This window comes from Leuciscus leuciscus (assembly GCF_965113295.1).
Source record: "Leuciscus leuciscus genome assembly, chromosome: 20".
NCBI lineage: Eukaryota > Metazoa > Chordata > Actinopteri > Cypriniformes > Leuciscidae > Leuciscus > Leuciscus leuciscus.
This window is the reverse complement of record NC_138744.1, coordinates 11,025,915-11,098,003: the sequence shown is the minus strand read 5'-3', so window position 1 is coordinate 11,098,003 and position 72,089 is coordinate 11,025,915. Positions and strand designations below refer to the sequence as shown.

Below are 72,089 nucleotides of genomic sequence, written 5' to 3'. Positions count from 1 at the left end.
CAGGATATTTCCCGTCCCTGGCTTTTCTCCTGTTTCACCCTGTTCAAGCTGCTTGTCCTCAAAGACGTGCATTCCTGCTTTTGGGTTCATGCAGTAACCCTCACCACACCAGCGCTTACAGCTAGTATTTCAGTTATGTGCAGTTTTCTCTAATAGGTGAACAATCTGCCACATGAGGAAATCTGCTGGATTGCTCTCATCATTTCAGATGTCATATGACTTATATCAGCACTTTTGAATTGTGCATGCTCAAACTGGATTTTTCTTCATTTCTGTCTGAAAATGTTGTCCTAGCCCTATCCATACCCCTAAACCTAACCCTTCCCATAATTATCCCTAAAATCAGAGGGAATTGATAGGTGAATAACATGTAGTTAGCACCTAACCCTGTTTGTAAGCTTACACTTCACACGATGGGAATGTTGTTCCAGGATCAACAAAGATGTTGATCCAGGAACATGTTGCACTTGGTGAAATCAGTCATAGAAGGAAGGAGTTGTAGAAGTTGAGAGAGCCACTGGCACTGAGTGAGCAGCGCCCTCTACTGTTTGTCTTTTTAACAAGATGAGAGATATGTTCAGGTGCATTCTCATATTTATATGTTCAATTTGGCAATTGACACTATTAGAATAAAAGTATATTGGTGTGAAATATCACAGCACAGACCTTGAGTTACACAACAGCTAGTGGATTAAAAAGACAAGAAGGTCATTTAATTATGATTAGCAGTGTGAAAAATCAAAAGACCCAAAATATCTGTTAGTGGAAGACAATGGGCAAACATCGAAATCCAGATTAGTCTTCATGAGGTAATAAACATAGTAAAAACAGAAAACTTTATAAAGAATTAACATCATGATTGAGTGGCAGATGATGATGACGACAATTTTCTTCATGCAGCACCACATATACAAACACATACTGTACTTACATACATACATATTCTATTTGCTTTAAAAGCTTTCAGTGCTTAGAGCTAGATGTGGAATACAAATTTTTCTATAAAAAATATAGAATAAAATCAGCCTTTTTATCAGATTATGTGAAGGAATAATCAACAGATTATCGTTAGTTGAAACCCTAGATATTATGAATTATTATATTATTTAACTAGCCAACAATGATATTAGTGGATGCACACAATAAATATGTATTGATTTGCAAGTTAGCAAACATAACAGTAAACAAAGCATATACTTGCACGCTTTCAAATAAATCAAAATTATTTGTTCATTTTCTTTTGTTATGAGAAAAGTCAAATGGCAGTAATGATTGACGATCACTACATAAATCTTAGCGTAACCTATGATGCGTCTTTGCTTTCTTCTTTTCAGCTGCTCAATGTTTCTAGAAAGAAACTTTACGTTTCTTTTCGCCCTTGGTGTCTGCAATTACAAAATCAAGACACAGGTTAAAAACAGAATTCATTTTATAATTTGAGCCGATATTTTGTTTTATTTGGTCAGCTACTGGACATTTACCAGGCTAGAAAAAGAACAAGAAAAGGATGAAAAATAAAACAAATAAAAATGTAAAAAACTATATGTATGTGCATCTGAATATTCATTCTCCAACAGGATTTAATCAGACTCCAAACAGATTTATTTAGTAGATTCACAGCCTTTGGAAAAAATCGAATGTAATTTGTATTTAAATACATTTAAGATGAGTATTTTTGTATTTTCAAAATACATAAAATACTTTTTGCAAGTCAACCTCTTTATCAGGGTAATGATTTTGTGCATCAACTAGTTCAGACATGCACTAGCTCAACACTGGATCAGCGATTTTTCTTTTCTTTAAGGTGAGAATGTCATGATCAATTCTACTTGTTGATTAAAGTTAAAATGGTGCATTATTCACTTCAGTTAACATGAAAGAATAAAATAAAGAATAGTTGATTTTTATCAAGCTTGTCAAATGTGTTTAAAGCATTACTGCATGTTAGGGCTGGGTGATATGACACTACATATCATATCGATGATATAAAGTTTGAATTGATGGAACTTTTTCTAAATCGTTTACAGATGGGCCTATTTGTTAGCCTGGAAATCCAGACCTAAATCTGAAAGATTAATGGTCTGGCGTCGACTAATGAAAATCGGGCAGCTCGAAGGGCGGCACCAAGCATGCATTTGAAAATCTCACTGCACGCAATTGGATAACACTACGACCAATCACAACAAGTTATCGCTTAGCTACCAGCGGAGCCAACTGGTAGATTAGACTCTTGCCGTATCCGGTCAAAAACGCCCTTCTTTCAAAGGAACGATTCAAGCGCTGTCTTCTGTTCCTCTTTTAGAGAAAAAGTCTAAATCTTTCATTGTAGCGGCCAAAGCCGTTTCAAACAACTGGTGTTCATCCAAAGCCATCTTGCAATGTTTACTAATGACTTCGACGTCGCAGCGGTCATCTCGCCTCTGGCCTGCCTATATCAGATAACCCAATGTGATTGGTGCAGCTCAGATAGAGGGGCATATTTAATGAGCATCATTACTCAACACCAGAGTAACTCGCTGAGCAAATTCAACTTGTGCTCTCGCGAGAACTCTGGATTACCAGGGTACCTATTTGTGGGGTAAGCAAATATCCACGCAGCTTTTAGTGGGCAGGAATTATTGGAACGTTGGAGTGGAAAAAGAAGCACTGATGAATGATACAAGCCTACTAGTACTAGTACGCCTAGTACGCAGAATGGTAAAATCTTCAGCTTTTAGTTTTATTATACATAAAAATAATAATCAAAATAGTAAATAGTGTCAAATGGATCTAAATTAATTCTAATTTAAAATTTTAGATACACTTTCTAATTTTAATAAACTTATAGAAACAAAATAAACTTTACATAAAATAAACATAACATTACTTAAAAAGCATTGGACTACCTGCAAAAATAAAAAATAAAAAAATAAAATAAAAAAACCTCAACAGAGTTTTCTTCGTCAACAGCCGCTTGCACCCCCTGCTGGTGAGGCCGATTAACAGCTATGGAGATTATCAATCGGCAATCTACTGCTATTCCTGCTGTTCCCGGATGTCAAATGTTGAATTTTCTGTCGAATTTGAACCACTGAATTTGTGGAAGCGAATTTGTAAAGCGAAATAAAATGGACCGAAAATTGCCTGTCAAATATTATAGGTTGTATTTTCAAACAGAATGAATATTTTGGAAGTGAAATCTGAAAGGTGAATATGGATTATTGAATTTGAATTAATTAAAACGTGTGTGAAATGTTTTGAATTGAAATATGCACAGCCTAAATATACAACCATGTTGAATTTCAGCCCATAAAAATGCAAGCAGGGTTAATGCAATGCATATTTTTTCAAGTAGTGCAATTCAACAAGCTTTTTTGTTTCAAAAACATTTGTCATTATTTTACTTCCATACATTGGCTTTGCAGCCATGTGACACATTGGTCAGCCAGTGTTGTAAAAGCCTGTGGTGCACTTAAAACCGAGATAGGCTACACGATTTATGTGTGGCATAGCTTCATTATAATAAACAACAGACTGTTTAATAAAGTTTTGGAAGGTCTAAAAGTAAATGTCATGTTTTATTTTAATATTAACATTTTTAAAACTAACTATAAGTTATAGCTTTCAACATTATTCATCTCAAATATGGTAGTTTTACTTTTTTTATATTAAAATAAAACTGACATTTCCTTTCAGACCTCAGGCTAGCCTATATTGTATTTATAAACTTATAGCTAGGTATTTATAAAATTGCTCTCACTCATCGATCATGATCATGAATAACAGGCCGACGTGTTAGCGTGTCAGTGCAGTGGTCACTTTTGTAAAACAAAGCTGATTCATACTTGTTTTAGAAAGGGCATAGTTTGTTTAATATCCGGGTCGGGGACGGGGAGTAATGTGTGGCCTCTTTCCCACAGGAAAAACTGCAAGGGATAAACAACATTTAACAATAACCAACAATTCTTTATCAGCATTTGAAGACAAGAAACACCATTTCAGGTGAAAGGTCGGAAAAAACAACCATCCACACGATTCCGTTTGTCAGGTGACCACCAGGCACATGACTTGGAACGATCCGCCCGCATTTCAATAGCTTACTAGAGTGACACTTTACTTGTCCAATCAGCATACGAGCTACTGGGTGGTTGCCCAATTACAAGCGAGTGTCGATCTTAAGTGGGCGTTTCATCGAGATGGGAAACATAAGAGACTGAAGATTTAAAGGAGAATCCATAATAAGTTTGCTCTCATCCATTTCTAGTATAACGAGGTTTTATGTTTGTTCTCTCAGCATTTATTTTGTGCTGATTATATTACTAATAATCAGCCAGGTTATATTTTAAAGGGGTTGGGGAGGGGGGTCAACATGTCGATCCAGTACGAGGCACCGCTGGCGGACAGCTACGGGGTGGCGGACTCGTTTCCCAAAGATTTTGGATATGGAGAAGAGGAGGGAGACATTGAGGACAGTCCTAGTCCCTCCGACAGCAAACCGAGAATCCTGCTGATGGGATTAAGGAGGAGCGGGAAGTCATCTATCCAAAAGGTAGGAGGAAGAGATTGTATTTAGACAGTGTAACTTACGTTCTTTTCCCCTGCTGACTTCTTAGCCGAGCGAGTTAGAACCGGGTCAGAGCCGCCCCAGGCAGCCGAGCTGTCACTGGGCACGGGCATTGGGGCAAGATCACCACTCAGAACCGTTACAACCAACCTATTTCTTAAGCAGCGGTGGATTTACGGGACTTGGATGCCACACAGGCCTAAATACACCACATTCAGACATCTGGCTAAGAATATGTAGCATATAGATGTCCTATGTTCATGTTGTGATAACTCACCCGGCATTGATGTGGCACGTGATTTCTTCATATCAAAACCTGAAATGCTTATTCATACATTCAGCATCCCCCACAACCTCTCAACACCGATGATGTATTGTAGATCATACGAACAGAAATGGTTTAGCTCATTCTTGTCCATGAATTTTCTATTCTTCCTTTTACAATTTTTGGGCATTAAAGCTATTATTTGGGTATGGTAAGGTACATGAAATTGTGTAAGACCCATTTGAGTGCATTTCTCATGTGAGGCTCACTCAGGATTACATGGAGCGGGCACCCTTGTGTGGGCGCTTCCATGGTGACGTCACATGACCAGCTGTTCCATGCAATTGATTGGGATAATACTACTGATAATAATACAATTGTAATATTATGTTCATCTTATATATAAGAGAAGAAGATTTCATAAGATGCATTTTCGCTTTAAAAACAATTCTAAATGTACCAAACAGTATAACAATAACTACAAACTATTTATAAACAAGCTGTTCACTACCTACAACTTCCACACCACCAATTCAGGATAAATGCTGCATCGTCAAGCACTGAAAGTGAACACATGACAGTTGCAACTTATAAGCACTCATGGAGAAAATAAATAAATCAATAAATCAGAGGTGAAGCAGCAGCATCATGCATCCACGCCAGTAGGTGTCAGAGTGAGCAAAATATACAATGACTTTCAGGGTATATGAAAGGGTATTTGATATGAAATCTGTAACATGATTCATAATTCAGAACTTCATTTACGCACCACTTGATTCTAAATGGAAAGTTTGTGAGCAGCATATTGTTGTTATGTCTACTTTGTGGCGAACATGACTTGTTTTTTTAGTGTATTTTGCGAGCGACAGATGAAATAAGAATTAAAATCTGTATCACTACTAAAAAACAGATAACCCTTTCAAAAATTGTATATAGTTGAAATATATCTTTTGTTTCGACTTCTTTTCCTCATAATTTCACACAATTGGTGTCAGTATAACATCCAAAACGATTTGTACTAATGCTAAAGTGGTTACTAAAGTGGTAATAAATAGAAAATGTGTAAACTTTGTGCTAAAAGAGTGCAACCTTTAAGTGCCCATGATTCCCTTGGCTTTACGATTTAAAAATTTTAATCTGAGGCCTCTGAGACATACTGTAAGCCTTGTCATCAGTAAGCTCCCCATGAAGCATGTGACTGGGCTTTTAGTTTGATTTCACAACTGGTTGACTTTATTACCTCTTGGAGGTGAGACGGGGCACTTTGAGAATGCTTTTAATGTATTAAATGTCTTTGACTTATCAGGTGGTGTTTCATAAGATGTCCCCCAACGAGACCCTCTTTTTGGAGAGCACCAACAAGATATATAAAGATGACATCTCCAGCAGTTCCTTTGTCAACTTCCAGATCTGGGACTTCCCTGGACAAGTGGATTTTTTTGATCCTACCTTTGACTACGAGATGATTTTCAGAGGAACTGGGGCCTTGATATTTGTCATCGATGCACAGGTGAAACCGAAAATTCAAAGCCTTGACTCTAATTACTAAACACACCCAAACAACATAGTGATGCATTTCTGTCAGTAATTCGAGATTGGCTGGATTCTTTTGTGAAACGTAATTACAAATACTGATCATCCGCTATATCATTTTCGTTGGTGTAATATCTATGGTTTTAGTAGAGTTGCACAATTAATCATTAAAATATCACAATCTCGATTCAAATACTCACACGGTCTCATTCCTAAATGACAACGATTTGCCTGTGTCTATTAAATCTTTGAAAAAATCACACCAGAACATTTAAATCTGCGACGGCGCTGGCGCTGACCCAGAGAGAGCGGTTGTCATGTATAGGTATTAAACAGCTTCACAAAAAGTCTTTTCAAAATAGTCAAACACACAGTATGGTTATTTCTGTGTTACAGATATTCATATTATTTCTGAAGAACTGAGATAAAAGTTTATAGTTTTGATTTGAACACTGTCTACGGTAGAGTGATCAGCTTTTAATAGTAACTTGGCGCTTAAAATGACGATTGTATCGATTACATTGTGACAAGTGACTGTTAAAAAACGCTCATCCAGTAATGAAACAAGTGAAGTATTTATGAGTGAGTCATAAATTATTAATTTAAAATAAAATAATTCAGATTAATTAAACATTTTAAATAGACTGCAGCAATTATTGTAACATTGGTCAGAACCTCTAGTGTTTTTCTTTTCTTTAAAAAGTAATTTTTTTAGTTGTTTGTTCAGAATCGAGGGAGAATCGTGATTTCTCTTTGAAAAAAATAATAAAAAAGTCATGATTCTCAATTTATCCAGAATCTTGCAGCTCTAGGTTTTTTTAAAATTATTATTCAACTTCTTTTATTTCTACCCTGATTACATGATTTTATCTTCTCCGTATCCAAGTGTGTTTACATTTCAAAAATAAAGTAATTTTAATACAAATTAATCAATAAAGTTGTCATTGCCAAAGGAAGTTTAAAACATTTTTTCTGTAGAATCCTTTCCCATGTAACCAATCGAGAAGCTATCGTAAATAGTGTGTTAAACTGCAGTTGAAATGGGTTAATGGTTGTAAATGATTAGATCATTTAAATCTTGGCTTTGAGTCCAGACATTCTGGTTTCATTTAATTGAATGTTGTTTGTCATTTAGGCTTGGCTCATTGTATCTTATTGTATCGCATTGGCTCAAGGTAAAAAAAAAAAAAAAAGCCACAAGATTGACTTTGTGTTTCTGCTGATACAGAGAAGTCAGTATGTTATCTCAGCACTTCAGTGTTTCTTCTAGCTGAAAGTTGTTTTTAAAGGATATGGTTGATTAGATTGCAGATTAGCAAACCCCATAACATGTGTTGTTGTGTCAAGAAGAGCTGTTAACATTCTTGTCATCTGCTTTTTAGAGGAGACTGATATTTTTTTGCATATTTCTTTTGTAATTCTACATTTTTATTTTGCAAATATGTCAAATGTAATTTTCAATTTGTTTGGTAGCCTCAAGTATAGCTTTTTCTCTAAACCTAGTCAGCGTCTACATTGTACATTGCCAACTCGTACTATTTAGCATTTTTCCTCTCAAAGGATGACTACATGGAGGCCCTTGGTCGACTCCACCTAACTGTATCACGGGCCTACAGAGTCAACCCAGAGATCAACTTTGAAGTGTTCATCCATAAAGTAGACGGCCTGTCTGATGACCATAAGATTGAGACCCAGAGGGATATACACCAGAGGGCTAATGATGACCTGGCAGATGCCAGTTTAGAGAAACTTCATCTCAGGTAATCATTTGCATTTGATTTCTGGTGCTGTTTATTGACTAAGGGTGTGTTCACATTTGGCATGTTTGAATCGATTAAAACGAACCCTTGTGCGATTTCTCTGTTAGTGTGGTTCATTTGAATATGATGCCATCCGAACCCTGGTGCGCACCAAACAAGCAGACTGAGATCGCTTCCAAATGAACGAAACACAGACCAAAGGCATGTAAACAAACTAAAAACGGGCCATGATGTCACAAGATGCGACCCTAAAAAGGAGAGATTTTTTTCTCTTCATAGTCTCGATATTGCCCATCACGGTTTGGTACAGGCATTAGAATCGCATCTCCTCACAGCAGATCTTCGTTTGCGTGTGTGACGGAGGGATTCCTGCCACTGTTTTGACTCCTTTACACATTTTATAAGGTCTTCATGATCACAAGTTCTCAGCTGGTCAAAATACCACCATATCTAGGCTACACACATACAAAGAGTGCATTTAACTCAACACGCAACATTATTTTGGATGTTTGGTAAGCTCCGTCCGAAGTATACATAATAAAAGCCAACCAATCAGGTTGTGAACATATCCATATGCCTTTAGGTTCGGTGTTAAAATGCCAGTGTGACCAGGACCAGGACTAAATGGTTCTTTTGTTTTTTGGGTCTGGACAAATGAACCAAGCTAACCAAATTACAAGTGTGAACACACCCTAAAATACTTCTTGACCCACAATATGTGCCACTATTTCTGCGATCTGAGAAGATGGAACTGAAATCCTGCACTGATGTAGATGCATTGTGATTTTATTATTATTTTTTAATGTGATATTCTTTATGTTTTCATTTGCAGAACACCTAATTAATGTGTAAATATGTGCGAAGGACGTTTGTTTGATTTCGTTTTTTTGTTTTGTTTATTTTACGTTGCTAAATCAGAGAAACTGTTAAGTCAGAGCCATTCTGGTGTTGACTTAATAATGGATGTAATGGATTGATGGTGAAAAGTGGTTCTCCAAGGAAATGGTGATGTTTCATGAGCTCTGTGTTAAATCTCAGTCATTACAGGCATTTGCTCAATTAATTTTGTTATCAAAATTTAAATAGAGTGCCACTTATGGCTGGATCCGATTACATGTTTTCTTTCTGATGTCTTCACTAATGCTATAGAATCTCCTGGTACTCTTTACTGAAAGTGAAGATGAATACACAGCTCTCAACTCTCTGATCTAGATAAAGAGTGTCTGCTTAATGATGTGTTATCTGAAAATATTTGCATTCACGTTTGTATAGTTTGTTTGTATCAATCTAAAAATGGCATCTTCAGATGCTCTGATCACCTCAGTACAAAAAAATAATTTTTGGTTGCTGTTTAGGGTACTATAGTTTTTGGGAACCAATAAGGCCATGTGGATTACTGGATTTTAGTATCTGACAAGGACTAAGCATTTACACAAATGCATTTACATGCTAAAGCCATACTAGGAAAGCAAAAGCAATAAGCTTGTTTTCCTTCATCTCGGTTCGGTACAGCAAGTCAAGCATACAGTTTAAGGGGCTTGAGTGGTCAGTGCTTCATAAACAACAGGGTAGGGGTGAATTGCAAGCATACTTCTAGAGTGTTCTGCTAGAAGTATGCTTGCAATTCACCCTTGCCTGCTGTTGTTCACAAAGCACTGACCACTCAAGCACCTTAAACTGTAGACTTACCATTCACTTAGCAAATGAATGTGGTTATTATTTAGACTTACACTATTTCTCAGTTTTGTCACCTATCATAGTGTATAAATTATTATTAATTGTGTTGCTCATTATGTTTTTGAAGAGAAATTTGCACATCAGACCGGTCTGATATGAGAGGATATTTGACTAAGTCTGAGGCTGCTGTCCAACACTGCAGAGCCTTTAAGCTACTTCTGTTGTGGCAGATTCTGCTGGCTTTTGTCTCGGTAACACTTCTGTTCATTTGGCAACAGAGGCTGTCTGCAAAAACATAGCAAATTTTTGTCTCCCCAATATATATAGTCACGTAACTGTTTTTACATAAATACCCCACTAAGATGGCCATTTTAACCGTGTAGTGGATTTAACTGTTCACCGCGCGCACATATGCATGTGAGATTGCAGTTGTTAGGAGTGAATGTTATGAGAAACGTTTCTTTAACTACCCTGCAATTTAGTTTGAATAGTTGTGCTGTTTAAACATTTGCAACTAGATCTAATCTGTGCCAGATAATGAACACAAATAAAATCTTAATTGGTTCACTGTGTAAATGCGGTTAAGTGACTTTTACCAGTACCATTAATGCAAACCTAAGAAAAGCGTTACACTGCGTTTGGATCACTGTGTTAATAATTTGTCAAATGAGAACTAGGTGTATTAGCTGTATTAAATCTGTCGGATGTTTTGTATTTCATTCTGTCTAAGGATTTTTTGTTTCTGTCCTCTGCAGTTTCTACTTGACCAGTATATACGATCACTCCATCTTCGAGGCCTTCAGTAAAGTTGTCCAGAAGCTCATCCCTCAGCTTCCCACACTGGAGAACCTTCTCAACATCTTTATATCTGTATGTGTCTCTACCTCAATGTTTCTATATGGTTGCACCTTAATGAATTTCCATTCCCTCTTTGGTCACTACATTATTGTCGTTATGAAGAATATATAGTGTTGTTGTTGCAGTGGAAATGGCTCTCCATCTCCAATGCAGTCATGCTCATGCATGTTTTATTATGCTCTCAATGCTGTAAGATCCCATATCAAACCCTGCAGGGCATTATGCAATGTGTGTATGTGTGTTTCTCTGCTAATAGAATTCAGGGATTGAGAAGGCCTTCCTGTTTGACGTCGTCAGTAAGATTTACATCGCCACTGACAGTTCACCGGTGGACATGCAGTCCTACGAGCTCTGCTGCGACATGATTGATGTGGTCATCGACGTCTCCTGTATTTACGGGTCAGACTTTGTATATGATTTCTATTTGCATATAGGACTATCTATCTATCTATCTATCTATCTATCTATCTATCTATCTATCTATCTATCTATCTATCTATCTAATCTATCTATCCAATGCTACTTCCATTTTAATAATGCACATTAAAACTTTTCAACATTTCAACATATACATTTCTACATACTGTTAAAATATGGCCATGGTTGTAGCGTTCATTAAATTATTTATGTACTTTTTCTCTGAAGAAGAGGAGCTCACATTTTCTTACCATTATTTTTAGCGTGCTTTTTATCAGTTCTGCATAGTGAGTGCATGTTTTGATTGTGTAGGTTGAAGGAGGATGGCAGTGGCAGTGCATATGATAAGGAGTCTATGGCCATCATCAAACTCAACAACACCACAGTGCTGTACCTGAAAGAGGTCACCAGGTTCCTCGCTCTGGTCTGCATCCTGAGAGAAGAGAGCTTTGAGCGTAAAGGTACACCACAGCAATACTGTTATATTGGTGTCTTTTATTCTAGCGGCAGGTCTTCAGTTCTTTTTAATTCTCCTTTTTGTGCCGCAGGATTGATAGACTACAATTTCCACTGTTTCCGGAAAGCCATTCATGAAGTGTTCGAAGTGGGTGTTTCCACTTCAAGGACAAGCAGCCAGCCAACTGGCACCCCTCTCATGAAGACTGTTGCCTTAAACGGAACCCCCAGGAGCACTGTGTAGATAGATGGCAATAAAGACAATGATAAAAAGTGTGGAGATGATGGAAAAGGTAATAAGAGAGAGACTACAAGGTGGGCTGCATTCTGAGTATGCTGACCATTACTGCTCCCAAAAGCTTTTAAGCAGAAGCAAAAGAGTTTTGAAAGTCATTAAAATAAACTTGCTGCAGTGGGTGGGGCAGAAATGTAACATGGGTAAGCTTGCAAAGCTAAGCTACAGATGGATGGAAGGGAAGAGGCACAAAAGAAGGTGGAACACTTTTTTTGTGACTAAAAGGCATTAACAAACTGTTCCTCAGGAGAACAAGTAACAAAGTGCAAGTCACTGAGGAAAAAACAAAGCACAGCAAGAAACCTCTCACCCCATCAGGCCAAACTGCCTGACAACTTGGATGAATGCTGTATGATATGCTGCTGGTCACTTAACACAGTAGCCAAGTTTAAATGCATACCTGGTTTACTCCTCAACACGTGAATGTTGCAGACTTCTGTGAAAATTTGTGGTGCACAAAATGTATACTTCTGAAGCCTTATGTAGAGTTTGCCTGCCTGATGCAAGCCCCTAGTGCACACATGCACACTCGGTCACCTAAACAACCCATGTATTGTGTATGAAAGGTTACTAAAGGGATTGCAATGTTGATTTTGTCTTGAGTGTGTGTGTGTGTGTGCGCGCGCACACATGTAAATGTATGTATTCAGTGGAGAGGGTGGGTGGGTGTTGCATATGCACTGGTTCAGGGCCCAGAGAAGAGATATTACAAAGTCAAACATAGGAGAGCGTTTGAGACTCCGAAGACTGAGGAAAAAGTTGTACCGTTCCATTTGACCTCTAGGACACTGTGATTGCACTTACGTTAGAAGATGTCAGGGATCCTAACTAACAAAATTCAAACTGGTATGCTGTACTGTTGCCCTCCAGTTACGTTATGGCATCCTTGGCATGTCGCTCATGCAATCCGAGGACATTGTAGGACGAACCTTAATATCTTACATTCCGGTTCTGAGGTGCCAATGCAGTTGTGCTCACATTTATAACTCACTAATTTTTGCTTTCACTCTTCCGATCACCAATCACCATGATGTTTTTGATTCGGAGAAAATCTGCTGTAAAATTAAAATATTAAGGAACGCTGAAGTGGCAGGACATTTGAATCAGTTAAATCCATTCCAAGCATGTCCGTAGAGATGCTTCATATTATCTTGCAATCAGCTCTGTCATTTATAATTTAATGGAAACTAAATGAAATATGAAGAACACAAACCAATTGATCTTTAAGCCTTCTTGTGATTCTTGTTTCTAAGACTACATATAGGACACAAATTATGCCTGTCTTGCGTTTTGCCAAAGGTGTTATCATTCACAAGAAATAAAACATGTACACACCGAAATCAGTATTCATGTTCTGTCTTTGACTTGGCCACACACTCAAGATGGACATAATTGTAATTATTAAAGGTTTTTAACTGTTTATGCTTAATTTGGACCTGTACTTAAGAAGCTTAGGACAGTTGCTCAAGGGGGAAAAAAATACACAAATATTTTTCAAGGAACAGTTCATCCAAAAATGAAAATAGTTTTCATGTTGCTCAAAGCAATGCCAAGGATATGGTTTTGACTCCTAGGAAATTCACAAACTGTTCAAATGTATGCCTTGAGTTGAATGAATATGGTTTCAAATACAGCCTGACATACTGACGAAAAGCACTATAAAAGTCCATATATGACTTGTGAAATATTCAAAGTAATATAATATCTTTGTGGGCCGAACAGACTGAAATTTGTGTCCTAAATATTGACAGAAAATCTTGTCACCCGCCAACCCTCGAGTCGTTGGCGGGTTCATGAAGTGACGACGATGTCCGAATAATGAACATCGTTCTTTTGAGCCGAATCTTTTGAGCGAATCGGTTGATCCAGTTCACACAACTTTATCCCTTTACAATCCGAATTATTAAGTAAAAATAAGTAAAACGTTTTTGACACAAGCTGCCATATAAAATGGGAATAGTACACAAGTGAAATGTACTACTTTTTCTAATATTTATGATATTTTTTTCAGGGCTGGAGCAACATGAGGGCGAGTAGGCCAAAAGCTGACGTAATGTTCATTTTAAACTAACCCAAAATAATGTCCATGATTGAGACACTCGATTAGTTATAGAGACTGATTAACGAGTTATGGCATTTAGTTTTAAATTAATTATTTATAACAGGTTGGCCTTTCATTCTAAACGGATAATTTTATTTTGAATATTCACTTTTTGACAGTTGGGGGCGCCAGAGCACTGTAATTAAACGTATTAAACTGTCCCAACAAAAATACATGAGCTGGCTGGATAGGAAATGTCATACATAATACAACTCCAACTACTTCTACCATATCTGTATATAGTAATATTAAATAGTAATAGCAGTATGCTAGTATGCTATTCCGGTGCTGAGATATGTCCCAGGCATTTGATAGCCTACCTCAAACATCCTTTATATTTTGTTTCCTTCATTTTAGGTCCTTATAAAATGCATCATTAAACAATGTAGACCAACACTGTAAATAGCAGTATAATAATTAATTTAGGGGATATTTGTATATCTCTTTTGAAACTTAATTCAGTTCTACGAGAAGCCTAACACTGGCAACACCATTACTTGTAAACGAGCTTGAATAACGCAGTAATATCACAAGCCAATAAAAGCAGATCGGCATAAGCCTCGCAACTACTGTCACAACTCATTATGAGAACCCACATCAACGCAATTTACTGCCAGTAAAACACTGACAGCATTTCTGTCCACTTCATTAAGCTTCTAATTTCTTGTAATTTTTTTTGCATTAATCCCTTAAATGGCTTTGCATAGGCTTCTGTAGAAATTTTGGCCAAAACAAGCAGCTTCTCATGCAACTTGTGAATGAATAATTAAACAATTCTGGTCGATTAAGGGTCAGACTTAGATTTATGTTTTATTTTTTTTAAGTATCCACCATTTTCTTATATTGACCACAGCAAGGTAGGCGTACCCTAGAAACAAGCATTTAGAGCTAGGCATGACTTGATACATTTTTTGCTAACCACAATTTTTAATGTGCAATGTTAACCACAAGGCCTAATTACTTCACAGTTTACAGCTTTTTTTAAGCAGTATCATACTTGCAATTATTCTGAAGTAGGCTACTGAATATAAGCATTATAGGCTTATGTATAATGCAATTAGGCCTATGTTTAAGTTGTGTTAGGCTATCTACTTAGTGATCCAGACATTAAGATTAGCCTATAAACTAGTGATTTAAACTCAAGAATCTGATTTTTGAATAAATCGTTTAGACCTATTTTGTGAACTGGACCAATCAAATTCACTGAAAAGATCTGACTAAAAAGAACTATTTGTTCATGTATCAGACAATGTTGCTTCTCCCACTTATTATCCCATTATTATTAGGCTACTGTAAAACCATGCATATACATTAATATGTGATGTCCATTAAACATTAGAAGCTTTCAGAATTAATAAATTCTGTGCTTTTTTGTTTGTTTTAATACCAAAGTTGTATTGTACTAAGTTATCACAGTTGTTGCATAACAACTGCAGTAGGATGAAAAGTTACCATGGTTAAAACATTTTATACTCATTTATTCAAAGGAGGCCAAATGAAGTGGATTTCTAAATATCTTTATAAAGAATGCACTAATAATAATCAAAAATGATAAAAAAAGTTAAAAATAAGTAATAAATATTTTATTTTCAAATTTACTGTCATCTTTAAGCTTTTAACATGGCACAATAATGTTTTGATTCAAATTTATGCTATTTAGTCAAAGTGATTTTCTGAAACAAGTGTTTGAAGAGAATCTCTTGAGAATGCTGTTTTGAATCCACTAGATGTCGCCAACGCTTTTGAATTAGACCCGAAAAACTCTGTCTTTCTCTACGGCTAGTTATTGTTTGTCTTGTCTCTCTCTCACCCTTCCAGTGGCGACCAACATGCTAATGAAATGTTAACATCACGCACTTGTACAATGAGGGAGAAACCAGCATGATGTACAACTGTAATTTGGCTGAATAGCAGCGGCTGAAATTGCTTTGCTTTATCAAAACTGACGCGGCCGCACACACCCCTCCGCTCTCAGACGCTAATGACCAGACTAATAATTGGGAACGCTTACCGCTCTACACCTCAGTCCAACCGCAATGTTGATGTGACTGTGTTACAGTCTACCAAAGCATCTCAAACTTTTCTGATGGCTAGTTATGCTAAGTTTAGAAAGTGCCACACAGAAGTGGAGAATGATAGACATTTGTCAGCTGCGCATTGACTTTTATCTTGCGTCACCGTAGGAGTGAAGCAGATGAAACGACGCTCGGTTCTTTCTAAATAAAGCGACAGGACTTGAGGAAATCTGCGCCGGTTGCCATTTCTCCAGGTGCTGGTTATTTTTTACATCAAGACAACGCTGTCTGGCAGCTCCGAGATCTGAGCGAGATGTCCTGTGAGGAGAGATCTGTCTTACAGGAGCAGCGCTCTGATTGTGAATTAGGGACCTGATCCGCTGGCCTGTCCTACTCTGGTATGGATCACAGAAAAGCAGTAGTCATACCTCAGCACTGTCAGGGCCCTCTTTTATTAGAGCGCTGCTTTGCCAACAAAATCCAACACCAGACAGCCTCTAGTCATGACAGTAGGAACGGGGGGAGGGAAAAAAGGGGAAGTAAGGAGCGAGACAGGAGCGCCGGTCGGATTCTGTATTTTTTTTTTGTGTTGGGCCATCAGAGCGTGTCGAGCCGGGGCAGTCAGCCAGCAGCCGGCTAATGGGCAGCGCTGGGTCGACTGTGACTAAAGGAACAGCGACAGATGCCATTATCTCAGCCTCGTGCAGATACAATGTCCTGGACAGCTCAGCCCAGTGCCGAAGTTGTGTGTGCGTGCTTGTTTAAACTTAATGGAACACGATGGATCGGGTAATCGCCGGATCTGGATGGCCCGTTCTTCTCGCCTGTCCTAGGGTGTGTAGACGCACACGAGACACGTCGCTCAACTTGCCCGTTCCTCATTGTCTATTCACAGGCATCATGAAAAACATGTTGCCAGCCTTCCGCCCTCATCAGGTTTGGGTTTAAAACATGTTCTTCTCGCATCGCCAGGGATGTTCTGGTGGTGGGGCGGAGAGGGTGCGACCCAGGCTGTGAGAAAGGGTCATTAGGCAACACTTTTTGAGGGTATAACAAATGTGATCCGTGCTTGCTTTGGTGCAGTGATGTGGGACAGCTATATGGCTGTTGACAGTGGATTGGCACCCATCAAGCCCTTTGCTGGAGTCTCCAGTCAGACGTGAAGCTGCCGAGACTAACCAGAGAGGGGGAGAATGGCACATGCATTTGAATGCGGTTTCTCCCATCTCTTTTGGTGTCTTGTAGGTTTATCCTGACACTGCTAATCAAAGACTCCTGAAATGTCTCGTCCCCAAGTCCCTCATCCAAGAGTCCCATTTCTCTCTCCTGTCCTCTGTTCAGTGTCTCCCTGACTCAGTACTCCTGCACTAGTAATTTGGCATTCCATACCGACACGCTACTGAGGATGATGACAGATCATGGACATACAAACCGACAAGATGATCGCTAAGATCTCACATTCTTATACATCTTATACAGCTACAATGACAGGTGGTCCAACTCCTACACATTCTCTCACAACTGTTGAGACCAACGGGTCAAGGTTTGGCTGGTTAGCATGTTACCTTGGCTGCTTGCTGGTTGATGTTGTCAACAAGTGTATTTCTCCACTGACAGCCATTAAAAAGTAGCTTCTTTTATAAAAAAAAATGTAAAACTCTATTCTGATTGGCTGGAAGGTGTGCAATAAAACAGTTTAATGCATAGTTAGTTATATTTCTCAGCAACGAGGGGGTAACATCGCTGGTTTTTGAAATAATTAAACTCACAGCTTCATTGTTAATAGAGAGAGGCGCTGAACAGACAGGTCATTTACACATGCATCTCTCATCTCTATCTCTCTCTCAATAATTAATTCAAATAAATGCTAAAATTTCATTCATTCAAATAAATGTCATCTTAAGCACTACTTTATCTCTAGCAGAATGCTACATCTAGCTGTAACTGATGAAAATAACTGTTTAATTTTTACCCTTTTGAACAAATATTGCGCTGCAAACAACAATAAAAGCTTTAAGTTGTCAATTCTGGGAAATTACCATGGTATAAGCGGGATAATCCACGGCTTTATCCATGGCTTTTATCTCCTCTTTGCGTCTTGCGGTTCTTTGCCTCCACATCCTGCGTTGAAATCGTTTAATGCGCAGCTAGCCATGGATTATTGATTACATAATTTATTACATTATACCTGTCAAATGCTTAATTCTGATTGGTTGACGAACGTTGTAAGGCGTGCAATTATTTTCCAGTAAATGCACAGCTAAAGTAGTTCCAGGCAAGTCTCTCCATATCATTTCGCCAAATGATCAAATATACACCATTCAAAAGTTTTGGGACAGTATGTTTTTTTTTTTTAAATGAATACTTTTATTAAAAGGTACAACATGTAAGAATTTTCTATCAGAATATCCCAAAACTACTTGCACGCTGTTATATATTTCTTTCAATTGTGTACTTCCATTATCCTAAATGTTTCCAAGAATTTGTAAATTCAGAGAAATTCACAATTTAAAAAAGTTCCCGTCCCTGTTCACTTGTCGCCTGTCGATGACGTAATATCCGCGTTATCCCTTGGTTTCTGCTTGTTCTGTCATAGTAACCATGGCGACAGAGGTGGACAACTGCGTAGTGCGTAACATCTAGTGGCACGCTGTTGTTGTTTCGTTCAAACATTATGGCAAGCAGACTTTAGGACAAAAGGAGAACTTAAACAAGGATCAATATCAGCGTGGCGTTTTCGAGATGCCGAGAGCTCCACGTCCGCGGCTAACTTGGACTTGACAGAGCTACACAAGTCATGACTTGACAGGGATGCCGCTCTTGTATGTACTTTATTAGACTGGTGAGCAAATGTACATAAAATAAATCAATGTTATGTAGCTCAACATGATGAAATGTTAGAATATGATCAATATGTTATTCTAATGTTGGTCTAGCTTACTGCTAGTCTCATATAGCAAACAAACTAACACATAGAATAACATTTTAACTTTCAACACACTCAAATGCTGTTTAGTATGATAGTGTAACGTTAGACAAAAAAAACAGCCCTGCGTTACCTCACAAGTTTAATTCGTCAAATAAAGTGACCTGTGTGAGTAGTAATTCTGCACTTGCGGGTAGATCGGTAGAATTAAATGTCCTCATTCCTTTATATCCGCGGGACTCGCGTGTGGTGCTGATATCTGTCTCTCATTAGCAATCGCGACCTGCTTCATACCACAGGCATGTTAAAAAACATGAATGTTTTCACTCATCCATAAACATTATCAGATCCATCAGCATGACAGCAAGTCATTACGCTTCATTCCGAAATCATTCCGCTTATCACTGCGTCATCAACCTACGCCTTTGTTATTGTAAGAGGTTAGCGGCGAAAACAAATGACATATTGTAGCTTTAAGCAAGGATGCATTCAGTTAATCAAAAGTGATTCAAAATAATTTCAAATAAATGTTCTTTTTTTTTTATCCATCAAAGAATTCTGGAAAAATAATGTATCGTGGTTTGCAGAACAATTTTAGGCAGCAAAACAATTCAATGTGGATAATAACAAGAAATGTTTCTTGAGCACCAAATCAGCATACGGTATTAGAATGATTTCTGATGGATCATGTGACTGAAGGTTTTGTGTACGCTGTGTATGTCTGAGGGTGTCCTGTGGCACCCTAGCAACTGCTATTGAGATGAATGGAAATTCAGGCTTAAGGTGTAGATTGGTGGAGAATGCGGGTTGCATTTTAATGCAGTGTAAGAGTTGAGGACAGTACACCACTGTGGTAATAAATCCCACAGAAACCACATCTCAGACTGTTACACCTCTAAGACGGCCAGGAACAGCACGGACACTGCCGGAGCACTCATCTGATTCCCTGAGAAATGTGGCCTACTCAAGCAGCTTTAAATGGCACAGCACAACTCTTCTGCTCTCAGCAGTGCTTTGTTTTTTGCTGGCCTGTGCTGTGCTAGTTTATGTATTGACTATGTAACCTTTTTTGTTCAAAATTAACAAGACGTGTTTACACTCATTTTAGGGCTAATTGGTGTTTTCACGGAGGAGTTGGATATACATTAAAGTCCACCTGTGGTGAAAATCAAGCTTTTAATGTTGTTTATATGTCTATGTAATGTTTTTAATATGCTAAACAAACCATGTGCAAATTCATAAGTCAGCACCATTGTTGAGTATTCTCTCCTTAAAACTGCAGTGAACCAAAGGCAGTCTCAAAAACGTGTTTTGAAATCACTGGTGTTTCTGACGTCACAACCTTGTAACCAATCAGGTCAATGTGTGATCATTAACGAGTGGATCTCTGAGCTGGTGTGAGTGGGGTCGTGTATACAAAATGAGGCAAGGGTGTAGGGTTGCATTCAAGCTAAGGCAATACATTTTTTTCAAGGGGAAAACAAACGTTTAAATATGTAATTTTGGTGATCAAAGATGAGTTTTAAAAGTATAGCGGAGGATCTTTCCAAATTTTAGATAAGACCCGCCCTCTCCACTTTTTGAAAAGTTTGATTGATTCTCCAGAATGATTGACAATTAGGAGGACCAATAGTTTAGACTACCCACCAGGAAGTAAAACATCCTCCGCTATACCTTTAAGGGATACAATTATTCTTTTTCACAGTAAAATCATGTAAACACATTGTTTATGTCTTGTAGCTAGACTATTAAAACAATGAGTATTTTAACTTACAGATTGGCCTCATTCACTTGCATTTGTAAGTGCTTCACTGTAATATATATATATATATATATATATATATATATATATATATATATATATATATATATATATATTATTTTATTTTTTTAAGTGGAAATCAAATGGGCTTATTAAATTACAGTAAAAGTAGACTGTTGAAAAGGCCGGGATCGAACATGCATCCCCAACATGAGCGCCACAGCGCAACATGTCAGGACCCTGTGTCCCAACCATGTCAAATGACAGAAACATTGGTGTTACTCACATAATCATCCCAAACATTATAATTGAGCATCCAGTTGTGCAAGTGCATGTCAGATCTCCAGCAAACATAGCGTTTTCACTGATGCTCTTTTTGCTGGATTTAAAAGTGATGACTCCCTCTTTTTTTTTGTGCGAGATGGTGTTTCCTGCAACTGTCAGGCTTAAGACCTTCGCAGGATGACGAATAGAGAGTGTGAACGACTGTGGAGCAAGAGAAGTGACAGTTGGAGACCTGCTGCTGTGGGCACAGTGTGCGTTTGAGATTGCTTACATAGCAGTGAAGCTGCAAACTAAGCAAGAGCAAAGGACGGAGAGAATTACAGCAAAGACTGCACGAATGAAATATACATCATGGAGAACAAGCGATGCAAACAAGATATGATGTGAGGATAAAATTACGGAGAGACAGTATGAGTCAAAAGCAGGAGTTCATGAGATGTAGCAGGCTGCACCAAGATACATTAAACAAAATATATTTTGGCACAAACTCTGAATGCACTTCCTGCTAGACAGCATTAGTTACATCACTTGCTTAGAGAACTTTTTGTGCCGTCTTTTTGTTTCTTGATCGCACAAACTCTCTCTTAATCAAGTGTCGTTCCACCCGTTCGTTATTTGAGCTTTGGATCTAAACCAGTAGATTCCCTCGCAGCAATTCTCATTTAAATCTTCACCATTGTCCAAGAAACATAAACTGAAAAATATAAAACACAAAAGAGCCATTATTCTCTTTAGGTGAAGGTGATGTCTCAAGGATGCTGAATAAACTTGCGTTTTTTTGTTTTTTTTGGCTTTTATTTCTATGATTAAAACACTTCTTGGATTAACCTTTGATGTCAAGCAAAGTTGTGACCTTGTCTTTCAAAGTTTCCTGGTTTTGGAGCCTTTCCGCTGTTTTCTCTTGTCAAGGGCAATCACAGCATTGTGCCAACACCTGTGGTGATGGGGTGGTTTTACTGTGTGAAAACATTTTGTACTAAGAGCAAATCAGACAGGACAAGCACCTCTGGCCATTAGCTTTTAATCCTATGGCCTCGTTTCTCTCTCTCTCTCTCTCGCTCGCTCGCTCTCTCTCTTCTTTTGTCTTTATTTCTTGTATTCTTTAGAGTTATGCTGTACTATTTTTGAAATAAATGGATATTCATTTTTTCTTCAGCTCTGTGATATTCAGTGTTTTATGCTAGAAAGTTAGAAAGCGTGATTCCCCTCAGGTATAGAACATTACTGGGCTGTGGATGTTCCAATTCAGGCCACGCGCCATATTTTGGTTTCATTCATTCTAGTGCTGTATTATCATACCTCAGTTATGTTTTCAAATGTAACACATGTTAGTTTTCTATTTTTAAAAAAAAATGTACACTACCTTTCAAAAGTTTGCAGTCAATAGGATTTGTTTGAATGTTTTTGAAAGAGGTCTCTTATGTTCACCAAGGCTGAACAATTATAAAAATTTAAAGGAACTTTTTAAAGGCAATTCTAAGGCCTGTTTTCTATTTTGATACATTTTAAATTGTAATTTATTCCTGTGTTGGCAAAGCTGAATTTTCAGCATCACTACTATACTCCAGTCTTCAGTGTCACATTATCCTTCAGAAATCATTCTAACATGCTTAAGAAACATTTTCCGAAAACAGTTTTGCTTCTTATTTATTTTTGTGGAAACCGTAATGCATTTTTTCCCCCCAGGATTCTTTGATGAATAAAAAAAACAACATTTATTTGATATAAAAATATTTTACTATCACTTTTGATTAATTAAATACACCTTAAATATATTGATTTCTTAAAAAAAAAGAAAAAGAAAAAAGAAAGAAGACTCCTAATGACAAATAAAACACTCTCCTTTGCCTATAATGTTAGCTATGCATTAGATCTGCCATTTTGGCGATGTTATGAAAATGTGTTTTTTTCCTGCTGTGCATGACAAGCATCTTTGTTAAAAAATTTCAAGCATATGATAATTTTTTCAGCTATTGTGGTTTTTGTTCTGAATGAAAAGGTCTGTAAACACCTTTTTTTGTGGTATGCAGACATGACTTCTGTGCTGCCCTTGCAAATATAAAGGCAATTTAATTAAAATTTAACTTATTTGTATAATCATATATTTGCCTTTATTTATGGACAATGGTAGATGGGGCACAGAGAAATAAGCTAATCCTTTTCATACTCTCTTAATGGAAAAGTAATGGTTAATGTGTTGTGTTCGTGGCTTTTCATAAAGAAAACAATGTTAATTAACAAAAATAATTATAAATGATTACTTTTTAAAATAAGAAATTAAATGAATGAATAACTTTTTTTTGGAGCAGAATGAAATATGTTACTTTTAAAAGTATTCCTCCCTGACACTACTTTTTCCCCCATAAAAATAGGAGGATGGTGTTTTGGTGTGTATTGCTGACTGTAGAGTTCATCCTCTCTTCAGGAGGAAGAAATGTAAGTGTTAGTATTGGTAAGTGTAATCCACAACTTTTTCTTGCCTATTTTACTCAGATTACCTGTTGCTCAATCAAATGTCAGATTTTTTTTTGCTGTTGTTTGGAACCAACAACAGGGCCAAAGTGAACTGTCCTTTTTACTTTCTTCTTCTTTTTTTTTTTTTTTTTTATCATACTTGATTTTGGTAAATTACCTTAATAAGCCATTGTGACACTCACAAGAGAACATTTCATTCTCTTCCTCCTTTTGGATGCGTCTTAAATCTACAGATAGTCCTATGATTTCCCCCCCCCTCCACACGTAAGCTGTAATTGGTACGCAATTTGCTTTTTGGTTCCTCTCGCAAATTACATCCATTACTCTTCAAGTCACAATGTAAAAAAAAAAAACATGAATGAAATTCATGCTTATTGCTGCACGATTAGCTTTTAAGTCAGCCTGGTACATGATGTGTACACTTAAAAACTCTGTCACCTTGGCTGTTTTTTTTTTTCTTTAGTGTATTAAATCAAAAAATTGTTCACTAATTCTTTTCTCAACTCCGTCAGACAGAATATTTCTCTGTCATTATTATGTGACATGAAAGGAAACGTATTTTAGCAGGATCGCTGTGTTTGATGTAGACTATATGATGTGTTCTTATGGAAGGCAGTTAATTGTTGTTTCCCGTTCTTTGTGCACCTGACAGCTGTTTTTGAAGAATGCTGCTTGTTTTGCAGTGATGTCTAATTCGTCCACTGACGGTCTAGTTGGGAGGCACTGGTGGAGACTGTGATTGGCTGATGTCAGGAAAGATCCTGTTTTATACCTCACAGACTCAAAGAGTGAACTGAGGATGTGTTGAAGGGTTCTGATAAGTGCTTCATTTGTTTTAAATGCTTTTTTTATCTGCAGGGCTGCGAACAGAACGAGAGAGAAAGAGAGAGAGATATGGATAAAAATATGCAGAGCAGAGTGAATGGACAGGGAGATGCACAGGGAATGAGGGAGGAAGAGGGGGGTCTGGTTTAGTTTCGTTCAATGAGAAAAGTAGTGATCTGAAACTGATTTTCAGCCTGAATGTCATAAAAGTGTATTATGATTTGAAAACAAGATGATTTGTATCAGGTGTTCATTGTTTTTTTGTTGTTGTTTTTTTCTGAATTGGGAAAGATTCAATACCAGCTTAAAGGAATAGTTCACTTAAAAATGAAAATTCTGTCATCATTTACTCACACTCAATTGTTTCAAACCTGTATGAATTTCTTTCTTCTGCTGAACACAAAAGAAGATATTTTGAATTGTAATTTTTAAGTGAACTATTCCTTTAAGAAGAGAATATATATATTCTATCTCCTGTCATGTTTAGAAAAGTGTATAAAAATATTAGGTAACACTATTTCAATTGTCTACTTTAGACATTTCTACTAACTAACTTTGCAGCTACATTTCAACTACCAGTCATTTGAGTATTAATAATAGACTGTCTTCTTAATATCTCTAACACTTTATTTCGATGCTCATCCAACAGACTTTTCAAATATATCTCAACTTATTTTACTAACCCTAAGGGTTACTAAGTCTACTAATACTTTAATAAGAGTGAAGTTAGTTGAAATGTGGTTGCAAAGTTATTATAGTTAGTAGAAGTATAGTTAATAATAATAAAATTAAAGTTCAAGTTAAAACTTCTAGCCCCACTAGCCATTGGATTTTCCTCATGTAGACAAGAACATGGTGAGTTTAGTAAGTTTGAGGTCTTGAGGATTTTATCATTTAGCAGGATTTTATGGTCTGTTAATGAAAACTTAATTTTGTGTGTTTTATTAACTTCGATCACCCTTCACATTATGAAACAGGAAAATAAAGTGTTAAGTGCCCCTGTTATGGATTTTTGAAAATGACCTTTCATGTAGTGTATAATATAGCTCAAGTGAATGAAAACATCCTGCAAAGTTTTAAATCTGAAAGTGCACCGTATATAAAGTTATTGTCTTTCAAAAGTAAGAATCGACTGTGAGTCAATGAAATTAATCGTTTTTCAAACGAGTCATAAGCTGTTTCGTTGTGACGTCACGAAACATTAGCATATTGCCCGCCCACTTATTGCGCGCGCAGACACCAGGGAAAACTTCAACCTGAAACCTGTAGCTGATTCCTGTGGATACTGGAGAGCATCATGTCGAGAAGACGCTGTGCTCTACAATGTGAAGGTAAAGCCAGTTTTTTTTTCACTGCTTAAGGACGAGCATGTGAAGAATCAGTGGTTAAAATTCATCTTTACCACGATACCACAGCAGTATAATCCTAAACTTTTGCTGTGTTCCCTTTATTTTACTGACGACTGCTTCTCAAATCTCGGAGTTCAATGTAGGATTCTCAAACCGCTTGCTCTTGAAAGATGGTGTTCAAAATACTTAGTTTTGAGTTTTATATTGTGTTAGTCTCCTGCTAACTGGTTAACTCACATTATTACATGTCTTAACTGAAATACTTCTGCTAATCAGTTGTGGGCCACTATTACCTAAAACTGTGTCTATTAATGCAGATTGTCTGTCGTTCTCACTACTTTGAGGAAAGATTAAGCATGGAGCAAAATTAGTTTTACCAACGTTTATGTTACATCAGTCATTACAGTTGCAACATCTCATAATGTACCTCAAACTGAGTAGCGTATCACTGAGAAACGTCCTGCTCAGGTCGTCCTTGTTATGGAGGTTCGGGTTGAAGAACTAGTTCTTTCAATGTTTCATCATCGCACTCGCGGTCGATTGATATGGTAAAATCGATGTCATTGTTCATTACTGTGTTTAGTTTACGGTGTAGGAAGCCTCGGGACTAGCAGAGCTGATGTTGTTATAGCAATGGACGTTTTTGTTTTCGACTCGTGTGATGTACAAAGTAGACCAATCACAATAGAGCAGAGTAGCTTGCGGAAAGGAGGGATTTAGAGAGATTGATTCATCTGACGAGTCGTTTGAGAATCACTGAAAAATGTGTTGATGTGAAAATGTATATTATAAGAAAATGAAACAGTTTTTTGACCTTTGATGCATGTAAACCTGTTGTAGGAGACTCCAAAACAACATTAGGAAACTTTAAAACGGCATAATAGGGGCACTTTAATACTGTAAAATTCATCAATTACAACGAATATTGGCGAGATCTGCCCCGCAAAGTTCAAATCAAATGAAATGTTAAATGAAACTCATGATCACTGGCCTAATCAAGTGAGGTGTTACTTAATAGCACAAACACACTGTCCACCTCACCTCTCCTCGGTTGAAGTGATGGAGGTATAGGACAGTGGAACTGGGAAGATATGTGTTGGAGGGGGGTGGGGGGCCTATAGGACGAAGGTCAAAGGGTGCAAAGGGTTTAGTAGGGGGTAGAAGGTAAAATACAATTAAAACCAAGCAGGGAGTCAAGGGGAGTGACCTAGGTGAGAGTACTGTGTGTGTGTGACACATAATGAAAGGTTGAACCCTCCGTCGCAGAGATGGCATACCAAATCAACTCACCCTGGGAGAGAGAAGCCACAGCGAGAGAGGGAGGAAGAGAGAGAAGGAGGGAGGGGGAGCCAGAGAGCGTGGTTGCCACGGGGCTGAGTGACAGAAATTAATAATTAGTGACAATGATTGACAGCGCACTCTCCATCTGCGGCCCGCCGCTGCCTCCGAGCGCTTGCCTCCGCCGGCGACCGCGGGCACAATGAGCTCCAGCGGGATTCTGAGAGACGCTGATGATTGACAACTGCCTCCTGGAGAGATGGGGACAGCCAGTGTGTAGGGGTGACGTGGAGAGGGGAGCGAGAAGGAGGAGGAGGAGGAGAAGGAGGAGGAGGAGGGTAGGTTTGGGAGGCTTGTGGTGGTGTGTTTGGTCAGGATGGAAAACGACAAAGCTTACCTCAGTGCCAGCCTGACTCGACCCACCTCCTCCCGGTCCACAACACGACGCAGCCGTTATGCAAAGCAGTTGCGCTTTCTCCGGGGAGGGGGCTAAGAGCGAGAGAAGAAAGAAGCGAAGAAAACAGAAATAGAAGAGTTTGTGTGAGAGGGAAGGGTCAGTGAAAATTAGCCAGCTGTCTGAAGCTGCGTCCCCTCTTTTGACTGATTTGTCTCTGAGCTCTCCTCATTCGGTCTCATTATTGGCTATTATTGTGCAATTATTTAACCTTCATCTTATCGCTAATCTCAGTAATTGTACAAAGCGAGAAAGATTTAAACAAGCTTGCATTACAGACATTAATAATGTTTCATATTCATGTGAATAGGATGTCGCTCAGATGTAATTTTCTTTCTTTCTTTCTTTCTTTCTTTCTTTCTTTCTTTCTTTCTTTCTTTCTTTCTTTCTTTCTTTCTTTCTTTCTTTCTTTCTTTCTTTCTTTCTTTCTTTCTTTCTTCTGCATGCCATCAGCTGGCCTTCAGAGACGAAATATTCCCATATTCTGCATTCATGTTGTTTTATTGCATTATACCTTTTAACACCAGTGTTGGGGAAGTTACTCTAAAAAAGTAATTAATAACTAGCTACTAATTACATCATTAACAGTGTAATTAGATTGCTGTACTAATTACTCTCTCTAAAAAGCATTGCATTACTTATTTCTAATTACTTTCTAAATCCCATGTCAACATTGACCAGTTAAACAATACAAAGACATGAAACTGTTTACTAACTACATCAATTATTCCTGAATTGAAAGTATTGAAAGGGAGAAGGTTACATTAAAAACCTACATTTTAACATTAGACATTACATTTGAATGTTAAATCCACTATTGTGTTATATTTAATTGTTCTATAGTCTATACAACATTTAATGCAATTAAATCAGAAGTAACTAATTAAATTACAGAAAATGTAAAAGTAATCCCTTACTTTTTTCAAGGGAAAAGTAATTAAATTACAGTAAATAATCACTTAGTAATGCATTACACCCAACACTGTTTAAGAGAAGTTTGTTTTTATTGAAATCATCAATTTACATTGAGCAAATGTCATTGTCACATTGATGTGATTGCATTTGCATACAAATAAAACAGTGGAAAAAAAGAAGAAAAAAAGAAATAATAATATATAGGCCTATATAAAAATTAAAAATATATTTTATTGAAATTCTTACATTTAATTTTTTTTAATAAGATTTTTAACATTAATTTAATTTTAACATTCAAAGTTTTTCATTGTTCTTTAAAAATTTGTCAATCAATTATTTTATAATTAAATGACAAAACTCTTCCTTATGATGAATCTATATATTAATATTTTGTGAATTCTGTCAGATTTAACTTTTCTTCCAACCCATTTAGCTTTTCTTTAGTGGCTAGCTGCTAATCACAAGCAGTGTACATAGATTTTTTTTTTTAAGATAATTTTAAACAAATATAGAACATTTTGTCACGCAATAAGGCAAAAAAAATAAATAAATAATAATAATATGGATGAACGTCTTTAGAATCAAATTTGAGAACTGGAAGTATTGTGTAACTAGTATTAAAAATAGCAGAAAAATTGAAAAAAAAGTCTTGTTTTCTATTTTCAACACATTCACAATTTGATTAGGTCACCATTAGGAATAATTGTGAAAATAATGTTCTGCGATTGTGAGTAGCGGAATGTCAGTTTGAGTGGAGCACTATCTGTTCTGACATCACCATGCAGCAGTTCATATATGCACATCAATTCAGATAAAAGAAAAACAGCCAGACGAACTCTGACCTGTTGCACCTGGCGGGGGCGTACAGGTATCCGTGGTGTGTTCTGCAGAGGTCCGGCGTGTGGAGAGAATAGCCCAGTGGAATTTATCCAGTGCCATGCGTGCTTTAGCCTGCTTTGACATGGGCTGCTCTAATACATTCCAGCACAACTCCAGCCTAGAAAGAGGTCTCTAAGGCTTACACACACACACACACACACACACACACACACACACACACACACACACACACACACACACACACACACACACACACACACACACACACACACACACACACACACACACACACACACACACACACACACACACACACACACACACACACACACACACACACACACACACACACACACACACACACACACACACACACACACACACTTGACCTCAGGGGAAGAAAACCGGATTGCAAAGCAGAGATAGTCCTGCTGGGAAATGATTCATATCAGTGAACATTATTGATTTTTCCAAAACGGGCAATTTTCCCCCCCTCTGCCTTTGTTGTGTCTCTTTCTATCTTCCTCTCTCTCTCTTCCACAGCAGGTTACACATCTGTTGTATTCTGCTGTCAGATGTAGAGAACACCTGTCCATTCTATGATTATCTCCATTTTTCCCTTTTTTTCTATAAAGAAATACAATGGAGAAAAATTGACTGAAATGTTTACACTTTTCTACTATTTTAACACTTCACCAGATCATATTTCTTAAGGGGCATTCAAACCAAGAACGATAACTATAACGTTAACTATATTAGCGTCCAGACCAGCACACGATATCGTTCTGTTTATTTTAGGCACGTGCTGCAGTTTTAAACGCTCAAGCTCTATCAAGAAGGCTGGATTCTGATTGGCTGTCATTGTTTTATCATTCATCAGCTGGGAAAAAAATCGTTCTATCGTTTCTCTGTGCCGTTATCGTTATAGTTGTGTTGTGGATTACAACGATTTTTATAACTATATTGTTATTGTTATTGTTATAGTTATCGTTCTTGGTGTGAACAGGCTTTTAGACATGAAATGATTGTTTTATATGAGTAGAAACTGGGAAATCATTGACTTTTAATACCTCTGTTCCAAAACCCCAGTGAGCTACCTTGCTGTCTACATATGGCATCTGCCTTCTGTGACAGCATCCAAACTATCATGTGAGAAGGCCTTTATGGAAAACCTTGCACGCCATGTTTAAGCATAAAAATGCATAGCATACACAAATGTTTGGCAAGGTTTGGCTCAGGCTCACTTTGTCTACCATATTAGTGTAGATGATGATGTGTTGTGATCCTCCTTAGTAACATTAAACTCTGCTCAGCTGTCAGATTGGCCCTGGGAGAGCTCAATCAGAAGTGAATGCTGCTGTGTTCTGTAATGGACTGAAATGGTTCAGGGTGAGAAGACCTGAGGTGTGCTGAGAGTCCCTGAAACCCGGCTGTCTCGTGTAGATGAGGGTGTTCACCCATTCCCCATCTCTAGAGGTGTAACACTTTATTTCACATGTTACATGTTATTATAGTAATAATAACCAAATTAAGCATAATTACATTCAACTAACCCTAAACCCAACCCTAACCCAATAATAAGTATTTGTAGTTAATTAATATTACTCAGAAAGGGTTAGTTCACCCAAAAATGAAAATTCATTTACTCACCCTCAAGTTGTTCCAAACCTATGAGTTCCTTTTTACTGCTGTACACAAAAGAATATATTTTGAAGAATATGGGTAACCAAACAGTTGATGGACCCTATTAACTTCCATAGTATAAAATAAAATAAAATAAAATACTATGGGGTCCATCAACTGTTTGGTTACTGATATTCTTTAAAATGAGCTTTGTGGTCAGCAGAAGAAAGACATTCATTGAGGTTTGGAACGGCTTAAGATGAGTAAATGATGACAGAATCTTCATTTTTGGGTGAACTATCCCTTTAAATGTATAATTACACTGTAACAAGGAGACCTTAAAATAAAGTGTAACCTTCTGTTTATTATAAGCGTGCAGTTATGCAGTCTGCTGCTTTAAATGCACAAGCTTTTTAAACTTTAATTGGCTGTCACTTTGTTAATCTATCTATCTGTCTATTTGTCTATCTATCTATCAAATATTTTTCTTATCTGTCTATCTGTCTATCCGTCTATCTATCTATCTATCGTCTATCTATCTATCTATCCATCTATCCATCTATCCATCTATCTATCTATCTATCTATCTATCTATCTATCTATCTATCTATCTATCTATCTATCTATCTATCTATCTATCTATCTATCTATCAAATATTTTTCCTATCTATCTATCTATCTATCTATCTATCTATCTATCTATCTATCTATCTATCTATCTATCTATCTATCTATCTATCTATCTATCTATCTATCTATCTATCTATCTATCTATCTATCAAATCTTTTTCTTATCTATCTATCTATCATCTATCTATCTATCTATCTATCTATCTATCTATCTATCTATCTATCTATCTATCTATCTATCTATCTATCTATCTATCTATCTATCTATCTATCTATCTATCTATCTATCTATCTATCGATTGATCGATCAAATATTTTTCTTATCTATTGATCTATCTATCGATCTATCAAATATTTTTTAATCTATCTATCTATCGATCTATCAAATATTTTTTAATCTATCTATCTATCGATCTATCAAATATTTTTTAATCTATCTATCTATCGATCTATCATATATTTTTCTTATCAATCAATCTATCTATCCATCGATCTATCGATCTATCTATCGATCTATCAAATATTTTTCCTATCTATCTATCTATCTATCTATCTATCTATCTATCTATCTATCTATCTATCTATCTATCTATCTATCTATCTATCTATCTATCGATCGATCAAATATTTTTCTTATTGATCTGTCTATCGATCTATCAAATATTTTTTTTTATCGATCTATCGATTTCTCAAATATTTTTCTGATCTATCTATCTATCGATCTGTCCGTCCGTCCCGACTTCATATAATTTCTTACCATTAGTTCTTTCAAACAGGAACTGTTACCATGTAGTTGTATGTGTTTTGTTAACAACAAAAGCAGTTTCTGCCTCTGCTCGCTTCTTCTCCTTCTACAACTGAGTCATGTAGCCTAACTTTCAAGTGATTCTTCTCTTATTTGCATTTTCGCTTTTTCTATCTTTTCGTCCCTCTCTCCCCTGGACATCGTCACCCCTCACCTCTAGAGAAACACACACACACTTACATAGAGTCCGGTGCACATGTGAGCTGACAGCTGGCTTCCGCAGGGCCCAGCAGGTGCGGTGACAAGGCCCCAGAGGCCCCTGACTCACAGTGCCTGTGTGTGTGTGTGTGTGTGAGTTTGCTTGACTGATAGATAAAAGCCTGGACATATTAGTTGTGATTTTTATCTACAATGCTTTTGTCCTTTAAACAAAGTTATTTATTTTCATGCAGTTTTTCCCCTTAATTTGCAGTTTATCTCAGTGACACGTGCGCTAGACCCGGGGAGAAATGCACATAGAGGAAAAAAGTTTACCCCATTGTTCTCTTTGTATTTCCAACTCTCTTGTGTACGTTTTATGCGCTCCTAAATGTAGAATTAAACCTTTTTCCTAACACATGGGAGTTGACACATTATAAATAGATTAATTCGTATATCTATGGAAAGTAGAAAGTAGATGCTTAATTATCTTGATCTTTGCTTTGACGCTCCATTTCTCTCTCTCTCTCTCTCTCTCTCTCTCTCTCTCTCTCTCTCTCTCTCTCTCTCTCTCTCTCTCTCTCTCTCTCTCTCTCTCTCGCTCCGTAACATGGCTGATATTGGTCAGCGTGGGATGTCTGCACAGTATGAAGTTGAAAGGCACCGCGCACACACACACCTGGCTCACCGGCTGCCTCTTTGGTCTGCGTCACCTTTTGTCAGGCTCATGTTAATTAAGCCCCGTCAACGACAAACACACGCACACACATGCACCCTCACCGGGGTGCCTTTTAATGAGCCAGCCATTTGATAGTTATAGACACCAAACCAATGTGCTTGTTTTATGTCTTGATGTGTCTGTGTGTGTGCTTTCTGAAGAAGAAGACGAAGGTGGAAAAGAGGAGGAGGTTTTGGGGAAGATCAGCTGATGAGGAATTGTTTAAGGTAAATAGGGAATATGTCATCTTTCTTTCACTCTCTCTATGTCTCTCGTTCTCTCTCACACTTCTCCTTGTTTTGCGTCCAAGTGAGCCGTGACTCTCGCTTTTCAGCGAGATGAAAGAAACCCGGCACGGGGCTTCCAACAAAAGTGCCGGCAATCACAAACAAACCTTCAAATGAAGAACATCAAAGGCGCTGCCCCAATTGTTAGCCTCTCGTGTCCGGGGAAAATTGGCTCATTAAGGCCAAAAAATGACATTGTTTACATTAACCGAGGCCCCTGATTAGATGCAACCATGTTTGTTATGTTGTGTTGTCCGCCTTCACTGTTGCCGCTACCAACAGGCCACTTCAGCCCGCCGCCCGCACAATCGTTCCTTTGAAGGCTTTCTCTTCGCTGATAAAGAGAGAAAGAATGGGACAACAAAAAAAGAAAGCAAAGGAGAAAAGGATAAACACGGTCACAATTGCAAACGCATACAGAAGGACATGATAGGTCCATTCTCTCTGTTTCTTTATTCCAGCATCAGTTTGCTCTCTTTAGGATTAATTAGCTTGCCCGTGGAAAGAGTGGCGATTTGAGAGGACAGTTCAGGCTGTGATGGATCCGTTTGTGTGGTAATTGCACTGATAAAGAGTGGGGTGTTTTTGGAAGGAGAGAAAGAAAAGGACCACTGTTGGGGGGTGGGTGGTTGGACAGATGGGGGGAGGGGGGAGGGGGGGGGGCTGTTGTGCCGATGGCCTAGGCTCATCTTGTAAATTAAAATGACCTATTTTGCAAAAAACCTCTAGACGAATTCACAAGCTGAAATGGTGTCTAATAACTGTACGGTGGAGGTTTGACAAGTTTGTGCTGTCATGAGAGATGTGGTATTGGAATCTTTTTATTAGTTGCATGTTTTGATGAAATTTTTTAAAAAGAATTAAAGAATTGCTTAAAGCGATAGTTCACCCAAAATGAAAATCGTCAACATTTACTCAAGTCGTTACAAACCCGTGTGACTTACTTTCTTCCAAAGGCCCTGTTTACACCTAGTATTAAGATGTGTTGAGGTCGATCGGATCACAAGTGGACGACACTAAATACAGGTGTAAACGGGGTCTAAAACATTTTGAGCTTGTCCACTTTCGACCACTTCCAGAGGCAGTCGAAAACGCATTAGAACGGATTGCTTTGTAGAGTAAACGTTCATGTGGTAGAATGTGTTCGAAAAGCCACAAAAGACCGGCTACTCTCCACCTACTAAATTAATGCGTAAACATTATGGGAAGTGCACTAGCCAGACGGGATTTAAACTTTGTCACCTGAAGACCCAAGTTCGGTTTGAAGATGAAAAACGTACCAAGCCCGATGTTCTCTCACCATTCCTGATTTTTAACACGCACACACCACATTAAGCGTGGTCTTGCGGCTATCAGAGCAGAAATGAAAGCTGATGCTTTCTGTATATTTTCCGTCGTCTCCGGTCACGTTTCATTTCGTCCAATAGATCGAAAGATCTGAAATACCGCCCATAAAGAAATCAGGAGATAAGTGGTTGAAAGTGGACAAAAGAGATGGATTAAAATACCAGGTGTAAACAAGGATGTGTCTCCCTCGTCTACTTGTGATCCGATCGACAAAAACTCATCTAAATACCAGGTGTAAACAGGGCCACAGATATTCAAGCTGCTCTTTTCTATGCAATGAAAACAAATTGACACATATTCAAACTGTTCATTGATGTCAAATGTGGCATGACGCTACCCTGGTAAACCAGAGTTCTCGCGAGAGCACAAGTTGAATTTGCTCAGCGAGTTACTCTGGTGTCGAGCAATGGAGCTCATTAAATATGCCCCTCGATCTGAGCTGCACCAATCACATCGGGTTATCTGATATAGGCGGGCCAGAGGCGAGCTAAACAGATGACGACAGCGCTGTGACGTCGAAGTCAGTAGTAAACATTGCAAGATGGCTATGGATGAACACCAGTTGTTTGAAACGGCTTTGGCCGCTACAATGAACGAGTTAGACTTGGCTTTTTCCCCAAAAGAGGAACAGTAGACCGCGCTTGAATCGTTCCTTTGCAAGAAGGGTGTTTTTGCTGTTTTGCCGACCGGAAGAGTCTAATCTACCAGTTGGCTCCGCTGGTAGCTAAGCGTATGGGGCTTATTGTTGTGATTGGTCGTAGTGTTATCCAATTGCGTGCTGTGAGATTTTCAAATGCATGCTTGGTGCCGCCCCTCGAGCTGGCCGATTTTCATTGACCGACACCAGACCATTAATCTTTTAGATTTAGGTCTGGATTTCCACGCTAGCATGACGCTTCTTCATGTACCAAATTTGAATAAAGAACTTTCTACACTTCCTTTATTACAAATATGTGTCTTCTTCATACCTGTCAACCCTCCCGTTTTCCCCGGGATTCTCCCGTATTTTACCTTGCTATCCCGCTATCATCCCGTTTAAATATTTTCCCGTATTTCTCCCGTATTTTTATAAAAAATCTTTCTATAAAAAATTTAAAAATCCCACTGGGCACAAACCAGTTAATTTTCAAATCTCAATGTTAACAGGTATGGTCTTCTTATGCAGTATAAGTCTGAAAAAATATTCTCAAAATTTCAGCAACACTTTACAATAATGGTTAAATAATGTGTTTTTTTTAAACATCTTTTAACAATTTTTATCATAACAAGAATTTTTTTTACAGCATTATTCATCTAGGTTCATATTAGATCAATTATTTTTTTAATACATACATTTATGAATTATAGAATTTTAATTATTTGTGTTATATATTAGGTATATACATATATATGATTTATTTTGAATATATAATTCAGTTTGTTAATTATAATTAACAAACTATTTATATAATTATTCATATAAATAATTATTCATATAATTTCCGACCCGGAGAACTTCTTGCTGTGAGACAACAGCGCTAAGTGAGCCATAATATACACAATATACAAAAATTAACAAATTATTTAATGTTAGCTATCACATTAACTAATGTTAACAAATAAAACCTAATTGTAATGTTTTATCCAAATATCACTCGTAACTGCAATTTATTCTATATGGTACTGTAATGTGAAGCATTTATGAAGCTTACTGTCCTGTCGCTGAGCAGGGGCTGGGACAGGGCTGTGTCTGTGTTTAAGAGAGAGAGAAAAGGGTGAAGAAGAACTGTTCTGCTAACCACACTGTAACCTCCTAACCCTTCCCTCCCTTCCTCTCCAGGCTCCATCACCTCTGCGTTCTCAGGGAGAGTGACCTAACCTGAAAATAATTACAACTACTGAACTGTCACTGCACCCTTCACCTCATCTCCAGTCCTCATCGCCAAAAACACGCACCCCACAGGTCAGGTCACCACATTAGATCACCCATACACACTCACACACCACCCCTGCTCCACAAAAGTGCCTGACTTCCATTAACATATTTTCACTTTTTCCTGTTTTTCAGTCCACTCTCTTTCTCTCTTTATTCCCGCTCCCCTCCTCAGCGGGGCCCCCAAAACTGTCGTAATTGCCTTTTAAAATAGTTTAGCATCTCCCTCAGAGAGCAGAAAAGTTTCCCCACTATGGCACTGGAGGAAGAGTGAGTTGTTTTGCGGCGCTGCCGTGGAAACAGAGACGAGATGAATTGAAATGATCTTGACTTCTGACCAGCTTCGTCTCCTGGGGGGGAAACAGCACAGGATAGAAGAGCGCACTATGACTTCTCTTCACTGTTTAAGGACTTGTTTTGAAAAGACAAATTGGTTGTGGTAGGCTGAGAAAGATGCATTGCCTTTTGGCTTGCCTGTAATTCCAACTCATGAAAGTCTTTTTCTTAGAATATATTTTAAATGCAATTTTGTTTCAAACCTGAATGATTTTGCTTGTTTTTTTTTTATGATTGAGGTTACTTTTTTTCCACTGGTGTCCAATAAGAGGTCTGGAATCAGTCCATCTTTATGCAAACAAAATGACCACCTTTGAGGGTTGTTTTTGTGGCATCTGAGTTTTTACATCCTCTACTAGTAGAAACAGTTGTAAAGGAAAACAAATGCAGATTTTTCTTCTTCTTCTTCATTCATTCGTTATTCTACAGTCAGTATTTTACAGGCATTATTGTTCAGAGACAAAAAGGTTCAAACTTTTGTACATTGTATAACATTTTAAACATCTAAGTATAACACAGACTCTACTTGGGACAGGACAGGCTACTTAAAGGGGAAACAATTATTATGAACCAAGGAATTATACATTTATTTCTAATTCATTTTGTATTTTTTCTATTATTGTTATCATTGATAACACTTTATTTTAATGGTACACTTTATGCCTGGTACACATTGTACGATTTTGGGCTGTTCCAGATGACCAATCGTTGCGATTTCTGTGGTCTTGGCTCCTTAACGGTGGTCCTACATCGTACAGTGGAATGGGTTCAAATCACGGTCTTGCGACCAAAGATAGCCTGCGATAATTTTCTGAAAGTGTCAGAAATTCAGCATGATCATCTCACAGTGTGTTTGCTGCTACGACCTACGTCTACTGACTAGCCAATAAAATTGTAACATGGTGTATTGATCAACGCAACATGGCGCTCCATTTGCAAAATTGGCATGCCAAATTGGCCTCTATTCCATAGTCATGACCGCCATGTTCTCCTCTTTCGCTTCCTCCTCTTTTTTTCAGTGCACATAAAAACCACAATTGCAAAAGTGTGATTCATCTCGCTCTATTTTTTTACCACTAGCGCATACTGATGACGTTTTATTCTTCTATTCTAACTTGCATCGTAGCCTACGATTCAATAGGTGTCATCATCGTACAGTTTATGTTGTGCCCAGGTTTATTAGATCTGTGTCTGTAGCAGGCTTTAGACATTCTACTAACTATAAGTAACTTTGCAACTACATGTCAGCTAACAGATGTTAGAGTATTAGTAGACTCTCTCTTAATATCTGTTAGGAACTTTCTTCATTTAATAGTTTTTTGAAAACGAATAAATCACATGTTTTTGACCCATGTTTCAAGATTTACTGACATCTGATTAGTTGTAATGATTTCATAGTATTTGTTTTTAAGGATAATTTGGCAAAATATTATTCCCAAGGCATAGGAAATCTATGGGATGGAGAGGACCGGTGAGCCAGAGAAAAGCATTTACAGACTTATAAAAGCTCCCCAAAGAGTGTTTTATTTATTTAATAGTTCTGCACGGTAGTGTCATGTAGCCCTAGGCATCAAGCATCTTCCACTCCTGGGAAATAAAGGAGAGAGTGTGGTTAGAGGAAACCCAATTAGGATATTGATAAGAGGCTCAGAATCTGCTCAGAGGAGAGAGCCATATGAATATTTGCATATATACTCCTATTATGAACCACACCTAATAAGCTTATTGATAGAATTTGTATTTACCATGATGCAAACAGTGGAATTTGTTTCTGTGACTTTTACTCAAAATTGCCATGTTAAATTATGGGACAGCCTCCCAAACCACGGCATATCAACTGGAATTTAAATGCAATTAAAGTTGCATGATAATAAATGGCTGTAAAACATTTTTATTTTATTTTTTTCTTGTCTTAGGGCTGCTGTCTATGGAAGCCTGTTTACACCTCAGAGTAAAACCTAAAACAAGTAATTACAGCTTAATGTAAGAAATTAAGTCAGACTGTAAGGAATAAAGTTGCATTTATATAAAAAAGGATGCATTTGTGAGTTACAATTCCCTTTTAATTATTTTTATTTTGAGTTGGAAACAAGCTTTCATAGTCACTTCAAAAATTATAATAATAATAATTAAAAAAATGCATGATGCACCTGAATTAAAGAGACATTCTTCTTTTGTCAACCCATTAAAGGGTCTGATTCATTTAAAGGCACATGATATGAAATTTCCAATATCACCTGTTTGTACTTTTCCACTTTTACTAAGTTAGCAGAGCAGTGATTGAACAGAGAGAGGAGTGGAGGTGAGAAGAAAAGGCTGCAGTGAGAGTATGTGGACGAAAAAACAGAACAGACAGGCAAGTGTTTTATTGAATCTGTGGTGTCCACAGAATCGGCTAACTCACTTAGAGGGCGTCTCTAAAAGCATTCAGTGTGTGGAGCCCTATGGGCAGTGTCACTCTCAATCTACAAAACAGAGGACCGGAGGGGTTGCTCTTTGAATAAGAAAACTACTTTTACAATACAGACGGATTATTTCATCTCTGACTGGTCCCTCCTGAGACTTCAGCCGCATATTTCGGGGGAATGAAAAATAGGGCTGTGAATGTGTGTTTGGTCAAATCTGATATCAATATCACTTTAGAGAGATTATTTCCCCATATATGTCTCTCAGAAGCTTTTCACTCTGCTTGGCTCATGAGGATAGAATTTGCTTCTAAATTAAATGCGACGGTCGAGGGCACCACATGGGGTCTGGATTCCAAGACATATCATGTATATCTGAAGTTGCTCAAAAAATCTAAACAGGCAAAAAAATTTAAACGCCACAAACAAATCTGACCTTTCAAAGCAAATCATTAAACTTCATTGCACACTTTAAGATTAAGTTTATTAAGTTAAGATTTTGCAAACTTCAAGAAAATTCTTGATGAAAAAAAATAATTCTAAATGATAATTCATAATTTACTCACTTTCATGTCATTCCAAGACTGTATACTTCTGAGGAACACAAAAACGTCAATGGGGTCCATTGTTGTTTTTGACCCCATTGACTTTCATTATATGGACAAAAACTTTCCTCAAATATCTTATATTTGGAATGACATCAGGGTGAGTAAATGGGCAAACTTTCATTTTCAGTTGGAATATCTCTATAAATAACGCCTTCTTTGCACTATATTTACATAATCATCACTTTAGGTCTCTGTTAAGTTTTATTAGCACCATAGAAAAACAAAGACGGACACTTATCAGATGACGGTTGTAATGCGTTATACCAGACTTCCCATTGATTATCCCACAGGATCCCCTCAGGGTTTGCTAAATGGTGTCTGTGTATTGCTATTATGGGGGTTACCAATTATTTTCCCCCTGAAATTAAGGGCAATGACCCTAATATGAGGCCACTTAGAGCCTGTAATAAGATGATAATTGAGTTTGATGATAGACCCCCATCCCCTCCCTCACAACTTCACAGCCCTATTCATGCTAACTCTCAGTTCTTAGTAATGGATTACAGTGGCATTACTTACATTTATCATTTCCTGCATGATAGACTGTGTGTAGAATATGATAGCAGGAGGAAAAGATAACACCCAAGATCATCTTATTTCTCTCCGTTTCATTGTTCTGTTTCCTCTTTAGTGCCGTTCCCGAGATCCACTCGAATGAGCTGTAATTGTATATGCACGATTCCCCCAAGACTTTCAAATTAAAAGAAAGTTCCATCCAACCATTCAGCCATTCCTTCTTATTCTTTCCCGGCCTTCTCACACATAAAACCTGGCCTGGGGACAGCAAGCTTATTTGAACAGAGCCTTACATCTCCCTATCCAGCTTTGTGTTACTAATAAGGAGATGCACATACACTTTCACTGAACTGACTTTCATGCAAGGGTTCCCCTCACTGGATAAGACCATTGTGAAAGAGAATGTTGTGTTATCAAACCATTATTTACAGCTATTTGTTTACATTTACATTCATGCATTTGGCTGGCACTTTTAAGCAAAATAATTTACATTTAATTCAAGGTAGAACAGTCATTTTTCTCTCCATTTACAGCAAATGTGGTTTACAGATGACCTTACCTTTTAGAACTTTCTTTCGTCCAAGTAACATAAAAGAAGATGTTTTGAAGAGTGTTCATGCTGCAGTCTTCTATACGATTGGATGGGAACCAAGGGCTGTAAAACTCCAGAAAGGGTTTCAAAAGACATGAGGGTCAAAAACCGATAAATGAATTTTGATTTTTGTGTGAATTATTCCTTTAAGCAACCCAGAGTCAATACCAGGGGCGCCGCCAGCAATTTTGGGCCCTATGAAAGAATATCAGGTTGAAGTGCGTGGGCCCTTAGAATCATCCTAACTTTCAGCTGCGCTTAGCAGCGCCCCTGGTCAATACTACAGGATAGTGATAACATTTCAATCACAATATGACACCAATCGTAAAAGATAACAATCTTCCAAGAATCTATTAAGAATTATATTACTGTTCAAAAGTCTGGGGTTAATTGGTAGGATTATTTAATGCTTTTGAAGTCTCTTATGCTCTCCAAGGCTTCATTTATTACAGTAAAACAGTAATATTGTGAAATATTACAATTTAAAATGAGTGCTTTCTTATTTTATATATTTTCCAATGTAATTTATCGATGGCAAAGCTGAATTTCAATTTTCAGCAGTCATCACTCATCAGTGTCACATGATCCTTCAGAAATCATTCTAATATAAAGATTCTTCTAAATGTCTTTACTGCCACTTTTGAGCAATTTAATGCAACCTAGCTGAATAAATGTATTAATTTCTTTAAAAAATGTTTAAAAAATAATCTTACTGACCCCAAAATTTTGAACAGTAGTGTAAATGAAATACTTCTGCTTAAACCAAAAATGTCTTTTTTAGTTAATTTTTTTCAGAATTTCAGTCTTTCCAGTAGGATATTTCATTGGAAGGGACTCATAATTTAAAATTCAAAGAACAGGTTGGACATTTCAGTGAATTCTTTAAAAAAATATTTTAGGGCTGAACAGTTACATGAATGATTCTTAGACTAAAAACAAAAGCTAATTTGAATTAAATACACTCCTTTTGGCCTGTTCTTTGAATTTTGACTATGGACAGAATTGGCCTTAAAATGGTTATACAAACTTTGAATCTTGATCACTGTGATTCTTTGCCATGGACCATAAAAAAGTTTTTGGTGGTCAGTTTCATGAGCCATTACAAATATTTTCATTTCAATCTCAAAAATGACTAAACTCCTGGTATAGACTTGGCAGCTGAATTAGAGTGAACAGAAAAATCTGTGAATCAAATCCCTGAACTTTTAAATTTAAAGAACTTTACATAAGAGGCAATTGTTAGGCGAGACAATACAAATCTGGTCTGCATTGGCTTATCAGGACATATTGCCTAACATTAGCAGAATAAACAGAGCCATAAGACTTGTTTCTTAAGTGAAATCAGTTGTTTATCAACTATATGTTACTTTATATATTAATACAAAAATAAAGAAGCTAAAATGAATGTGAAATGATGTTTGATGTAAATTTGCCCTATAGTGGGATTTTCATCCTTTGTCATTTTGAAAGTATATCTGAATATCTGGTGCCAATGAGCTTTCCACTGCCATGAAGAAGCCAAAATAAGAGTGGCTTTGAAAATGTGTGGTTAATTAGATCATAATGGCCTCATCAATTAGGAGCAAATCATGGCTTGGCCTTGGCTGGACGTTTTAATGAAAAGTTGAAATGGGTCGCCCCTCAGGGCACCAAGTGTCCAAATCCACTCTGCCGGTCGTCATTTATCACTGTAGTACGCCACAGACATCTTTACTCGTTAAAACAACTAATTCCACCTGGCCGAAATAGACATGTTTATTAGTCTATACTCTTGCAGTGACTCTTACGTTTTTAACATATCAAGCCACCTTGACGGTTTCCAGAAGCTTCTCTACCCCATGCAACCTTGGAAAAATGCTTGTCAATCCTTGATAAAGTGCTTAAATAAAATCATTATTTGACTGTATTGATGTTTTTTTTTGTCCCCATGCAAGGCTCAATAGGTTATTGTGGATTCTGCCAAATGGGTCTGTGAGAAATCATTAGAGTGGGCTGATGTGATTTACGTCCTTGGTAGCGAGGGGCACCCAAATGATCTGCCTCTCAATCGGCATCATCAATCATGCAGAACCAGCGGGCACCTCAGGCAGCCAGAGCTGGCGTTGTGTTGGGTGGGACAGATATGTGTGTGCAGTTGAGGGGTTTGATGACAAATATGAATGTTTGGGTTTGTGGGGCAAGACTGGCAGCATACTTGGCATCGCCCATGTTTGTGTGTGTGAGAGAGAGACTGTGTGTATTGTCTTTGGCAGAGCTCCATCTTGGCTTGATGTTAATGTTTGTGAACTGACTTCCTTAAAAGACATCCTAGCTCCCAATATCAGTGTGTCAATTTCATAAATGCATCAGCAATCAATACCATTTTGTTTTGTTTTGTACACAGGATATCAGCGTTCTACTTTTGTGGAGTTTTACATCCTGCAGCTTCATCAGCATCGTGACCTCTGCCTATTAAAATGATGGAAGTCAATAGAATAAACAACAAAAGTGCATCAATGAATCAGTGCCAGCAAACAGCAACATTAATCTCTGTAGTCCATCACTGGTTTATAAAGACAAACAGGTAACACTTTACAATAATGTTGTATTTGTTAACATTACTTAATGCAATACATAACATTAAATAATTAATCTTTTAATGAATGTATAAATATTTATCTACACAAAAACTTAAAAAAAATTCCCCATTTCAAGTTGTATACATTAACATCAGTTAATTTATTATAAGAAAAACAAAACAATGATTAACAGTGAACAATATATTTATAAATTAACATTAGAACCTAGATAAATAAATGCTGTAAAAAATTGTTTATTGTTAGTATTGAATTTAACTGAATTACAATTTAAACTAAAGTGTTACCGACATACATATAATTGACTAGAAAGATAAAGGTCTTCCTGTGAGACTGTAGTGCTTTCTGATTGTAAAAACTGTAATTTGATGTTAGGAAAAGGGAGATACTCAAATAAAACATGCACAGGCTGGATGTCTATCATTGAATTATAGCTTAAATTCTGTCTATTCGTCTCACAACATTATTGTATGGCTTCAGAAGACTTGGAACATTAAGCACAGGTTGTATGGACTACTTTTATAGAGCTTTTTGTAGCTTGACATCCTGTGTCCTCCATGAACTGCTGTTGTATGGAAAAGATCTGTGAAAATCCACAGAACAAAATAATAGCAGGTTTGGAATGACATTAGGGTGAGTAAATAATGACAGAATTGTTTATCTGAATCAACTTGTCTGAACTGTTTCTTTAAGTGGTGTCCTACAGGCCTTGAAGGGATTTTTTGTGTGGAGCTGTCTATGGTGCTGATGTCAGTGGGAACATTTGATGGTGCTGACTGGACAGCTCTGGAAAGCCAAAAATTGCTACATCCACAAATAAATCTTATCGGGCCAAATACCTTATTGTTAGCCAAATGACTGAGCTGGATAGAGCAAGAATAGTGGCCTATAACAAATTCATTATTAAACTGCAGACTTAGGATTACAGGAAACTTATAATGTAGATTAAAATCATGAAGCACATTCATCTTATAGGTACAATCACCAGTGTTAAGAAGACCCGAGAGAACCAACTCTGTAATATAAAGCAGTTTGCATCACGTGACACGTTCAGGATGTCTGTAATTTGATAATATTGAAGCAGTACCAGCTCAGATAAATCTTTGCAATAATGTCAGACGCAATTGTGAAATCCTTGTTCATCTCTCTTTTACACACAGCGTGACAATGGCTCGTGAATTACGTGACCGTGAAAGTGCCGTGAAATCGCTCGAGTGTTGTAATTAATAAAAGCCCTAAAACCTGATAAACTGCAGCTTAATGATTACACGACTAATTATGGAGGGCGGATAAAAGACATCACGGTGCTGCACAGACCTGATAACCCTTTAAACAAGCCGTCTTTATCCTTGCCGGCGCACTCTCTATATTAACTGCGTGAAAAATCACATGAAAAGACAGGAAAAGAGGGGAGTGGTGGAATTAGCTGGGTTGTATAAGCAATTATAGGGGCATGGTATGTAGCTAAGCACACTAATAGGTATGTAGAGGAGGCATTATTCAATTAAAGTGGCGGGATACAGTGCAAAGGAACAGAGATGCGGTGACAGCGCCGGTGTCTTCTCCTTATGAAACAACCTATTTAAGCTAAATCAACTCCCACTTAAGAACAGCTGTAATAAGCACGGAGGAGACGCGCGGTGGCCCGCGGGGCCTCATCCGTCATGCTGTAATACCCAATCAAAATGAGTGATGACACCTTGCACTGTGCCTGCTGCATCCCCTTCTAGCATTACCCTGCTCTTTCTCTGCGCCCAGTTCCTGCTTGAACGCCGTACTTTTCGAACGTGTTCTCAGAAGTCAGTGTCGGGTCCCAAGTGCTCACATGAATCAGCAACTCTGGTATATAAATGCAGCTTTCCGGTAATGCTGAAACCGAAAGTCATCTCTTTTGAGAAATGCTGTGTCTCACTGGTTATAAAAAACAGGTTTATTTCTGTGACTGTATTGTGACCCGTCTACTGTCTAAAGGGAGTATACTGTAGATGGCCTGTGAAAAACCTGTGAAACAAAATCACGTTCTGCTGGGCTTCATTTAGCTTTTGAGGAAAAAGTTACTGTTTCGTTCCGAATGAATCAGTGTTTTGAATGAATCGTTTGAGAGAATGACAACCCGCTTGAGTGAACAATTCAATGACTTGTGTATGTGTTACGTTCTGAATGAATTAGTGTTTTTGAATGAATCGTTTGAGAGAATGACAACCCGCTTGAGTGAACAATTCAATGACTTGTGTATGTGTTATGTTCTGAATGAATTAGTGTTTTTGAATGAATCGCTTGAATGAGTCCCACCCGAAGACAATAGGTGTGTTCGATTTGAAATGACGCTGCGCAGACCGATCGGTGTAAGCTATGACATCAAAGTACCACAAGAACGATTACTGTACGTTCACACCGCCGCCGACTTGAGCTTCCAAAGTTACCGGAATTCATTCATTTTCAATGGAAGCTGGCTTCTCTCAGCTGCAAGGAGCGTCAAATCCATCGGCGTCGCGTTTTGGGCGTTTTGAGCGTTTTGAGCGTCAATCTGAAAGTTGAAAGTATCTCAACTTTATGGTAATGAGCTATGACGCGGTTCAGCGGCAAGCAGCGGCAAACGCCAGCAACCAATCGGAATATAAACGTCCTTCGCGCTGGCTGATTCCGGAGAAACATACGATGTAAACTTTCGTTCCTACCAAAACATTAGTTCCGAGAAAATGGAGGAGAAACTGATAATCGCTGTTGCTGGGTTTCCTATCATTTATGATATGACGTTATTTTCATATAGGGACCAGTTACAAAAGAGAGAGAGCCCCGGCCGCGCGCGCGCACTCACCTTCACCGTCTTCAAACAATACATCTCGCTCTCTCTCCCTCGCGCATATTAATCAAAATATTTTTTTTCCCGACCAAATGTGACCAAAACGGTAATAAAAATGCTGTCATTATAAAAGGTTCCTAGTGTCAATGTATTGCTTGTTTTTTTTTCTGTTTACATTTCATGGTGTGACACAGACTTCAGAGCGGCCAAAGCGTCAACAAGCTTCCCCGTACTTTTTTGACAAGCGTCCTTGACAGGGCGGCCAGAGCTTCTTTGCAGCTCAAGTCGGCGGCGGTGTGAACGTACAGTTAGAGGCCAGACAGATCCGTATGTGTTTTGAATCGCTCTTGTGATACTTTGATGTCATACACTGATCGGTCTGCGCAACGCTGCTTCAAGATAAACACACCTAGTCACTTGTTTAGTTTCTGAATAAATCAGTGTTTTGAACAAATTGTTTAAGTTAATTATTTAATGACTCGTTTGTAAAATAAGTCACTTGTTTCCTTTCTGAATGAATCCGTATTTTTGAATGAATTGCTTAAATGAATGTTTCAGTCAATCTTGTGTAGCTTCTGAACGAATCATGTTTCGGAAACTAATCGCTTGAGTGAACAATTCAATGACTCACTCATAAAGACACTTACTGGCGTAACAATGTAACCTGTAGAAAGAGTCACTGAACAATCCCCACCACTTATACACAGCCTGACAGCCTGTTTGGAACATGCAAGAACTTATGCATAAATGAACTTAATTTTAATAATGAAAAAGCACAGCAAAAACAAAATATTTCTGATTAACTCAGAAAAGCAGCGGATATGAAATGAAGCTCATCTGGAGTGTTCGAAGAAGATTCAAAGAACTGTTTTACTTCTCTAATTTTCTTGTTTGTTTTTGCCTCCCCCCCTGCCTCCCACTCTATCTTTCTCCTTCCTTCTTTCTTTCTTTCTTTCTTGCTCCTCATCAGTGCGTTGTGCTCAGTAATGACTCCCACTGTGGCAGCGGTGCCCCTTTAAGGCTGGGCCCCCCTCCCCATGCATTATTCATCAAAATCAAATGAGGGAACAACAGGAGCAAGAGACATGGTGCATGCCACTTCCTCCTCAACTCCCCAAGGTGCCCCCAGCCTGCTGGCCCATCTCTCCCCCTCTCTCCACCCTGGCCTAGGGGTTTTGGGGACCAACTTGGCACCCCTTTCATGGTTAATTCTATGGACAAGACTTTTCTCTACCAACCCTGCCCTCTTCCTCCTCTCCTTCACATCTGTTGCACACCTCAAAGGTGCACTTTTCCTCATTAAAAAGTTTTACAGATGAGAAATAAATAGCAGCCTACTTTTTAAAACAGCTGTTTTAAAATCCTGTCCACATGAGCTGAAGACTCCAGACATATCAGCAAGCTTCTTTTATTTTACATGGGGCGCTTCAAGGAGGCGCCCATTTTGAATCACATGATTAGCTGAATTCTACTTGAATTATGTCCGTATAAATCCCCTGTTATTGGACACTTTTGCTTGCGGAATAAATTAATTCTGGCTGACTTCTGTATCGGTTAACACTCAGATTACACTCTTGCCTTTAACCAATGTTTACAGATATGTTTGCCTGACGCTTTACGTATCATGTACTTTGAGTTTTAAACCTTATGACAACCGAGTTCCTAAGTTCCATATGTGATTGTGGACATTGAGATTTGGGGGTAAGCCATGTCTACTTTTTTTATTTTTATGTTTGGCCTCAAGTATAGGGGCGACTCGATAAAGTGAGCACATATTTACATCTTTATCTTTGTCAGCTCATGCTTTTGCCTTAAGGATTACATTAAAAGTGTGTTGAAAGTGTTGTCAGTGACGTCACAGCTTTCACACACAAAACAGTTTGTAGAACTTAGAAGATCCGTTCTAATATTTGCATGAACACGGGGAGGGGGTTGATAGACTATCCTGGTGCTGTTGCACAATGCCGGTACATTGATTACTTCAGAGAGAGAGAGAGAAAGAAGGAGGGAGGCATGATTTGATGAGTGTAGTTCTTGTATCCCCTGCTGTTAAAGGCTGGTATGAGAGCTGAACATTACCACCTGGGGCAACCTGAGTTCTCCTCCTAATACAATCAATTCAATCTGCTGCTTTAATCTAAACTCACCTACACCTTTAATAACTTTAGCTGTGTTCAGACTCTTTTCAAGGCAATGTTCTTTACACGTAGCTATCTAACATCTTGTGTGAACTGACACCTTGCATATGGATACAGTCTTAGATTATTACTTTTCTGAAGAAATGGTGAGTACTGCTTACCTGTGAAAGTTGGCACCACAATTCCAGGATGTTACTGGGGGGTTGTTTGGGTGTTGTTAGGCCATAGTTGCTGGGGTGTTCTTGGAGGTTGTTAGGACGTTTCTAACGTAGGTCCTCCTTGCTAGGCTGTTCTGAATGTTGCTAGGCTGTTTCTAGGTGGTTGCTTGAGTAGTCTCAGTGGTTGTTGGGAAATTGCTTGGGTGTTCTTATTTTTTTTAAATATAGTTTTTAATTTAACTCATCTTTTAAATTGTATTTAGTAAATGATTGTTTTCACTCAATCATTGCTTATTATTATTATTATTATTATTAATATTTATTTATACATTTTTCTTGTTTACAGGTTTGTTATTTATTATCTTGTTTATTAGTTTTTATTTTAGTTTTAATATTTTAGGAGCGCCAAAGTTAATGTGTTAACTGGTATCAAATAGATTTTAAATGTTTAAAAGCATTGCATTTCTCAACAGAGTCTAATGGAAACATATTTTTTATGTTTTTGAAAGAGGTCTCTTATGCTCACCAAGGCTGCAATTATTTAATAATAATAATAATAATAATAATAATAAAAAAGTAAAGCGCTAAAAACAGTAATATTGCGAATATTATTACAAATTAAAAGAACTGTTTTCTATTTTAATATGTTTTAAAATATAATTTATTCTTGTGATGGCAAAACAGAATTTTCAGCATAATTACTCCAGTCTTCAGTGTCTCATGATCCTTCAGAAGTCTTTCTAATATGATGATTTGGAGTTCATGTAACATTTCTTCTTCTTGTTATCAATGTTAAAAACAGATTTGCTACTCAACATTTTTTAACATTGTGATACTTTTAAAATAATTATTTGATAAATAGAAAGTTCAATGAATAGAATTTGTTTATTTATTACATTTATTAAAGCATTTATTAAATACAAATCTTTTGTAACATTATACATGTCTTTACTGTCACGTTTGATCAGTTTGATGCATCCTCGATTAATAAAAGTATTAATTTCTCTCTTTTTTTAATCTTACCACAAATGTTTAAATGGTATCATTGTTTCCACAAAAATGTTAAGCAGCAAAAACTGTTTTCAACATTGATAATAATAATAATAAAAATAATAATAAATGTTTCTTTAGCAGAATGATATCTGAAGGATCGTGTGACACTCAAGACTGGAGTAATGATGCTGAAAATTCAGCTTTGTTTTCACAGGAATATTTTTTATTGTTGTTGTTTTTGTTTTATTAAAAGAGAAAACAATTATTTTAAATTGTAATAATATTCCACAATATTACTGTTTTACTGTATTTTTGATTACATCAGTGCAGCCTTGGTGAGCACAAGAGACATCTTTCTAAAAACCTAAAAAAATGGTAATGTTTCCAAACAGCTACTGTATATAGCTGATAGGTTGCTCTGCCTCTACAAGCCACATAAAGTTAAAGTATCATTTGGTAGAGGATGAGTTATGTGCTGAATTTGAATATGTAAATAAGCGATTCAGTCAGATCTCTAAGCCTGAGTATGAGCAGTAAGGATGCTTGTCCACTAATTTTTTCCCCAACTATATTCCAGGTATACAGGCTACTGAATTCAAGACAAGCCAAACTGTCACAGTTTCTCAAGGCTCCTCACCTGAGTTAGATGTTCTGGGTCACGCACTGAGTTATGCGTCCTTGCAGATACAGCTCTGTATATGCGGCCCCATAGGCAGGGTGTGGGCTATAAGTGGAGCAGAATTGGGTTAAGATGATGACAGTGGCTTAGACTGAGTGATGTGATGGGTCTGTCAGCAGGCTAATCTGAATCTAATGGGTCTGACCTGTACAGGACCCATCTGGCCCCCAGGACCCCTCTGATTGGCTCTATTTATTATGGGCTAGAGGGACGGGGACGGTTTGCATAGTCATTCCACTTTCAGGTCCAATTCCTGGAGTCCTGATGAGCTCTGCCCCCCTCCGCCTCCTTGTTTCTCCTTCGCTCTTCTCTCCTCCACACCTTTCTCATCATCTTTTGTTTCTTCCTAATGGTTCAATTAAAGAGGTTAATTTCGAGACGGCCCTCCTCAAATCAGCTCTCATCACCTTCCCCTCTCAGCCTCCTGACCGCAGCACACAGGCTGCATTTATTATTCATCCCAATCAAATAAGAGCAAAGGCGGGCTGGAGCAAGCTGCTTTTCTCCCCGCACCCCCTTCATCCCGCCATCTCTCCTCTCCGCTCTTTCTTTTCCTCTTTGGAAGAATTGCCTTTTATTGAGTGAGTCGGCACGCACTCTCGCACGCACACACACACACACACACACACACACACACACACATACACGCACACTCCCGGACCCCCCAGCTTCCCACAGCCCTTCCCTTTCCTGGAAAATGAGCAATTCTCTCATTGTAATAACGCGCCTCTGTCATCGGCCCATTATCGGCATGATAAAAGATGAAATATTCGCGGCGGCTGGCCTCCTAACCTGATCTGGGCGCGATATTGGAGCTTTGGAAAATGAGTTTTATCTGCTTTAATATACTCCTTGGCAGACTGACCCTTGAAATTAAACATTATTACAGAGCGGATATTTAAAAAACCGGGGCCACAAATTACATCAAAATGAAAATATTAAGGAACATTAGGAATATATCAAGTGGCGCCGAGCTGGATGTGGGGAGCGGTGGCAGGGGCGCAGAAGCGTCGCCGGTGTCACGGCAACGGGAGAGGGGAAATAATAACAATTCAGCCAGTGCCGCTGTCATGTGTCGGGATAAACTAATTATCCCCTCCGACACTCTCATCGCCAGGCTTTATTAGGAGACGAGGATCTTGTAGAAGTGTGTGTGAGAGTGCTTTTGTGGAACCCCGTCAGGTGTGGAGTTGTTGACACCCTTTCTGCCTTATCTCTTCACTTCTTAAAAACTTTCAGACAGACACAAGGTCCTTGCGGTTCCAGAGTTTTATCTGTTTAGGTGCTGAAGGACGTAAACAAAGTACATGCCGGTTGGATCCGGAACTCGAGACTCAGTCTTTCTCCAGCCTTACAGGTGATTTGTCATTTGGTGATGGGATGATGTGCAATGCAATAAAATCCCCGAGAAAATGCGATTTGAATAGATTTCTGACAGAGAGCCTCCTCGGGATGTAGGGATAGAGGGATGAGCAAGCGTTAGCCCTGGAGGACAGAATTAGAAACTTTTACTTTTGGCCAGGCCTGTTTCTTTCTCTCTTATCTCTTCTTTCATCGCTTGGTGATAGAAAAACCTTGCGCCAACGTTGAATTGCACAGCACTGCCGGTGCTTGGGATGCTTTGCATACTGACAGGCACGTGAACTTAAATATACATGCATGTTCCAAGTCCAAAAAGTGTGTGTGGGGGTGTGTGGTGGTGTTGGGGTGGGGGTGGGTTGGGTACCTGGATTTGGCTGTTATCATACATAGTAAACATTGCAGAGATGTTTCACAAGTGTTTGGAGAGCAAAGCGATATCAGGCCAAGGGAACCTGCTGTTGAGCCGTCAAGTGAGTGATACGTGGAAGATCTTCCCCAAGTGAGTGATCGCAGAACGCATGGGAGAGCCTGTGATAAGGAGAGGGACAAAATTAGCATTCATCCCAACCAAGGAGAGAAAAATAAAACAGAGAGACCAAATGACTAACTGAAGGAAGACTAACCGCAGGGGTTTGCTACTGGAAGGGGGGGGGGGGGGGGGAGCGGTGGAGAAAAATGGATCTCCTTTCCTCCCACTCTTTTTCTTTTTTCTCTCTCTTTCTCTACCACGCTCAGGCACTTGATTCATTATGCTGATATGCACAGTATTTGCTTCCTGAACGGGGCTCCTTCTTTCCCTCCCCACTATATAAAGACACACACACACACACACACACACACACACACACAAAATAGGTGCCGGTGCCATAAATATAGCAAATGACAGAGCCTAGCAGCAGAGCAAGGTCAGCCACAGCCCCTGATGACAGTGCTGTGAGCACTGCAGTGCGTTCTTGTTAGAAATACACACAGATATCTCATTAGCAAGGGCCCTTGAGGCCCCCAACCTCTTGTACTCACACACACACACACATAAACGTAATATATATTTCAGTACTGTAAATAAACATACTTACCCTTACGCTAGCAATATAACCGCACAACACAGTAATATGCATACGGAAATATAGCCACAACTTACATTAATGACTTGATGGCTCGAGCAGACTGACTGAGTGTGAGTGAGAATCAGGGAGTTTTGATTCGACATGGCCACCGCTGTCACTAGATAAGCGTTTTCTCTGTGAGGGTGTCATGTTTACATTGGCACCCAAATACCCTGAAAGGCATTATGTCAGCACACTAATACACACATGCAAACACATTTCTCACTGTCACGGATATGCCCCCCGGCTGGCAGCCTTTTATTTACCTTTTTCTCAAAGACACACACAGAAAGGTGTGCATGCACACATCATTTGCAACTTTTTCTCTTGAACTTTGTAAGTCGGTTGTAAATCAAAGCTATCACATTAAACTGCAGTTCAGGTTGGAAAAAAGTGTTTTTGAAATGATTTTGATCATGATGCTTGCAGATCAAAATAGGCATCTTGTTTTAGCACACTGAGAAATGTGTAATTAAATTTGAGTAACAACATTCTGATCTTTTAAAATTAAATTTAAATGTATTCGCTCTCAATTTCTTTTTTTAATTCTGTTAATTTTCATACAATGAAAGTGAATGGTGACCACACTGCAAAAAATGCTTTTCTTACTTAGTATTTTTGTTTTGTTTCCAGTCCAAATATCTAAAAATTCTTAAATCAAGAAGCATTTACTAGAGAAGTAAAATGACATAAGAAATTCTATTTTGTTTTAAGGTAAAAAGAAAGTACTTTAAGTAGTTTTGGCTTAAAACAAGCAAAATTATCTGCCAATGGGGTAAGCAAAAAAATCTGAATAAGAATGGAAAACAAGAAAAAAAATCTGAATTCGAAAAAAAAACAAGATTTTTTTGCTTACCCCATTGGCAGATAATTTTGCTTGTTTTAAGCCAAAACTACTTAAAGTACTTTCTTTTTACCTTAAAACAAAATAGAATTTCTTATGTCATTTTACTTCTCTAGTAAATACTTCTTGATTTAAGAATTTTTTGATATTTGGACTGGAAACAAAACAAAAATACTAACTAAGAAAGCATTTTTTGCAGTGCAGGGCTGTCAAACTTTAAGTGATAAAAGTGGCTCATAAGACTCATGTGCTATATTTGATAGTCTTCTGAAGTCACAGATAAGCATTTGCAAACCTGAATACGATTTGTGAGCAACTTTAATGGCTTAAATTTGAGGTCTTTTTCTCACACAAAGCATTTACATGGCTTCAGAAGACTGTAATCTGTAAAAGTCAAATTTGTACTCTTGTGCTGCTTTTTTGTCATTTTTGGAACTTTCTGCTCCAAACATCCTGCTAAATGTCCCTTTTTGTGTTCCACAGATCAAAGAAAATCAAATAAGTTTGGAACAACATGAAGGTGAGTAAATTATGAATTAAATTAACTTTATTTATTAAAACTTAGGTGCTGCTACTTGTAAACTGCTAACATCATGCATTGGAATCATCAAAGAAAACAGATGGTTGAGTCTTTAAAGGTTATTATAGCTTACATTTTTGGCATATCAAACCTGTTTTTTGGCTATTTTCATTTCTTCGTCTGGTTGTATCGCACAAGGGCTGCTGTACTGCTAACACACCCACTGAGCAGCTGCCCTCGGGCCACTTTGGCACTGTGTGCAATGTCGGGCACTGAGACTTTTACTCTCTCTCTCACTTTCTCTCTCCCCCTCCCACTATCTATGGGTGTCAGTCTGGCCCCTGGCCCGTCAGACAGGCGGTGGGGTGTGACGGGCGGCCCAGGCTCCTTCCTCAACCCCCTCCTCTTCTTTATCCTCCTCACCCCACGTGGCCTGGCACCCACCACTGACCATCCGGCGACTCCTGCCAAAGGCTACCTTACACAAACCCCCTCCTAAAATGTCCTGAATGACAGTGTGGCCTCTTGTTCTTTATCACTGAACAATTAAGATCATGTGGCTAATTTACCTCTTGTTTAGCTGGGAGTTAGTTCATTTTAGTTTGTGCAGAGATTCAGAACAAATAAATTATATTCACTGATAAAACACCTTTTAGTTGTTACAAAAAAGGAAAAGAAATTCAATGGCAGTTTCATATATTCTTTAGATTTTATCTGTACTCTGAATTTAGCTATATGACTGACCATAAATTAACTATTAGATAATAGACAAAAGAGAATGGGGATGGTTGTAACACTTTTTAACTGTGATTAGTCCCAGATTAGTCCTGGTCCCAGATCAAGGTACATTTGTCTATTACAAATATCAGTAACTTTATGATCTGTGATTATAAAGCATACATTTAAATATTGATGTTGAATATGAGGTGTTCCTTTGCAAATGCAACAGGCCTCCTGTCTGCTAAAGCAATCCTGTCTGTCTTTCATTTGTAATGTCTACTCTTGATGAAAAATCAAGAATATACCATAAATAATATAAGTTATTTAATGATTATGAGTATTACAACTTTTCTTTTTACTCCTCGCTGACTGTGTTAGAATTGTGGTATAACATTTAAACAAATAAAAAGCATTAAAATGTATTCGAAAGGCTATGCTTTAATTATAAATAAGTTACAGTACTAATGCTATAAAAAGTATACAGTTATTGTTCAAAATTTTGGGGTCAGTAAGATAAAAAATAAAAAAATGTAATACTGGTATTTAGAAAGAATGCATATAACTGATCAAAAAAGACTGTAAAGACATTAAAGATTTATTTTTAAATCAAACACTGTTCTTTTGAACTTTATGGTCATCCAAAAATCCTGAAAAATGTATCATGGTTTCAAAAATAAATAAATAAATGAAATTAAGCATTTTACCAATAGCTGCTGAAAAGTCAGCATTGCCATCACAGAAATAAATTACATTTAACATAAAAATATTAAAATAATAACATTAAAATAGAAAACAGTTTTTTAAAATTGCAAATACATTTCACAATATTGTGTTGTTTTTCCAACCCCAAAACCTTTGAACGATAGTGTAAGTGGAACTAACAAAAGTATTATCTGCCTTGTACGATGTCATTTACATGACAACGATGTACTAAAAAAGGAAAAGTTTTAACTTGCGTTTCTCGTGTATAAACGACAACGTTGTCAAAACAATCCCCGTTCACACGAATCCGCGAAAACAACTAAAAACATTGTATTATGCCTGCCAGACCAGTAGTTGGCGATGTCACTTTGTAAAGAAACACTACACGCCTTTAGACTCAACCATCTCAACACGTAATAAGCATACGCATGACGTCACCGTTTTCACAAATGTGCATTTTTGTAGTTTACACAGAGACAATAATATATAGTCTTCAAAAACTTGCACTTTGAAACGTTTTCAAAAGTTTGCGTTTTCAGGCCCCCAAAACGCTGTTGTCGTGTAAATGAACGTCTAAAACATAAAAAGTTTTCCGTTTTTAGTTGAAAAGTGTCTCACTTCAGGGTCTTCAAATAATTGTGGCAGTTAAGATTGTGATAATCAACCTGACTACCTGCATCCGTTCTATTCTCATTTTTTTATTGTATTGCAAAATAGGGCTACCACAATACCTGTGTACATTTCTTCTTTTGCCGGTTTCACTTCACAATCCCACATTCCCCAGACTATGAGTGAAGGTGGAACTCTCTGTCGTTCCCTGGGAGGATGATGCGATGGGGTGACAGTGTTTAGAAGGAGGAGAATGTTACTGTGTGTGTGTGTGTGTGTGTGTGTGTGTGTGTGCATGCCCCGCCCTTTCTTTAGCCCCATGGAGATGCATCGTCAGGGTCAGGGGATATAGAGAGATGAACACAGGGAGGCCGCACTCCACAACTTGAAAGGAATTCTAATGAAGCCAGGCAGTCGTGTAGCCTATTCCCCCGACAACAGGCCTCAAACAAATAGCTGCATTTGATGTCCCTCGTTTTATAGTTTGGAAAATTGCATGTTTGTTTGTGCGTGCGTGTGTGTGTGTTTATTTAGTGTTTCGTTGTTTGTGTGTTCATTTGGAGTTTCTATGAAACTGGAGCAACACAAAAGATGATAATGAGCATTTAAAACATACATTGAGATAATTTATTATACTCTTATGCATTGGGCTGTACTACATCTATAAAACAAATATTCTTTTTAATCACATTTGTAGAAATATGATAGGTAACAAAAGAGAACGGCATGTAATTATTAAGGATGCTTGATCTTTGATATGCGTATGACTACATATTTTTTCAATTAATATAAGCGCAAGTGCAGTTTCAGTTTTGTCTCCAAATTCTCTTTTAAGACTTGATTAATATCGCACAAAAAACACATTAAGATATTACAACTCAGACTTGTCTCAGTCCTTAGTATCAAAGGCGGCTCTGATGCCCATTTTGCTTCTGTGTAAATGAATTAACTTTGCAATTATGTTTCCATAAGTTTATATTTTGTATTAACACATAATTTAATATTTCATGTTTTTATTGGTAATTTCATATTTAGAGCATTAATGCATTTTAACAGCATTAAACAGTCTGTTAATGCAATACAGGCCATTTTAGATGCAGATTTTCTGTTGCCTTTGTGATGTTGACTTCTGCTTTTTTTTTTTACAGTGATACAACACCTACAATGTCATCCTGTATAAATAGAAGTAGTTTGCTTCAAAATTCACAGTGTTGCTCTTGTGAAGACTGTCAAGGGACTCTTGATGTAGTGCATCTAGGAAACTTTTCAAACTCACATTTGTGATACATTATACTTTATAACTTAAGGCATAAAAAGAATTATAAAAATACACACTGGTCACTTTTTACCCTACTCCATTAATATTAATATCAATACTCAACACCCACATGTTTAGCCCCATTTTTTTTTTTTTTTTGACAACCTAGGGGTGCGTGTAGAACAGCTCGTATGAAGCGAGATGTCTTTCATGTTGCAGTCCAGCAGCTTTGGCTTCGCTGGAGCGTGTAGCGCGTCTCCGTGAGCCTCACTGCGCTCATACAGACTGAGCTTGTCACTCCAACACAGCTTGTGTAAACAGTAAATAATAAACACGCAGTTTAATACATTATTGAGAAAATCACTCTAGGCAAGCAAGATGGTATGAGAACTGATCTGGAGCAGGAGGAAGCAAGTATGACACTGCTGCTTAATTCACAGTCTGTAATCAGTAGTACATATTTTAATAAAAAGAGCGTAACACAATAGACTGAATAGACACATGTGTAATTGTATTTGTAAAACAACATGCACGTGGGAAATGGAAATATTGTAGCCTATCAATAATTTGGCTGTAGCTATCAATAACAGAGTAAAGTGTTTTTTTCTTAATTACAAATAGGCCTATGTCATTTGTAAAACCAAACAACAGACAGACTAGCTTTATAATTGAATAGAATTTTGTTCTCAATTGATTCCGGGGAACAGCATTGTGTGGAAAATCTGGATCTGAATTACGGGGAGTTTGGAAAAAGTTAAATCCCCTAATTAAAGGTAGGGTAGGCAATGTTTTTAATAAAAACTTTGTAATACAGGTTGAAACTCTTTTCACATCCTGATAGCAATCAATAATAGAAGTAGTCTAAATATTAAAAATATCTACTTTGGAAGTTTCAGGACCAAAAAATATTTGTCCAATGATTGCATTCGGTCTGATTGCAATGATAGGATGTATACATCCGCGCACCCTGCTCGCTTGTAGACAGACAGTCATCGAGCGCCGCAAACAAACAGTAGCCACCTTTTACAGTTCCTCCTGAACCAAAACAACAAGCTTATGCTGTGTTCATGGCTTCACGCCATGTCGTAACTGTAATTTACAAGATGGCTTAAAGGATTAGGTCACCCAAAAAATCTAATTCTGCCATAATTTACGCACCCTCATGTCATTCCAAACCTGTAAGACTTTCATTCATCTTCGAAACACAAATGAAGATTTTTTAATGAAATCTGAGATATATCTGCCCCTCTTTTGACTGTCTTTTTGAGCTTCCGCAAGAACCAATGAGGTTCATTCTCGTGTGTTACGCAGCACGTTTGAGCTTCCACAAGAACCAGTGAGGTTTGTTCTCACACCTCAAGTAAGTTCGGTTAAATCGATATTTATATGTGAATAAAAGCCTAATTTCAATCTGTTCATCATATAAAGCGATCAAATCTCTTCAGAAAATTTGGAATAAACCACTCGATTCATTTGGATTAGTTTTACGATCTGTTTATGAACTTTTTGAAGCGACAAATTGGTAGTTGCGTGGACTGTCAATGGAGAGACAAGAATCTCTCAGATTTCATTTAAAATATCTTCACTAGTGTTTTCAAGATGAACAAAACATAAGGTTAAGGTGTCATATGCTATATTTATTTTACAATTATTATTCTTGTACAACAGCGTTTTCAAACAACATTTCATCAACAAATTCACGAAATGTTTACACTAGCAAAACTTCTTGCGATGTTACCATAGCAACAACAACCACATCACTGTATCTCATTAGTATTCATCACTTTATTACATTTTACATATCATAAGCACATAGCAAAAAATTCTGTCTAAAATGTAGCCTATTTAAGACTGTTGATGATTAGCTAGGCACGCTAAAAGACAATTTATGTTCCGAAATCCAGAATTTTTTGTAAAAATTGTATCTTCTTCTAACACTGTGGAAAATATACCTAGGCCTATACATAACTAGAATCAAATTTACTTTTTAAAACATAGTTCTTGGACTTGTACGTGCAGACTGCATCATGTAGTTTATTGAGAGAAATAATTGTATTGTTTTCATATTCTCTTCTCTCCCAGTTGTTAAGTAGCCACTGCTTCATCCCAGCAAACCCTCAGGCTCCAGTATAACTCAATTCAACCCGGCTTATTATATTTACAACTAGTATAATATCAGGGACACTCTTTGAGCTTCCTGAGCTCATTCTTTGCAACTTTTATTATGTTGCCGCCTAAAGATGCGTGACAGAGCAAGTGAAAGCTATAGCTAATTAAACAAAAATGTATCTTAAAAAAGACAAATCTTGTTGTGCACGTTATATCATGCGCTGTCATATTATTCATGATGACTTTGCAAATATTCATTATGCTAGATTAAACAATATCATAATGCATCTAAAGGACCTCTTTTTAAAATGTTCATTCCAAAAAGAAGAGCGCCTTTGACATAGTGCTGTTTTTTTATATATTTTTTTTAAGATGGCTGCAATCATAAAAACAGCCTGTAGATGGCAGTCAGAACCTTGGCAAGCATCACAGCTGAAATCCCATTGACTCTCAGTCAGTCCGAGAAGAACGATTATGCGTTCAATTTACATGCACTTACATGCAATATATTCAGATTTGCATCTCTCGATGTGGAGTACTTTAAAAAAAACATAATTCAAGATTCATTCACAAGCTACAGGTATGTACAACAAGTTAGAAGTCATGCTAAAGTAATGAGGATAATGGTGATTAGCTAAGCTTTAATTTGTACCTTCATTTTGTACTTTATAGAGTTTCTGAATAATTAGAATTATGCTGTGAAGTTTTATACTTAACAATAACAAATAAAAGCAATTTAGGTTTTCTTACCTGCAAATTACTATTCTATGACAATGTTTTGTCACATAACCTAAAAATAGTGCAGCCAAGGGAGTGTTGTAACACATTTTGTTTCAACTTCTGTAGCTGTGTTTTATTGTGTCATGCGTCTCAAATTTTTATATAATCTGCCATTATTTGTCTGCTAAACATTTAAAGTAGTTTAGAAACTCAGCTTATTCCTAAACAGTATAAATTAATGTCAAGTACAAAGTGCTGATGTTACAACCTACCTCACTACCATGGTAGGTTGGAACAATAATTAAATTCATGCACATTTTAAAATATGTGGAAGAATTTACTGTGGTAATGAAATGTACTTGTTCAAAATGCTTATTTCCGATCTATTTTAATTTACAAGGGTAAACATATAGGAAAAATTTGCATATTTTTTTCTCTCTTTGAAATCTTGGTGGGTCCAGCACATTGGCAAGTATTACAAACATCACATTCTTTTTTTTTCTTTTTTTTACATGTAAATGAAAAGCTTGTGTGGATATTATAAACAAGATAATCTACTAATGCTGGTGATCCAAATGATTAAAAATTAAAATTAAAAATTAAAAATTTAATAATATATATAGACTTACGACTTAGGGCATAGGTGTTACGACACTCCCCGGCCTCTTCTACCTTATTTGTTTATTCGGTAAGCAATGTCTATATATAATCTTTTTTTTCTCCCCAAGTCAAATATGTTATTTAATATGACTAAATCAGCCTGCCTGTATGGGGTTACACTAATGAAAGTGATTTTTAAAGGTCAGGTAAAATAGAAGCGGCTCTTTAAGGTTCAAATTCACTATACATGCTTCAATCCAAATCATGTTTCAGAACCCAAGTGATTCAGTTCAAGGTGAGTTTAGTGCTGATCACAGAACAGGGCCTCCGTCTGCAGCGTGTGAGGGTCGAGTCGCCCTGTTTATCCCCAACTGAGACAATAGAGGGACGGAAGGGGGCAATGAGGGAGAGCGGCTGAAAAGGGAACGGCTGGGGTGCAGGGGCACAGACGGCAGGAGAGAGAGAAAGCAGGGAGGGGGTTGACAGAAGGGTCAGCGATCGGGGTTAGAATGTGTGTTTATGCGTGTGTGTGTGTGTCTGCGTGTGTGTGTGTATATGCGAGGGGACTCGGTCACGCCCTTCTCTTCACACTCTACTGCCTCATTATTGACGGGCTGAACTGATACCCCAACAATGAGTCCCGGCTCCCACAGATGTCACGGAGACCAAGCGACCCCCTGACATATTTACCCACGCACCCTAACACTGCCTTTCTCTCTCTTTCCCTGTCTCCCACTCACACACATCCATATGTACTGTGTGGACACCAACTGCTGGTATTTTGCACATATGTGCACCCACACAGGACAGAGCAGGGCACTGGGTGAAAAGGATCCCAGTGCAGGGGGTGATATCATGACTGAAATCAATAAAAGAGAAGTCATGCAAGTATAACAAAATCATTACTCTTTGGGAGCCTGTGTGTGTGCGCGAATGCTTGAACGACAGCTGTTATCTTTAAATTTATCTGCTCTTCCTTCCCTAATGAAGCCCCTGACATCAGAAGCCTCTCGTTTCAGGCTTGAAAGATACATTGACAGAGGTGTTGTTTTGACTGACTTATAAATGAGATAAATGTGTGGTCTATATTTCAATATCTTAGAGTGCTGCAGTCATGTTGGATAGAAATTGATGACGTCCTCTGTTAAGAAAAATGTTCCTGAAAGGATACTTGATTTCAAACGACATGTTCTATGTGTGTAATATAATTATGTATAATATTAATATATATGTACATATGCACTACTATTCAAAAGTTTGGAGTCCGTATGTTTTTTTAAAAAAGAAGTCTCTTATGCTCACTAAAGCTGCATTTATTTGATGAAAAAATACAGTAATAACAGTAATATTGCGAAATATTATTACAATTTAAAATAACAATTTTCTACTTAATATATTTTTAAATGTAATTTATTCCTGTGATGACAAAGCTGCATTTTTAAGAAGCCATTACTCCAGTCTAAAGTGTCACATGATCCTCAAGAAATGCTGATTTGATGCTCAAGAAGCATTTCAATATTGAAAACGGTTGTGAATTTTTTTTGTGAAAAAAAAGAACAGTATTAAATTGTAAATGAAATTTGAAATCAAAACTATAAAAAATAACTTACTGCCCCCCACACACACACACACACACACACACACACACACACACACACACACACACACACACACACACACAATACTTCTTTGAAGTATTATTAAAATTGACAATGCGTCTAAAATGTAAGGTATTTTGCAAATTAGCAGACATTTTTAAAAGATTTGGTTTAACACAGCCTTAAAAACTTCTTTTTCAGGAGTGGGACCACAAATCTGTCGTACTGCTCTTCAGAGAGCAGATTCTGCATAATAAACCTGTGACATCAGACTTTTCCTGGAGATCAGCAGGTTCAGGAATTGCTCCCTGTCCGCCACAGAGTGTTCTTGCCTTGGATGCCTGTGCACATCAACCCTGATGCTTTTGTAAAAATATTCTTTAAAAGATAGCCCCTTCTGGACTGTGGAAACTGGAGTTCAGGTGGGATTTGGATGGATTCTTTGATGATGTCAGAAAAAAAAAGGAAAGTCATTGCAAGCTCAATGAATCTTGAAAAAATTCTGCTAGGTGCTTTTTCTAAAAGGCTATGTTCCAAACTCTGCTCAATAGCTGTGGGCGATAACCTGCATCCACCAGAGACTTTGCCCAGCCTCATGCATGGTGTGCATCATTAAATTTAATAGATGAATTACAGTGACTGGTACCATGTGGTTAGTTAATTATTTAATTAATGAAATCTGGTTTCATGTTGCATGTACAAACTACAAAACTCTGATAAAAACATTATTTGAATCCTTTCAAAGATGTTTATAATTGTAGAATGAAAAAAATATATCAACAGACAGTCTAATTCTGAGGTAATGATCAAAAGCATGCCTGTTATCACTCCGTTTCCTCAGGCCTATAGTTGCAAGCCTCAACTGTTTTTTCATGGTCTGTTTAAAGATTTAGTGAGGCCCGCAAACTACTACCTTTAATGACCAATTAACAGTAGTAAGGCTGTGTGTGCGGCAAGCTCCAGATCTCGCAGAGGGTTTGTTTAAGTCAACAACAACGCGGCGCTGCTAACGGTATGGCTGCTACCACACTTTGCCTTTAAACACCTCTCTCCTGTGCTTATTAAAATCTGTGCAAACACGTGCAACCAGTGCTGAAACAGCCTTGAGAGGGAGAGGGAGAGGCAGTCTATTTCAAATGTGGAAGGAGTGTGTGTGTAAAGTTGGTAAAATTGTGTTAAAGTTGGTTTAAATGAGTGAAGGCAGGTTATTAGCATGGCTCAATAATGTAGCTGCGGGGCAGGACACGGCTAGTCAAGGCCTCAGTGTTTCCTGAGCTCCTCATTTAGTTTGTTAGTTTGTAGGTGCTGGCCGGGTCCCTGAAATGCTCCGGAGCTGGTTATCTGTGCACAGCTAATGAGCAGCAACTTATACAGACCTTCAACATACGCACAGAAACAAGTACAGAGCTAAATATCAACCAAGTCTAGTGGGATAATTAAAAAAGAAATCTTTCTGGTAACACTTTGGTTTTTGGTCCAATTCTGACTATTAACTAGTTGCTTATTAGCATGCATATTACTAGGATATTGGCTGTTTATTAGTACTTAGCACATACTGTATTAGAAAGAAAAAACTAATTCAGGTTTTGAACAACTTGAGGGTCAGTAAGTTTTGGGTGAACTATCTCTTTAACAACTACCTTACTAACTATTAAAAAGCAGCAATTAGGACTTTATTGAGGCAAAAGTTGTAGTTAATTGTTATTTAATAGTGAGGACCCTAATCTAATATGTGACAATATATTGTGTGTTTTGAGGGGACACCAATGACAAATCTGTGAAACAGCATTTTTTTTTTTTTATAAAAATCTTTTTGAAATACATTTTTGTAAAATTATTAATGCATTTACTGTCACTTTAGATCAATTTAATATATTTTAAAATAGTTCATACTTAAAAAATACATGTATAATATACAGTATACAGTGGGGAGAACAAGTATTTTATACACTGCCGATTTTGCAGGTTTTCCTACTTACAAAGCATGTAGAGGTCTGTCATTTTTATCATAGGTACACTTCAACTGTGAGAGACGGAATCTACAACAAAAATCCAGAAAATCACATTGTATGATTTTTAAATAATTAATTTGCATTTTATTACATGACATAAGTATTTGATCACCTACCAACCAGTAAGAATTCCGGCTCTCACAGACCTGTTCGTTTTTATTTAAGAAGCCCTCCTGTTCTCCACTCATTACCTGTATTAACTGAACCTGTTTGAACTCTTTACCTTTATAAAAGACACCTGTCCACACACTTAATCAAACAGACTCCAACCTCTCCACAATGGCCAAGACCAGAGAGCTGTGTAAGGACATCAGGGATAAAATTGGAGACCTGCATAAGGCTGGGATGGGCTACAGGACAATAGGCAAGTAGCTTGGTGAGAAGGCAACAACTGTTGGCGCAATTATTAGAAAATAGAAGAAGTTCAAGATGATGGTCAATCTCCCTCGGTCTGGGGCACCATGCTAGATCTCACCTCGTGATCGTGATGATCCTCATGAATGATCATGAGGAAGGTGAGGGATCAGCCCAGAACTACACGGCAGGACCTGGTCAATGACCTGAAGAGAGCTGGGACCACAGTCTCAAAGAAAACCATTAGTAACACACTACGCCGTCATGGATTAAAATCCTGCAGCGCACGCAAGGTCCCCCTGCTCAAGCCAGCGCATGTCCAGGCCCGTCTGAAGTTTGCCAATGACCATCTGGATGATCCAGAGGAGGAATGGGAGAAGGTCATGTGGTCTGATGAGACAAAAATAGAGCTTTTTGGTCTAAACTCCACTCACCGTGTTTGGAGGAAGAAGAAGGATGAGTACAACCCCAAGAACACCATCCCAACCATGAAGCATGGAGGTGGAAACATCATTCTTTGGGGATGCTTTTCTGCAAAGGGGACAGGACGACTGCACCGTATTGAGGGGAGGATGGATGGGGCCATGTATCGCGAGATCTTGGCCAACAACCTCCTTCCCTCATTAAGAGCATTGAAGATGGGTCGTGGCTGGGTCTTCCAGCATGACAACGACCCGAAGCACACAGCCAGGTCAACTAAGGAGTGGCTCCGTAAGAAGCATCTCAAGGTCCTGGAGTGGCCTAGCCAGACTCCAGACCTGAACCCAATTGAAAATCTTTGGAGGGAGCTGAAAGTCTATATGGAGGAGTGGGCCAAAATCCCTGCTGCAGTGTGTGCAGCAAATTAATTACTTAAAAATCATACAATGTGATTTTCTCGATTTTTGTTTTAGATTCCGTCACTCACAGTTGAAAAGATTTTCTATGATAAAAATGACAGACCTCTACATGCTTTGTAAGTAGGAAAACCTGCAAAATCGGCAGTGTATCAAATACTTGTTCTCCCCACTGTATATATTATACATTTATTTTTAAGTATGAGCCATTTTAAAATATATTAAATAAATAAATAAATAAATATAATATAATATAATATAATATAATATAATATAATATAATATAATATATACTTAAAAAAACAACCATTACTTACATAACCTGACATGGGATGAATGCAAATAATAAATGTGACCCTGGACCACAAAACCAGTCAAATGGATTTTTTTTTTTTTTTTTGAGATGTATACATCATCAAGCTTTCCATTGATCTATGGTATGTTAGGATAGGACACTATTTGGTTGAGATACAACTATTTGAAAATCTGGAATCTGAGGGTTCAAAAAAATCGAAACTTTGAGAAAATCGCCTTTAAAGTTGTCCATTTATGTTCGCGATTGTGCTGCACTCACTCACAAAAATAATTTTGTTATATATTTACGTTAGGAAATTTACAAAATATCTTCATGGAACATGATCTTTACTTCATATCCCAATGATTTTTGGTATACCCATGCGACTTGTGACTGGTTTTGTAATCCAGGGTCACATATATATAATATATTAATATGATATACAAGTATTATTTAAGAAAAACAGTATGTATTGACTGCCATTGGTGCCTCCTCAAAAAACAATGAGAGACCGCACACTGAACAGACAAAAATAAAATCCTGCCAGTGTAAAGAACAGCTCTCAGATCAAAGAATAGCTAGAGTGTGAACATTGTACTTCCCATGGCATTCACGCATTATACCATCCACAGGTTTACATGCATTGCTATTATAAGCTCAGTAAACCGAATGCACAATGCTGCTGAGCAAAGCAATGAAAAGTATGTATACCCCACACCTCTTCACCGCATTTGAATATAATTAACTACAAAAAAGAAGTGCTAGACAACTAACAGGGCAGTTCACAGCACAGTTTTGAATGAACCGAGAGACTAAAAAGGGAACGGAAGCCAAGAAAACCCAAAGCACTAATCAGGATTTACCCTTTGTTTTTAGTGAAGCAGAAGAAAGACAAATAAGATGAAGTGTTTTCATTTTTCATCAAATTGTAGCTGGGGTATTTAGCATAATACTGAACCGTTATCACACAAGGAGAGAAAGGTATTATGTACAGATTTGTTAGCGCATATTTGATCGTTATTAAACATGTAAGCATTAGACAGGTTTAGTGCAGACGAGAAAGAATGGGAGGAGAACGACTGAAAAGGAGAGATATTGTTGCTTTGTTTATAATCTAGCTGTGAGGAGGTGTTCACACTGAGCTGATACTGCCATTGCTGAACACACTTTTAGTGTGGTTGATGTGTGCAAAAAGGTTGCAAAAATGTACATTTTCACCATGTGCTTCATCTCATAACGGTCTCTCCATCACTGTAAAAAATATTCTTAAATCATGTAAATAATGCAGAAAAACAACCAAACATTTTCTTGCTAATTATAGTTTACTTACTATTCTGAAGTTCTAACAACTTGCTTCTTTCAGGAACACGAGTAATGCATCTTAATGCAGCTTTTCTGTTACAATATGCTCAGATTGTTCATGTCAAACCAACAAGCTCATCGGGGTAAGTAATTATTATTATTATTTGTTGTTGTTGTTTATATAGGCCTTCACTGAAATTTCAGCTTTTTTGTGTATTATTATGTGGTTCAGTCCTGTTCACCCTCTTCCCAGCATGCTCAAGGTCATGAATTGTTCGATCGTTTAACAGGTTTATGTGCATTGTTGTTGATTTGGTTGCATTTAGTAACCTTTCCTGTGTTGTCAGTTTGTCCCTCTGCTCAAAATGATAATTTATTCGATTATGCGTTACATTCTTGAGCTTTGTTTTTGTTTTCATGTTACAGTTCGTTGTCAACAACGTTGTAAAGCAACAATCACTTTTCTCTCTGTTACTTTTTAACAATTTAAGCCTTGTAATTAAAGGCAGTGTTTGTTATAAGATCGATTTTAAGCCATCTATCTATCTATCTATCTATCTATCTATCTATCTATCTATCTATCTATCTATCTATCTATCTATCTATCTATCTATCTATCTATCTATCTATCTATCTATCTATCTGTCTGTCTGTCTGTGTATGTATATCACAGATCACTCCAATAAGCATTTACACAAACATTTTGAAGCATCCAGATTAGGTTAGCATTTGCACTTTGTGTTATTTTCTGTTCCAATTCATCAGAGCTCACAAAGGCTACATATCATTTAAGAGTTTTTTTTTTCTCCAGTAATTCTGCTCTCTGACTTCTTCCAGCCCACCGCAGAACAGATCATACAAGAGGCCTATAAGCTGAATGCGCCGTTTTCTGTTGCGAATCGTGGATTACAGTCGGATTTCTATAGGCTTCACAGAAGTCCATGTATGCTCAAGCTTCCCAGCTTAAATCCAGTGTGTATTAGTTAACATTAGGAAGCAATGTAAGCTTATTTTCTGCTGAAGTGTACATGGACACTCAGACTGGGGTGGATTTGAATATGTTAGATAAGGATAGATGGACCCAGACTGCAGTTACAGCTTGTGGGACTGGTTTGCAATCCCAAGATGCAATGGCGCCATGCAGGTTCTTATTTAGTTTATACTGAGAATAATCAATCTACCTGAATGATTCAATTGGAAATGCACTGACTTATAAAAAAAAAAAAAAAATGAAAATAAAAATTAAAAAAATGTTTTGGTAACAATTACATAGCATATAGTCATCATGTTTTATCCAGAACTACAAGAACAACATTAATAACTGTGCACTCTTAAAATAAAAAGGTTCAGTTAGGTTCTTGACTCAATTTTAAAGAACACTTTATGCCAAAAAAGGTTCTACATAAGGAGAAATTTCTTAAATGATTGAATATTTCATGTTTAACAGGTTATTCAAAAATTTCTAGTGATAAAGTAGTGTATAAAAACACGTTATAGTATAGTATAGAGTATTATTTATGTATTTGTTTATATTATATAATATAAATGATAATAAAGTACATTACTGCCTATTTTTATGTATATAAAATAAAAAATATTAATTTAATGTAATTAATTTAATTGTATTTATTTACTTATATAAAATTAACACTACCTTTCAAAAGTTCAGGGTCATTAAGATTTTCTTTTAAAGAAGATAATATTCTTGTTCATCAAGGATGCATTAAGTTAATCAAAAGTGACAGTAAAGGCATTGGTACGAAAAACTGTTTTTCAAATAAAAGCTGTTCTTTTGAACTTCCTATTCATAAATCCTATAAAAATATATCACAGTTTCCACAAAAATATTAATCAGCACAGCTGTTTTCAACTGTAATATTAATAGGAAATGTTTCTTGGATGCCAAATCAGCATATTGGAATGATTTCTTAAGGATCATGTGGCACTGAAGACTGGAGTAATGTATTTACACACACACACACACACACACACACACACACACACACACACACACACACACACACACACACACACACACACACACACACACACACACACACACACACACACACACACACACACACACACACATACACACACACACACACACACACACACACACACACACACACACACACACACACACACACACACACACACACACACACACACACACACACACACTTTTTGGCATAAAAAGTGTTCTTTAAAATTGTATTGAACCCAAATAAAACTTTTTCTAAGAGTAGTATACAGCAAGAGTACATCTCTCTATTAGTGTCGATGATGGGAAGTGTCTGTATGGTACAGACAGTGTTGACAATAATGTGTCGGACTGTGTTCGTGTGCAGCTGTGCAGAGCAGGTTCAGTATTCAGCTCAGGGCGCATCAGTCATGCTAATTGTTCCCAAGGTCAGAGCCTGAGCTGGGCTTTGCTGAGTGTGTATACCTGTGTGTGCGTCTCAGATCTAGCCTGCTTGAATGGCATGTTTTGATCAAGCCTAATTTGATCAGTCAAAAGTGTCAGGTGCGAACAGGGCCTTATATGGCTGATTCTGATGTGCACAGTCTCGGTGTGAATGTGTGTTGGCATAGGTAAGGAATTTAAGTTCTTACTTCAAACGTCTGTCCGCTGCTTTCTGCATTTCACAGGTACATTGTGGATAGTAGCTGTTTTTGTGTTCCTATGAAGTGTGAACATACACGAGATATCTCTCTGCATATTTGACTATGTGGATGTGTTAAAGCTTAAGAACATGCACAACCAGTCAAAAGTTTGGACACTTCATTATTTTTTTTTACTAAATTCCACATTTTAAATTAAGAGTAAAATTAGTAAAAGTGTGAAATTTCAAAAATAAAATGTAGTGCATAAAAACATGTTATAGTATAGTATAGTATAGTATAGATAGATAGAATAAGTATTTATTTGTTTGTTTGTTTATTTATTTAAAATAATTTAAAATGTAAGAAATGTTCATTTTTTTGTTCATTTATATAAAATACAATTACATTTATTGACATTTATTTATATATTTTTTTCATTTACTTGAAAATGTATACTACCGTAAAAAAGTTTGGGGTTAATAGGAAAATAATACTTTTTTCCCAGCAAATACGCAAATCAAAAGTGACAGTAAAGGCATTTCTGTCGGGACCATTATCGTCAAATACGATTGACAATTAGCACACAGTTTGGATTGGCGGTATGGTTCTGTTCTGGGCAAGAACTCCCTCCGCATCCATGCAGCCTAGCATGGATAAGAGCAGGGAGAGTAACAATAACCCCCCTTAGGGTAAACAGAACAGAACCAACATGAGTGATATCATTAATTCAAGATCTTAAAGTACAACATAATTCAAGAATTTATTCTGATTCAAGGGGAATCAGAATGCCAAATCCTGACTTATGAGAGGTGGAGCTGGGGATGGAGGAGGGTAATTAGCTCATGAGAAACGCGATAGCTGCTGATAATACTGAAGGAGCTTATATATGTATACGGTGATAGGCGTCATATTCCTATAGGTAGACATGGATCAGCTGAGGGTCAGCTGATGCGAGCCTGACTACCGTGACCTGCCAGAACTGACGCTACACTTGATTGTTACAAAAAAATTATATATTTCAAATAAATTCTGTTCTTTTGAACTTGGCATTCATCTAAGAATCGGAAAAAATACATCCCAGTTTCAGCTAAAATATTAAGCTGCACATCTGTTTTCAAATGAAATAATAATAATAAATGTTTTTTGAGTGCAAATCAGCGTATTAGAATGATTTCCGAAGGATCATGTGACACTGAATCACTGCCATCACAAGAATAAATTAGCCTACATTTTAAACTATATTAAAGTAGAAAACAATTTTAAAATAGTAACAGTATTTAAATTTGTTTGATTAAATAAATGCAGCCTTGGTGAGCAAAGGATACTTCTTTCAAAAACATTAAATAGTTTCACCAATCGCAAACTTTTGAACAATGTATATGTTTGATTTTGTAAAGAAATTGCGTAGACACACACGTAGGCACAGTTTATATTTGTTTAAACTTATGCAATTTAACTTTGTAGCATTAACCTTTACTTGTAAAGCATAACAGATAATATAGTCTCTCTATCAATACCAGGACCGTAGAACTGCCAGCACACATAATGCAGGTATAGAAGAGTGTGGTCATATCTGTGACAGCAGCAGTGATGTCAGGCTATGAGTGAGATTGATAGGGTCTATGATCAGGGACACGCTGCTCTCCTGAACAGCCCAGAGATGGATCACATCACACACATACACACTCACACGTCTCCTTGCTTTCCTAGATGAATGAACTAAAGGGGAATTCATCACTCCCTGCTCCAGAAAGAGAGAGTGAGAGGAAGAAAGAGACAGAAAAAAGGCGTACCACCATCTTCTTCTGGGTCAACCAGCTCCCCACTCCTTCTCCTCACCCCCCTTTCCATGCGTCTCTCCCTCCGCGCTGTGTGACCGGTTCTCCTCACAGGTTAGGTGTCAGGGTACGGGCCCGGTTTTGTGTTGCGGTGTCATCGGATGATTTGTCAAAGTGAACGATTTGCCACTCAAGCGAATCAATCAACCTGCAGGAATGCACCAACAGAGGCGGAGAGACAAGCGTATCCTCTCAGCGTGTGAGCCTTCGTCGTGACCGGCTCTTCGTCTTCCTCAGGCCCGGCCCACAGACATTTTGGGGGGAGCGCTACCTCAGTTTACCTCCTGCGTGAGGATCATTCCTCATGTCAAGTCTTTGTCACAGTTTCTTAGTCACCGCTAGTTTCCCCTCTCTGTTTCGTTTGCGTACGTTCTCTTTGCTCAAATTAGTCTTTGTCATGGCTG

General features: G+C 37.6%; 1 protein-coding gene and 1 long non-coding RNA gene across 2 annotated transcripts; both read left to right on the top strand.

The window, feature by feature from the left end:
• The first annotated feature begins 4,170 nt into the window (after positions 1 to 4,170).
• On the top strand, positions 4,171 to 13,147 carry rragca (Ras-related GTP binding Ca). The gene is made up of 7 exons (XM_082150538.1): positions 4,171 to 4,528; positions 6,115 to 6,318; positions 7,902 to 8,101; positions 10,534 to 10,648; positions 10,893 to 11,035; positions 11,366 to 11,514; positions 11,602 to 13,147. Exons 1-7 carry the CDS (start codon positions 4,349 to 4,351, stop codon positions 11,751 to 11,753), a joined length of 1,143 nt encoding a protein of 380 aa, XP_082006664.1. The 5' UTR covers positions 4,171 to 4,348; the 3' UTR covers positions 11,754 to 13,147.
• A 12,122-nt stretch (positions 13,148 to 25,269) lies between these two features.
• On the top strand, positions 25,270 to 68,439 carry LOC309483536. The gene is made up of 5 exons (XR_014200587.1): positions 25,270 to 25,524; positions 43,330 to 43,509; positions 54,089 to 54,125; positions 62,643 to 62,863; positions 67,302 to 68,439. It is a non-coding gene; the product is annotated as an uncharacterized lncRNA (long non-coding RNA).
• Positions 68,440 to 72,089: the final 3,650 nt, after the last annotated feature.

What these genes read in the sequence shown, in the direction of transcription:
- rragca (XM_082150538.1), top strand. Translation starts at nt 4,349, where the DNA reads ATGTCGATCCAGTACGAGGCACCGCTGGCGGACAGCTACGGGGTGGCG. An exon ending in TTAGAGAAACTTCATCTCAG is followed by an intron (nt 8,102 to 10,533) that starts GTAATCATTTGC and finishes TGTCCTCTGCAG; the next exon opens with TTTCTACTTGACCAGTATAT. An exon ending in AGAGAGCTTTGAGCGTAAAG is followed by an intron (nt 11,515 to 11,601) that starts GTACACCACAGC and finishes TTTGTGCCGCAG; the next exon opens with GATTGATAGACTACAATTTC.